At 40.4% G+C, this 56,036-nt stretch overlaps 2 protein-coding genes and 1 long non-coding RNA gene across 6 annotated transcripts; 2 read left to right on the top strand and 1 right to left on the bottom strand.

Annotated features, from left to right (window-relative positions):
* The first annotated feature begins 10,066 nt into the window (after nucleotides 1–10,066).
* SSTR1 (somatostatin receptor 1) lies at nucleotides 10,067–14,882 on the top strand. Of its 4 annotated transcripts, none has more exons than XR_003913121.1 (2): nucleotides 10,067–10,526; nucleotides 12,786–14,882. XR_003913121.1 is itself a non-coding variant. In XM_029951350.1 (2 exons), the coding sequence occupies exon 2, from the start codon at nucleotides 11,393–11,395 to the stop codon at nucleotides 12,458–12,460; it is 1,068 nt and encodes a 355-aa protein (XP_029807210.1). In that variant the 5' UTR covers nucleotides 10,067–10,526; nucleotides 11,326–11,392; the 3' UTR covers nucleotides 12,461–14,882. The 4 variants fall into 4 exon arrangements, 3 of the variants coding, with proteins under 3 accessions (XP_029807210.1, XP_029807209.1, XP_029807208.1); XM_029951350.1 differs by having other exon boundaries at nucleotides 11,326–14,882; XM_029951349.1 differs by lacking the exon at nucleotides 10,067–10,526 and adding an exon at nucleotides 10,640–12,519.
* Nucleotides 14,883–19,735: 4,853 nt separating this feature from the next.
* Nucleotides 19,736–38,257, top strand: LOC115300846. Its single transcript, XR_003912884.1, has 4 exons — nucleotides 19,736–19,859; nucleotides 24,233–24,322; nucleotides 32,302–32,351; nucleotides 38,171–38,257. It is a non-coding gene; the product is annotated as an uncharacterized LOC115300846 (long non-coding RNA).
* Nucleotides 38,258–48,986: 10,729 nt separating this feature from the next.
* CLEC14A (C-type lectin domain containing 14A) lies at nucleotides 48,987–51,991 on the bottom strand. Its single transcript, XM_029951196.1, has one exon. It carries the CDS (start codon nucleotides 51,961–51,963, stop codon nucleotides 50,494–50,496), a length of 1,470 nt encoding a protein of 489 aa, XP_029807056.1. The 5' UTR covers nucleotides 51,964–51,991; the 3' UTR covers nucleotides 48,987–50,493.
* Nucleotides 51,992–56,036: the final 4,045 nt, after the last annotated feature.

Genomic DNA, 56,036 nt, shown 5'->3' with positions numbered 1-56,036 from the left:
GAAAAGAGATGGTGATAATGGAGGAGGGCACTTGTGGGGAAGAGCACTGGGTGTTGTATGGAAACCAATTTGACAATAAACTACTTAAAAAAAAAAGACAAGAGATAAATTTTGGCATGGATGTGAGAAAAGGATTATTGGTGGGATTGTCAGTTTTTACAGCCACTATGGAAAAAATATGAAAAACTCAAAAATTAAAAATAGAACACAATCTGACCCAGGAATTCTACTTCTGGGAGCATATACAGAGGAAATGAAAACACTAAAAGAGTCAGCTACACCCCCATGTTCATAGCATTATATTCATTAGCCCAAGACATGGAAAGAACCTAAGTGTCCACGAATGGATTAATGGATAAGGAAGATGCAGTATACATACAATGGAATGTTATTCATTCATAAAAAAGGGGAAATTCTAACATTTGCTGCAACATGGATAGATCTTGGAGGCATTATGTTAAATGAAAAAAGTCAGAGAAAAGCAAATACTATATGATGTCATCTATATGTGGAATTAAAAAAAAAAAACCTGAACCCCTAGATAAACAGATTAAACTGGTGGTCACCAGAAGTGGAGGGTCAGGGAAGGGGGATTTGGAAGAAGGTGGTCAGTAGGCACAAACTTCCAGTTATAAGATAAGTAAGTACTAGGGACGTAACGTACAACATGGAAACTGTATCTATTTCCTTTGGAATATAGGAAAGCTGCTGAGAGAGTAGATCCTAAGAGTTCTCATCACAGCAAGAAATGTTTTTCCTTTTTCTTCCCTTTGTCTTCTTATTGTATCTACATGAGAATATGGGTGTTAACTAAATCCATTGTGGCAATCCTTTTACAATATAGGTAAATGAAGCCATTACACTATATGTCCTAAACCTATACAGTGATGTATGTCAATTATTTCTCAGTAAAACTGGGAAAAAACTATTGAAACATTAAAAAAAAATAAAAACCTTTAATCGAGTCGTTCAGTGAGAGAGAAGACCACAGCAGTGTGGCATGGTGGTTAAGAGCATAGGCTCTTGGCCAGACAGCTAGTCAAATGAGATCTCTGACTTTTTTAGCTGTGTGACTTGAGCTATTTAACCTCTCTGTGCTTTGGTTTCTTCATTTGCAATATGATGTAGTAAGTAGAAACATCTTCATATTACAGTTGGAAGGGTTAAATATAACAAAGCTAATTGGAAAATCTTAGTACATAGGATCCCATAACCTTTTTGTTCATTTTCAAATATCAGGTCTTATTTTCAGACATTGTAAAAAGCAATTCTTTCTAAATTGAAACTTTAATTTCTCATTCAATTTAAAATTCCTCGTCTCTGTATTAAACTTCAGCCTGACCCGCGGTTGCATCCTACAGAAGGGAAAAGAGGAACAGTTGGATTCTTTATTATTTATTATTTTTTGCGCTTCTCCCTCACTCCTTTCTCTGCCTTTGGCTCCTGCAGTTTTGAAGGGACAGCTTTAATGGAAAGGAAGCTCTCTTTAAAAAAAAAAGAAATTTAATGTTTATTTGAGAGAAAGAGAGACAGAGTGTGAGTGGGGAAGGGGCAGAGAGAGAAAAAGACACAGAATCTGAAGCAGGCTCCAGGCTTTCAGCCTGATGCATGGTCCGAATTCATGAGCTGTGAGATTAGACCTGAGCCAAAGTCAGAAGCTTAACCAACTGAGTGACCCAGGCACACCAGGAAGGTCCTTTCTCTCTCTCTCTCTCTCTCTCTCTCTTGAATCATAATCATGCATTGGTGTCCTCTGGGAATGGCTCTTTCTCTTGTGGAGTTCTTTCTTGGGTTCTTCAGTATCATTCCTGCTGCTTGCTAGAGGCCTCCCATTGTGCCCTTTGCTGGCCTGTCCACCAGCCACTGCCATCTGTGCCCTTTCCTGGCCATCTTCCCTACTCAGCTCCTCCTTCAAGTGGATATACTTCCTGCTCAAAGCATCTCGCTCTGTCAGACACAGTAGGTCCATCAAGCTGCTTCCTCCTGTCTGCCTGTTGTGCTGTTCATTCCAGTGCATGGGAAACACTGCCTCTGCCCCACTTTCCGTAGGAACCAGCTTTTTCCCCCTGGAAACTTTTTTCTTCTGTTATTTGAGGACGTACCAGTGGGTCTTTTGCTCACTTTTAATTTTTCCAAGTAAGAATCAGGCACCAATCTCTGAGTCTTACCAATCCCAGTGGACACCTGACAAGCTCTCCAAGTGGGTAAGAAGCCACTTTTCATCTTTCACGAGAGGGAAAATGCACAGCACCCTGAAAACTCTAACAAAATAGTCTCTATCGATCTTTCTTTCTAGTCTTCCATATAGACTGGAGGTAGGAATGGCTTGAGAGCAGTGGACTAGCTAACACCTCTCTTTAAAATGCAAACATATTTTTTAATTTTTTTAATGTTTTTTATTTATTTTTGAGACAGAGAGAGACAGAACATGAGTGGGAGGGGCAGAGAGAAAGGAATACACAGAACCTGAAGCAGGCTCCAGGCTCTGAGCTTATCAGCCTGGAAACTGGGGGGTCTCACTGGAAATTGAGATGAAAAGGAAACTTGCAGCAAACTCAGACCTGTGGATCATTCAAACAGGTTATTTGAGTTAGTGAAAACAGCAGTTCATTCGAACTCTTATGATGTGGATAGACTGACTTCACTTTGGTATGATGTTGATCAAAGTGGTTAACATTTTAGAATTACTTTAGTGGATTGTGTGACATGTCCTAAAAACCTGTGAATGGGACACAGTGTACTGTGCTAAATTATAAGCCTGGATAGGCAGGCGGGAAATGAAAGGGTAAGAAACATGCATAGGGTAACTGCTTGGGAAATATTTCTTAAACTGAATAAGTGAATGCTAGACCTACTGGATTAAATCGTTCTTGAGCAAGAGGCAAAAACAAAGTTCTTAAGTTCTTTTGACTGATTAAAAAATGTTATACCATAATCCATACTTTAGAAATAATTTTATAATCTCTACTTACATAATTTTCACTACATGCCAGACATTGTTCTAAACACTTTGAACATATTTTATCCTTCTAACAACCATATTAGTTAGATGCACTATGGTCTTCACTTTATAAAAGGGGAAACTGAGGCACAAACAGATCAAATTATATGCTCAAAGTTTAAATACATGAAAAGTATGTGACTTTAACCAAAAAGTTTGGCCTTAGGCAATTGTACCATGCTTTCACAAATATTATCATATTTCATCTGATACCAATATCATATCACAGATTCTTATTATCATACCAATTCCAAGAGATGGGCATAGCCAACTCAAGCACCCTCAAGAGACCGCTTGGCCATGGGACTGTAGAGGTTACTAGAAGATAGTAAACTACTCCAGCTCCTGTTTCTGTTCCTTCTACCACCTTCTGCAGGGTACATTTCATCTGCAATTTAATTTGCATCATAATATGTTAATTTCTTGAATAAATTTATTAGTGTTTTTCTGAAAGTAAAAATAATTAAGGAGGAAATAAATCAGTGAATGCCCCATTAAACAGAGCAGACACTTATGGCCTGGAGTCTTTTCCTTTTTTAAATTAAGAAAAAGCTTTTATTACTTTTATCTTATTTAAAAAGCAATACACACTCACGGCTGAAAAATTAGAAAAATCCCTCTATATTAAAGGGAGCTGAAAACATCCATAACACACTGCTTTGTTATAACGACTTTCGTAATATCTTAGTAACCATTCTTTCAAGCCTACAGATATATATGTTCAGTGTGTGTGTGTGTGTGTGTGTGTGTGTGTGTGTGTGTGTGTATTTACTGGGCCCATCTAGTTTTGAAATAGGCTTTTCATACTTAGCAATGTCTGTGTCTAATAATAATTAAACTGCAACATCATTTTTAGTGTTTACTTACTATTATATTCTATTAAAGGTCTAACAGGCTACTGTTTTACTGGTGGATTTGGGCCCAGGTGTCATACAGGCCAACCATAGTTCCATAGACCCAGGTCCCCACAGGATCCTCCAAGGGCCTAAACTGCCTCCCTCGTGCTGCTGGAACAAGCCCCCTGACCCTGCTGTGTGCTCCTTCAGCCCCGCATCACTCGGCGATGCTCCTGCGTCACCTCCTTCTCTTCCCCTTTGGTCTAACCTAGGACAAATGCACCCAGCCACCCCAGCAGCTTCTGGCCCCTCATCCCTACTTTTCTTCTTAGAACTTCTTGCCAAATGTAATTCCATTCCCCATGTGTCTACTTGCTTACCCTCCTTCCGTTTCACTAGAAGTCTATAGGAAACTAGTTAACCTTTGCCATTGTATTTCCAGGGCCTAGAACAGTGCCTGTCACCCCAGGGGACACTCAATAAATATTGTTTTAAATTAATGAATAAATTATTCGACTTTGATTAAAAACATAGACTTATTCATACATAGTGGAGTTATTATGTTAATTTTCACTTCCTTCTAAGACGTGGGGGCAAAAATTGGCTGTAATCGATACAACTGTGAAATTAAGTCTGTTCTACTGTAGTCTGAATTTCACTTCTATAATTTTTTTTAAACCCAGGATACACTATTAGAAACTAACGTTTTGGCTAATTGCATAAGCAGCACAATTTCAGGCCACCCAGGCAGTCCACAAGGAGCGGTGACTTCTTATTCTAGCCCAAGTAGCCCTCCCTGGGCTGTGCTACCTTCTGACCTCTCTGTTCTGACAAGAAAAGAAGAGGCAGACTGTCACACAGGCTACTTCCTCAAGGACAAAATAAAGTACCATCCCATGTTGCGTGGAGAAAGAAGAGCAGAGGCAGAGCCTGGTGTTGGGGGGTGGCTTGCTCTCCGGAAGAGGGAGTGAGTGGGCCATCTAGTCTTTCTCTTTCTGGACCAGTCCCTGTGGTTCTGTGCCTACCTGCTGAGCCCGTAGCTCACAGACCCTGCCCCCCTTCCTCCTCCCTCAGCAGAAGTCACAGATGCATTCAACACAAACCCACTATTCTTACACGTGCAAAAGAAGAAAAGGTCAGTCATGAAGTTGCTTTGTGTCACCTAAATAAAGCACTGTTTTGGTTGACAGAGCGTGTGCCTAGTCTCTTTCCTCAACGTACTTGAAATGGGAACAAAATGGCAGTATCACGATGGAAAGCATTATGATAACTGCATAGATTTAAATCACTCTCTAATCACGTACCTTTTAGTTTTCGATTAAGAACAAAATGTTTTAGTGGTTCATGGGTGCCTCAGTTGTTTAGGCATCCAATTCTTGACTTCAGCTCAGGTCATGATCTCATGGTTCGTGAGTCTGAGCATCATGTCAGGCTTTGTGCTGACAGTGTAGACCCTGCTTGGGATTCCCTCTCACCATCTCTCTCTCTGTTCCTTCCTTGCTCAGGCTCTCTCAAAATAAATAAAATAAACTTTAAAAAAGAACAAAACTTTTTAGATCTTAAAGAAAAAAGATAGCTTCATAGCTTTCCTCTACAAAGCTCTCTTTGCTTCCCACTGGCAGCTCTTTCCTGCATTTGGGCTCTTCCTTAGCTGGTGAAACTGACTGGCAGATACGGCTCAATCCTAAGGAGCAGCTCTGTCTTAGGAATGGGTGATTTGCTGCACCTGTTTAAATGCTCTGCTGAAAATCAAACATCAATCAAAAGAAACAAAAGTGTGGCTTAGTGACTTTGGAAGAGGTTTTGTAGTTTCTAGTGAAAAGAATAAGGTCAAGAGATTTTTTGATAAAATTGTTTGAACTGAAATTGATCTGGAAATCCTTGACTAACAGAGACCACATTATAGAAACGTGTATTATTGTTAAGGACTATTCAAAATAAGATGGGTAACATGCAGCTGCTTTTGTTCTATTTTTATTTATCCATTGATGATAATGAATATTTTCCTCTAGGTACTAAATTCTTGTTCTTAGACATAATATGTCGTAGTAGAGAATCCTTAGGTGAAAATGTGAGTCGTTGCACTGCACGTCTTTTCCAGAAGCACAAAAATGACTCTGTCATGCTGTTTCACAGAAGAGACAATAGGAAAATCAGCAGGCCAGGGCGAGTTTGCTGAGATTGGTGATGAACTGAACCACAGGCTCCCAGGCCTGCTGGGAGGAAGGGGGGCATCCCTTCAAAATGAGGTCTGGGTTTGTTCCTTAGCCCTGCAGCCGCTTTGCACTCTGGTTAACTTTCTTATCAGACCGTCATTGTGTTAACTGCTTCGTGGCGGATGGTCTTTAGGTGGTGACACACACCTCTGCTGTGGGCTATAGAGCTGAGTGGCACTTACTTAGAGCCAGCTTGGTCCCATCTGCCCAGACAGGTGTTTGTAAACACAACTGTGATGATGCCATTGCAGAGGACGCTCCATGAAGTAGTTCCATTTAATCCCTGGACCCAACCAGCACTTTACCAGGGGCACGGATTAGAGGAGGTCATTTGAGGACCATCATGGGCTCCAGTTTGAAAAACCACATTAGTAATGATTTTGACAGAAGTGGAGTTTGAGCTCCTGATAATTACTATTCCACCAAGCCAACTGAGACTTGGGACTGCAATTAAAAAGAAACAATCTTCCACGTATAATGACTTTCACACTGTGTGATACTATTAAATAACCATCATTAGCTACTAAAGTATGTACCGCCCATTTTCCAGAGCCCTTTCTCTGCCAAGAAATCTAAGACCAAGAATGATCAATGAAGGAGTCATCAGCATAATTGTTGATATAGAACATGCAAATTGAAATTGTTCAGAATGATTTAAATGTATAAGAAATTGTTATAGATGATATTACACAGATATTAAAACTTTTGTTGCAAGAGGCCAAGAGTGCGTTCCTTTGTATCTACATCTTTTGGGTTAGAACAAAAAGAAGATATTATCTATCGGATACCTCAGAAAAATAAAACAAGGAGGTGTTGGGTAATTTTCCAGGTATTGCACTGGGAATATAAAGATAAGTAAGATATAGCCCCTGTTCTCAGCAAACTTACAGATTTAGAAGGGAGAACAGATAACAACACCAAGAAATCACAGCACAGTGTGATGAACACAATAATCCTAGTGCACACCTGAGACATGAGAGCACAGGGGACTGTAGCTTGTAGGAGAATTGAGACGGGGGAGAAAATCAGTTCACCAAAACTCTGCAACTTCCTAAATTGGGACTTTTCATTCTCCTCGTCTTTGAGGCCATCCCCTTTCTTCTCTCATATCTAGAAATGTTCATATCACAGAAGCATGTAAAACATAGTAATCCAAGAGGGGTGGACTGCAGGAATTAACTCTCACAGAGAAAACAAGCTTATCTTAAGCTTTTCCAGGCTTTAGATACTTGAATTTTTTTTTTTAAACGTTAAATTGGGGTAGGGGCAGAAAGAGAGGGAAAGAGAGCATCCCAAGCAGACTCCGAGTTGTCAGTGCAGAGCCCAATGTGAGGTTTGATCTTCTGCAACTGAGATCATGACCTGAGTTGAAATCAAGAGTAGGTCACCTAACCGACTCACCACCCAGGCACCCCCAACCCCCTAAAACGTTTTTAAACAAGACATGAAGATTAGGGAGTCCTGACCTCAAAGGCGTGTTCCTTACACATTACAACAATCCCATGCCTACATTAGTGCTCCCGTTTCATTAAGAGACATTAAATGAAGGTCTGGGAGGAAGGCAGATTCCTAACTGGGCTCCTGTTCCGTATATAATTTAAAAGCAGCTGCAACGCCAATCTCATGTTGTTTAGCCCAGAAGTGCTGTCTTTTCCTTGATTGTTTTATTTATCATGGATTAGTTCACACATAGAACGTTAAGAAACACGTGACTGAAAAGACTTGATAACACTGCTTGGCTCATAACCATCTCACTCACACTCTTTTTATTGAAGTAAAATTCACATGACATAAAAATCATAATTTTAACCATTTTTAAAATGTGCAATTCTGTGGTTTTTAGTACATTCACAATGTTGTACAATCACCACCATTATCTAACTCTAGAACATTTCCATAACCCAAAAAGGAAACCCCATACCCATTAAGCGGTCATTCCTCATTCCTTCTTTCCACAGCCCCAGCCAACTAACTTCCCATCTCTCTTGTCTCCATGGATTTGCGTGTTCCGGACGTCTCAGATAAATGGAATCGTGCAATACATGACTTTTTCTGTTTTTCTTCCTTCCTTCACTTTGCCTAATGTTTTCAAGGCTCATGTATTAGTACCTCATTCCTTCCTGTGGATGAATAATCTATTGTGAGGATACACCACATTTTGTATATCCACTCATCAGTTGATGTATATTCGGGTTTGACTTTTTGGTTACTATGAAGAGTGTTGCTAGGAACATTACCGTACCAGTTTTTGTTCAGTTCCTATTTTCAATTTGGCGGGTAAATTCCTAGGGGCAGAATGGCTGGTCATATGGCAATTCTGTGTTTAGCTTTTTGAGGAATCATTAAACATTCTGAAGCTGTTGCATCACTTTTAAATCCCACCAGCAACATAGAAGGGCTCCAATATCTCCACACGCTCGCCAACATTTGTTTTCTCCCCCTTTAAAAAATTACTAAAGCCATTCCAGTGGGTGTAAGTGATATTTCCTTGTCCATCTGTTTTATGGATAAATAATTCATCATAGAAACCACTTCAGAAACAAACAAACAAAAAACATGTTTATGTCAGATCTTAGGTTTTCTTCTTTCGTATATGAGGCTACCACTAAGTTGGGAGGAGATTTCCCTAAGGTAAGCTGCAAACAGAGTCAACAACAGAGCTGTTGAGGGAGCGTTATTGGCTCCCATCATCCTCTCCCGCTGGAGCACCATGATCAATGCCAAGGCCTCTAAACGATGACCTGAAATGTCAGCCCCCTGAAGAATAGCCAGGCGTCTTTAGTCACTGATTGGCAAAGAAGCATCTAAACCATTATGAGGCTTGGCTTATTAAAAGCTCTTTTAGGGGCAAAAAGCCATTTTTAAAAAACTTGATGGACATTCTTTTTTTTTTCTCCATATGGTCAGCATTTTTTAAAGGAAAAGAAAACACAACTAACCCTCAATTCCACATCTCATTTTCGTAAAAGGTAAAAACTAATTGGTTTAGATGAAGCAATGGGTTAAATAGGTTGGGCCTTGTCAAATTTGAAATTCCTTCCTGGCTCATTTATCATTAATAATTCAGAGTCCATTGCGCACCTTCCTATGGGTGTCTCCCATATTTATCTTTGATTGCTATAATCAACACATTACAGAAGTTACTCTTTTTCCTTTTAGGAGCATTTAGTTTTGAGACCTAAAACACATATATGCAAATGATTGCTCAGATAAAGCAAGGGGGCAATGGGAATTATGCTTTTTGTTCTTGTTTTTATTTCCAGTTTCTGCATCCATTTCTGCATTCTGGACCGTCCGGTACAAACAGCTTCAGGGAGGAGTTTAGTTTGTTTCAGGTCGCCTCTCCAGAGTGTAAACTGTACTGATGGCAGGGAAAGGAGAGACCCACTGCTCCGTGGTTGGGAGGCAGGAGGAACTAACAAGAAATAGGAGACAATGCTAAAGTTGAAAGAGGGGCAGCCCTAGGCTACTACAGGTCAGTCTTCCAGGGAACAGGGGCGTTTCAGAGAAAGACTTGATGGGGTTTTGAAAAGGGATAGGAGAGGAGAGCTGGATGGAGTGATTCTTCCTTGGACTGGAACAAGCAAAAACCAAAGGGAGCCCAGGCTAGGGATGCTGGGAAGTCGGAAAGGTAGTTAAAAATCATGGTAACTGAACATTCATTCTCTTCCACAGAAACCATTCAATCCCTAAAGGAGGCAAGGGAGCTTTAGGCGTGCCTACATCAATTTCTGTCTCTTAAAAGTTTCGGAACTAGAACAGGGCCACACGTCCAGGGCCTCAGAAAAGGCTGAAATCCTAGTAATTCACAGAAAGACTCGAAGGTCTTCCTGCCAGTCCGTGGACTTGGTGACAGGTCTGGTCACCTGCACAGCGGACCCCGAGTGGGTTTAGAGGAGTTGGCATCCTCGCTCTCCCAGGCCTTTCCACTCTCCTCCCCCGGGGCCCGCCAACTCTCCCGGGTACAAAGTACAGCAGGGACGCAGGCGGAGCCTTTCCAAGCGGCGCAGCCATATCTTTCTCCAGTGAACACCTAGATGGATTTCCAATACAGCGCCTGGCACGTTCGAGAGGGAGCCTCAGGCTCCTTCCGAGCTCCCAGCCGCGCGTCCTCCTTTCTGCAGTCTATATTTGTCTGGGAGACGCAGGGGGCTCTGGGCACCCAAAGCTTTATTAAGAGATTCGCAACGCTTTACTCAGGCCCCTAAATCGCTCCCGCCTGCGAAGAGCAGCTTGCGGTGCTGTAACGCAGAAGCTCCTAATGCACAGTTTTTGTCCTTCCTCCTCCTAACACGGATCAGGGTCAGTTTCAGCGACTCTGAGAGTATCTGCGTGGGCGCCTGTGCTGGGGTCCCGCCCAAAGAAAGGAGTTGGACCTCGCGAAGGACGTCACCGTGCTACCAGACCGCACAGGCACTTTAGGAGCTTTTGCACGGGCCATCTACGCGTCGGTCTGGAGGTAGCGCGCCCTGGGTAAGAGCGACTGAGAGCTTCCGCGGCGGGTCTTCAGGGGTAGGGCTAAGCGGGGGCAGGACGTGGGGGGTCAGGGCCCCGGACGATTGGACGGGAATGGAGTTGGGGGTCTCGCAGGACGGGCAGCAACTGAGGGAAACTGAGATGAACTCAGGCTTGGGGTCCGCTTCATTGGATAGGAGCCGGGATGGGACAGATCCTACACCTTTGGTTCCCACCCACCTTCCAGGCGGAGAAACTCCCCAGTTCCCCCTGAGGGATGGGTAAAGGGTATTGCAAGGGACCCCCCTGGAAGCAGCTGCTCTAGTTGATCCGAGCACCGGACTGGGAAGGGAAAAAATTGGGCGAGGGGTGGTAAGCTACCTATATCGCCTTCCTCCCTCTTTATCTCCGTCACCCCTCCCTTCTCGTAGCTGCTGACGCGCAGGTGGTGCCTATTAATCATTCACCAGTCCAGAGCCGCGCCACTTAATGGCTGTGCGGCGCGGGGCTCCAGCCTCCCGGTCTCCCCTCTCCAAGCTCGCGTGTGCCCAGGCGCCCCGGAGCGGGCTAGCGGGTGCGCGCAGGCAGCCGCTAGGCAATGCGCCCCGCGGGCTCCGGTCGGAGCCAAGCTCCCCTTAGCCGCTGCGTGCTACCCCAGGTGCCCGGCAGCAGTGAGCTGCGGGCCGGCGGGCAGGGTGCCGAGTGAGAGCGCAAGCGGCGGGGGCGCAGGGAGAGCGCTCCAGCCCCAACAGCCCCACCGGCCCCCATTAGCTGAAATGTTCCCCAATGGCACTGCCTCCTCTCCTTCCTCTCCTAGCCCCAGCCCGGGCAGCTGCGGCGAAGGCGGCGGCAGCAGGGGCCCAGGGGCCGGCGCTGCGGGCGGCATGGAGGAGCCGGGGCGGAATGCGTCCCAGAACGGGACCTTGAGCGAGGGCCAGGGCAGCGCCATCCTCATCTCTTTTATCTACTCCGTGGTGTGCCTGGTGGGGCTGTGTGGTAACTCCATGGTCATCTACGTGATCCTGCGCTACGCCAAAATGAAGACGGCAACCAACATCTACATCCTGAACCTGGCCATCGCCGATGAGCTGCTCATGCTCAGTGTGCCATTCCTGGTCACCTCCACGTTGCTTCACCACTGGCCCTTCGGTGCACTGCTCTGCCGCCTCGTGCTCAGCGTGGACGCAGTCAACATGTTCACCAGCATCTACTGTCTGACTGTCCTTAGCGTGGACCGGTACGTGGCCGTGGTGCACCCCATCAAGGCAGCACGCTACCGCCGGCCCACCGTGGCCAAGGTGGTGAATCTGGGCGTGTGGGTGCTATCGCTACTTGTCATTCTGCCCATCGTGGTCTTCTCGCGCACGGCGGCCAACAGTGATGGCACGGTGGCCTGCAACATGCTCATGCCTGAGCCCGCGCAGCGCTGGCTAGTGGGCTTCGTGTTGTACACATTTCTCATGGGCTTCTTGCTGCCCGTCGGGGCCATCTGTCTGTGCTACGTGCTCATCATCGCCAAAATGCGCATGGTGGCCCTCAAGGCCGGCTGGCAGCAGCGCAAGCGCTCGGAGCGCAAGATCACCCTGATGGTGATGATGGTGGTGATGGTGTTTGTCATCTGCTGGATGCCTTTCTATGTAGTGCAGCTGGTCAACGTGTTTGCAGAGCAGGACGACGCCACGGTTAGCCAGCTGTCGGTCATCCTCGGCTACGCCAACAGCTGCGCCAATCCCATCCTCTATGGCTTCCTTTCGGACAACTTCAAGCGCTCTTTCCAGCGCATCCTGTGCCTCAGCTGGATGGACAACGCCGCCGAGGAGCCGGTCGACTACTATGCCACGGCCCTCAAGAGCCGCGCTTACAGCGTGGAGGACTTCCAGCCGGAGAACCTGGAGTCCGGAGGCGGTGTCTTCCGTAACGGCACCTGTACGTCTCGGATCACGACTCTCTGAGCCTTGGCCACGCTAGGGCCCTGCGCCACGGGAAGAGGAAGATGAGGAAGGGCGGCCGGGTGCGAGAGGTGACAGTATCCCCGCCGTCTGGGTGCGGTGGGGCAGAGTGGGGCTACGACACTGTATGCGCGTGGGGTGGAGAGACCTGGGAGAGTCGCGCGACAAAGTTGGAATTGGGCACTTGGCTTATAAATTGGGAAGGCTGGTGCGCCCCTTTCTCCTCTGTCTGCTCCTTTCGCTCCTTCCTACACTGAGCTTGCACTTCTGCGCCCCTCTATGCTCCCCACTCTGTAACTTCGATCTTTCCTTCCGCCCCGTCCTGCAGGTGCAGATCATGAACTCATAAACGTCGCCAACTCTGCCTGACCCTCAGCCCGGCCAGCCGCTATTTTTGTTTAAGCTGAGCCACGTTACCGCCACGGGTTTCCCACGGGTTGAGTCCCCAGCTCGCCCTCAGCCCCGCCCTGCCGCGCCCCTCCGCAAGCCGGGTTCCTCCTGGTGCCCCTAGCGGAGTGTGGAGAATCACCGCTCTCCGTTTGCGCAGCCCCGTCTGAAGGCAAGTAGGACTCGAGAATGAACTAGGCAGCAGGTCTTTTTCTTCTACTCTCGGGTGAAGTTGCGTCCTTCCCGAACCCCTTTGGCACTCCCACTCCTCCCAGGGCGGAGCCAGGTGCTCAGTCAAATCGGTCTCGAGCTTCGAACGCCGGGCATTCTGTAGTTCCCATCCAGGCCCCACTTGAAGCAAAAAGGAACTGAGGACAAGCGACCAGGAGTTTTTAGAAGATTCCAGGGTTTGGCGGGGAAGGGGTTGTAATGGAAACCGCCCTCTTTCCCGGCTCACAACCGGCGCTTTTGATTTCGAAGACCAAGTGCCCGGCACTCCCTGGACGTTGCTGGTCTGCGCACTTTCTGCGAGGCCGCCCGGGAGTCAAGGCTGCTGCGGCTACACTAGGATTTCTCCCTCCCTAAGCTTCTGGAGGTGCAGATATAACAGTCTGCATCCGCAAACTCTTGTTTCCTGCCCGGGTTTCTGTCGGAGACCAGGCACCGGGGCGAGGACCTCGGTGGCGCCTTCTGAGCCTTGGCCACTCCCCACCGGGATGCTGCCGCCGCAGGCTAAAGAGTGAGGCCAGCCCGGCCCCTGAAGGTTGCTGCCTTTCAAGCGGTGCCTAAGAAGTTATTTTCTCGATTAACATATTTATTTATTTATTTATTTGTGGTGTTTGAAAATGTGTCTCTGCTTTGCTTTTCTCTACTTGCCTAGTCCGGGGCCTTTTCTTCAGGACACTGGGGGTGGGGCTGGAGATGACAGTGGGGGAAGGTCTCTCCCCAAGGCCCCCTCAAAACCTGTCCTCTTTGTTGGGCCCTCTTTTCTTATCCTTCTATATTTTGCTTGTGTTCAGTGAAGTTTGGAGATTCTTTTATACTTTTCTTACTAGTCTCTTGTTTGTTTTATAATAATCATCATGGTAGTAAATAAATGGTCAGTGGCTTAGCCTCCTCCCATGCAGAGTGGAATGTCCTGAGTTCCTTTCAACATCACCCTATATATGACTTTATCTCTTTTTTTTTTTTAACATATGATGTTTATTTATCTTGCTCCATTGTCATGAGTCCTTGGAAGAATTGCCAACTACAGCCACCAGCTGTGAGAGCAGTGAGGCTGCCAGGGGCACTTTCAGACCTGGGTGTTCAAGTGGCACTCAGGTCTGGAGCTGAGAAATCTGATTCAGACAGACTTTAATCAGTGTTCAGAATGTCCCTGGTTATGCCGCTGCGTCTTCTAGGTTCCAGCATAGGTGATTCTAGCATACATTCTGGTTAATATTGTCCCTTCTTTTGAACACATTGAAAGTAGAGTAATTTGTCTCTGTGTTTAATCTTACCAACTACATTGGAAGCCTGAGCAGAGCAAGGACCAATAGTTTTACTTCTTTGTATTTCCTGTATTGCTTTGGTATGCTGGCATGTACATAGTAGGCACTAAATACATGTTTGTTGGTTGATTGTTTAAGTAAGCTGGAGTGTGTTACAGCCATTGGGCGATACTAAATCTGGGGCTGTTATGGACATGATACACAATGGTTGAAATCACTAGGGAAAAAAGTTGTTTTGTGTAATACTTGCTTCAAGAACATTGTGCTTTCCTGAAAGCAGTAACAAGGAGTTAACATGTCTCTAATGTTTTGTTTAAACTAATGAACAAATGTATGCTTTTGGTTATACATCAAAAGTTTAGATCTGTCCCTTAATAATATATATTATTACTCCTTTGGAAAATAGATTTTTAATGGTTAAGAACAATGAAATTTACAAATCTAAATCTTGATCATTATCCTCTGTAGAGGATACAAATCTAGTGCTCTTAACATGTTACCATTGTAATATTAATGAAATAAACAAATGTATCATGTTGTTGCAAGTTGTCTGACTTTGCCATTTTAATTTTACCGTTTCAAGGTATTACTTAAAAACACATTACATGAGCTTGGTTGCTTTATGTTTCACTTAGATTTTAAGAGGAAAGGTTTCAGATTGTTTTTGGGAATTTTACCAAGATTGGGGTTATACTTTGAATTTGTTTTTAAAGAAAAGTCTGTTAGTTCAGAAAAAGAGGAAAAACAACTTTGAGTCATTATGAATAAGAAGCAGTGTAGTGGCCTATAGTCTCTATGGTTTGCTCTTGTCCCCAAACTAACTAGATGATACCTCAGCCTTTGCCAGATTAAATTACTGTCTGCCGTCACTTATGACCTCAGACTTTGTTGTGAGCAAAGTAATTGCTGACTTACATCCCAGGAAAAGATAATGGGGAAAAGGGTGTGTGTGTGTGTGTGTGTGTGTGTGTGTGTGTGTGTGTGTGTGAGAGAGAGAGAGAGAGAGAGAGAGAGAGGGATTGCCTAAAGGTGTTCCAGAGGAAGTGGGCAAAATAAATAGAAAAATCAGATTTCAACATAAGAGTCATAGTTTATGCTTTGTTCAATGATGGCCTTTCTATCCCTAGAAGAATTTAAGAAGATACTAGAGGAATTTTTTTAAAAGACTTTATTTTTCAGAGCAGTTTTCTTTTCATAGCAAAATAAGTGAAAAGCAGTATTTCCCAAGCAAGCAATAGCAGTGATTCCAGAATGGGGATGGTGAGAGGAGGTTTCAAAAAACTTCAAATGCTCTGTGTAACTCTAGGCTTTGTAGTTCTCTAGAAGATCTCAATAGGACTAAGGATAGTTGGACTTTTGTCTTTTTAAACTTTTAAAAGCTATAGTAAGGTGACAAATTGAACTCATAATTTAGATATGCAGAGAAGACATTTTGTTATTTTGGTTTTAACTAACCTGAACGCTATTCTAAGCCCCTTCCAACTGGCTAGCTGGGAGAAAAAAAAAATTAAATATTCAAACATCTAATTGAGCTGATGATCTAAACAGCCATCTTAAGAAAAAAATTCAAAATTTCATTTGAATAATTTTAGACAGTCTCCCAGCTGGCTGCCTGGATCTCTCTAGTCAACCTTAACTTGACTTTAATTTTTTTTTTTTTGCTGTTTTTTATTTATTTTTTGAGAGACAGCACAAGCAGGGGAAGGTCAGAGAGAGAGGGAGACACAGAATCTGAAGAAGGCTCTGGGCTCTGAGCTAGCTGTCAGCACAGAGGCCGACGCAGGACTTGAACCCATGAACCATGAGATCATGACTTGAGCCGAAGCCAGACACTTAATCGACTGAGCCACCCAGGCGCCCCTTAACACGGCTTTAGAGTAAAGATTGGGAAGAGACTTTATGCATCCTAGCAGAGGCGATGGGGAGGTGGGGTTCTTTGGAAAAGGGTCCTCTCTGCCCTTTGCTCTCTGTGAACAGGTGGTTTGTCCCTCAAGATTATTCCTTCTACAGTTTGTTGAAATTTATAGCTTCTGGGGTCTATGATCCAACCTCTCAGCTTGGTGAGCCACACTCAACTCCTGTTGGCTGTGGCCCTTTTAGAGTCTTCCACAGTGGTCCTCCAGCCCACTGGTCTGGGGAACCACCCTGACTCCACATAGAAGGAGTGATATCGCCCTGCCACATGCAGCCCCATGGTGACCCTCTTGGCTCAGTGGTAGAGGGGACCTAAGGAGGCTCTGGACCAGTGACCCTCTGGATCTCCTGTCTGGGATCTTTTTACGTGGCTCTGTCTTGGGCCTTTTGCATCTTTCCTTACCTTTGTCAACCTTACTTCTTAAAACAGTTCTACTCACCCCCCATTTCATTCCACTAGAGGAAAAACAAAGGAAAGGAGTCCTTTAGTCTTAGCCCTTGATGTGCTCAAGCAGGATGAAAGGATTTGGTGAATCTCTCTGCAGCCCACCAGCCCCATTGTCTCACGGGATTTCCAAGCTTTTTTGCATGCCTAGAAGTTGAAGATAAGGCCTCTTCTACTTGAAGGTGATGAACCTCACCTCGAATGAGAGACTGCAATGAAACATGATTTATTTTATTATTTTTTTAAGTTTACTTATTTTGAGAAAGACAGAGACAGCACAAGTTGGGAGGGGCAGAGAGAGAAAGAGAGAATCCCAAGCAGGCTCCTTACTGTCAGCACAGAACCCGACATGGGACTTGAACTCACCAACTGTGAGATCATGACCTGAGCTGAAACCAAGAGTCAGACGCTTAACCAACTGAGCCACCCATATGCCCGGAACAAGATTCATGGAGTAAGTTAAGATGCATCATTTTAATGTCTATGAATATTATCTCTCTTATCAGTGACCTCTGTGCTCCTAGAGGAGAATTCCTCAGGCAATTTTCTCACACAATGTCCCAAAAAAGTATCACGTTGAAACTTTGATGCCTAATCTAATTTAACCCTGAGCATTGTACAAATTGCTATATGCATGATTTTGGCCTGAGAAGAAAGGCAAGGCATTCTTCTGGAAAATATTATGGCACATTTTAAAATTTGTGATATATTTCCAAGTAATTTTAAACAAATATTAGAGATATCATATTTATACCAATCTTCTAAAAAAAAATCTTGGTATTGGAGTTGCTCTGTAAATCTTGCTTATTACCTTCTACATTCCAATGGACCACATCAGTGAGGTTAGGCACTCAACTGAAATGATTGACAGATGTTCACATAATTGTTACAGTGGTGTGTGCTTAAAAAAAATAGAGTATTGCAAAGTCTATGCTGCTATCTCATTGCACCATATACCTTTGAGCTAATGAGAACTTCTTCCATATATTCAGATGGAAATCTTACTTTTCATTCAACACATTTCAGTTTTCTGGCTTTAAAAGAAGGCAGAGAGGTTCAACATTGTTACATGGTTTCCCTGGAGGAAGGCAGGCTCAGAGATAAGGTTGTAAGTGATCATTTACTATTTTGTTAAATGTCTGGAGACAGGATATTATAAGGAGCGTACTCATAAAACGACTTGTATTAGGGATGATCAGATACAGTCCAGGGTCTGATTTCAACTAAAGGAAAGGACCATGTCTCTACAATGATTATAAAGTTGAGGAGGCCTGTGAACACAAGCTACCAGTACAAACTAAAATTGCCAAAATACCTGCTTGTCAAACTGTTAGGTAGAGAGGAACATCATATATGAAGGAAATATAATTTAAAATAAAAGTCTTTTGGGGCGCCTGGGTGGCTCAGTCGGTTAAGCCTCCGACTTTGGCTCAGGTCAGATCTCACGTTCGTGGGTTCAAGCCCCGCGTCAGGCTCTGTGCTGACGGCTAGCTCAGAGCCTGGAGCCTGCTTCCAGTTCTGTGTCTCCTTCTCTCTCTGACCCTTCCCCTCTCATGCTCTGTCTCTCCTGTATCAAAAATTAAAAAAAAAAACATTAAAAAAAATAAAACAAAATAAAAGTCTTTTGGAAAAATGTTCACTTTGATAATGAATTTAATTATTTTCCAAACACAAATTAAACTCATTCTTATTAGTCAATAGTTGGAAATATTACACGCATTTAAGACTGAGGCTCCAGGCATGGTCTCAAAATTCAGGTTATGAACAATAGTGAGCTTAAGACTAAAAAATAAATATGTCTTCAAGCCACATTGATTCAAGTCTTCAATTTTGAGTGGACAAGAAGTATTTTAAAAAATGAGAGGTGGAGAATGTTATTAGCTAACATATTATCTCTACAGTGGAGTTCAATTCTGTGCCCCTCCTCATTGCCTTTGTGCCCAGCCTGGCTACAGATGAAGACTTCAAGTACTTCCAGCTTTAAAAATTAAAGGGACACCTGGATGGCTCAGTTGGTTGAGCCTCCGACTTCTGCTCAGGTTATGATCTCGCAGTTTGTAAGTTTGAGCCCCACATCAGGCTCACTGCTGTCAGCACAGAGCCCACTTTAGATCCTCTGTCTCCCTCTCTCTGCCCTTGCCCTGATCTCTCTCTCTCTCTCTCTCTCATACGATCTCTCTCAAAAATAAACAGAAAAAAAATTTTTAATTAAAATTTAAAAAAGACTTACTATGTATCAGAGCCCACTTGGAGGAGGATATGTTGTGGAAATACTGTAGAATATAATGTACCAAAACAGTTCTGACTTTCACAATAAGAATACCTGTATCAAAAGACAACTAATACTCCATTCACATTTAAAGAGACAGAGAGAAAAAAAACCAAGACATGATAAGGAAGCAGGAAAAATTTTACAATGACACAAGTGGTTTACATGAGTATCTGGGAAAGGCTATCTAAATATTGATGAACAAGAGCTCTCACCGTGTCTTTCTGTCTCTATAACCCTGGAACGATTCATTAATCTAGCTAATATTATTAGCAGTGGCAAAATGTCTATTCAAAGTCAATAATTAAATTAAACATTCTTCTTCATGTCCAATGAGCCACTGTAACTAGCAAATCAAGCAGATGTCTGTGTGGGTTTTTTTTTTTAAAGACTCTTGAATGTCTCTATACATATATACATATATAAACTCTATGTAGGATCTGAACCTAACACACACACACACACACACACACACACACACCTTAAACAAAAAGGAATTTATTAGGTAATAATTGGTGAAATAGAATTTCAAGACTCTGTCTGCTTCCCCTTCTCTTTTAAGTGCCCAATCTTTCACCCTCCTCTCTCCTGCTCAGAAGCCTTTTTTTTTTTTTTTTTTGGTGGCTTTTCCTACTCCCAACAGAGCTCTTAGAAAAAAAAAAATTCCTTTGATTTGCAGTTTATATCACTGACAAGACTTCAAGTGTTATCTTCCAAAAGCAAGGCTTTTTAATGAGGATATAGTATCAGAACATCAAGCAGCAGTATCCTTGAAGTCACATCTTTGTCTAAAGGAAATATTTCCATGAGCCTTGAATCAGAATCACTCAAGAACTTAAATATGAGTCCTTTAATATGGCTCCATCATAGAGATTTTGATTCATTAGATCTGGGGTGAGTCTCAGTGTTTCTAAAATTTGAGTACTGAAGGTTTAAGGGCTAAAAGCATGGAATTTGCCATCAGCAAATGTGGCTCTAATTATTAATTGTGATACTGTGTGAGTTAATCTTTATGTGTGTGTGTTGCTCATTTATAATGTCAGATGCTAATACCTTCTTTTTAGGACTGTTGTGATGAGACAGTATATGTCAAATGCCAAATCCATCAGAACTCTTTTAGTTGTGAGTGAATGAGAACCTAATTAGCTCACATAACTGAGAATTCTTGGTGAAGATCTGCCTTCAAGGTGTACTTGACCCATAACTCAATAAGACCTTTTTTTTTCAGTTTCTTTTCTCATCTCTGACTTTTGCCAGGTTGACTCCATTCTCAGATGCACTATTCTTTATAATTACAAGGCAGCAGTGGGAACTGAAACATGATATTTTTCCAGGTTCAAATTTCAAAGGAAAGAGTAAGAGATTCTAATTGGACTGTTTGACATAGTTCATCTGTCGGGAGGCACCACGCCGTGGGTCTCTCACCCTCCCTCTATCTTGCTGTGTATGCCAAGAATAAAGGCCCAGACCACCTTTTTTCTGGATTATTTCTCAAGGTTGTGCTTGTAGCAAGAATCTTGAGCAGTCAGGTAATGTCTCTTCCAAGAACAGGGAAGGCTTGATTACTGCTAGTTGTGAAGAGGTGATTTCCCCAAGATCAGTGTTCTTTAGCTGAGACACGTGTCCACTGCTGCACATCATCCAGATGGGCTCATATGGCATCAGCTCCATGAGAATCAGAAGCAAAAAGAACTCATGAAAATCATGCTGTCTCCTGGCTGCATCATGAGTATAATATTCTTTGTCTCTGACCCAGAAATCTTGTGTCTTCTGCTAGCATCTATGAAACTGCAAGAGACTAACTCATTAGCTTATAAGTTAAGTGAAATCAAATTTCAGACCCTGACAGCATCTGCCACTGAACCCACTAGCTAGGTCTGGGAATGTTTTTGTCTGGACCCGGACTATCTACTCTTGGGGTTGGGAGGGTCAACTCCACCCAAAAGTAGGAGGGACAGCAGGATGGGATCCCCCCCACCCAAAAAGTGAGATACAATTACCCAAAATAAATAATGGAAGGTACGTTATGTGACAAAAATAAAATTAAGTAAGAACCTTCTACAACTGCCTAGCACAGATCCAGGAACCAGAGAGAGAGATAGACTGATATGGATATCTCAATAAGTGACAGACTGTATTATTATTATTACTCATTATTGGCATATCTGCAAGAGAAAGAAAATTAAAGTGATTCATGTTTTAAAATTCTTCTACTTCTAGCTATATAATTAAGTGGATGGTTTTAGATTAACTTTAAATATATAAAACTTTGCTTCATTTCTTTAAATGTGAGCACATATAAGGGTTGGGCAAAATATATTTTTATTTATATAATATTTTTTTCTATGACAAAGAATATGGTGAGACTATTTATTTGGGAAATTAAAAACATCTCACAGATATTACTTATAGATTCCAAATGACTTCAAGAGAATTAATTACTCTGTGCATCAGATTTTACATCTTCAAAATGAGAATAATTACACGTCATTGCAGATTAATAACAACTTATTACATTTTTATAAGATGAATGACACTGTTTACATATATTTTAAAGTAAGGTGATAAAGGCGTTTTAATGTTATACCCAGCTTACAGTTAAACATATTGAAAATGGAATTGAGATTAGAAACATAAATGGATGAAGCGTGAAGTGAAGATTCGGTTGAGCCAGCTCTGAAGCTACATTTTATCATCAGCAACCAGGGAGAAGTTTGCTTTAAATACAGCTTTAAGTAATAGAAGTAAGATAGCACACCACAGCCAAGACAGGGATTAGTAAAATAATATCCAAACAAATTTCCTTCTGTTTTAGTGGGGCTCACGAATATGTTTGTGCCACATATTTGGGGCCTGAGATGTCATTGTGAAGACAACCAACTCCCATGAATTAGAATGACAGTTTCAGTTCCCCTCAGATTTCATAGCAGTTTTATAAAAGTGTCAGTATCCAGAGTTTAAAATACAGCAGCAGGGCAGGCAGGGAAAAAGAGAGAAGTAATGTGTACCCAGTACTCACTGGATAAGTGACACATTTACTAAGTGCTTTATATGTCATCTCATTTGGTCTTCCCCAAGATCCCTATGAACTAGATATCTTTATTTCTCTTACAAGCATGGGAAGACGGGGTGGGGAAGGAGGGAGAGAAAGAAAGAGAGAGTAAGCAAAAGAAAGAGAGAAAGAGAGAGAAATTGTCTGGCATGTTAAAATTGGTAGTTGAATGAACCAAGTCTAAAACCCAAACCTATTGACCCCAAGGACCATGATCCTTCTATCATATTAGTGAAAGTGCTTTTACATGACACACAGAGTCCATTCGATAAACTACATAGAAATGGGAAAAGTTTGACTGTTGCCTCAAGTTTTACAAATCACAGTGACCAAAACCAAAATGTCAAAATGTACCACCCTACTACTATACCTAAAGGAGAATGATCAAATAGATTATTGGCAAATACTAAAGAAGCTATAGTATTTTCCACAGAGACAAACCGATTGCTTATGAAAAACACCAATTTTGCCTCTAAGCCAAATGTATCCATGTCAAGAACGCCACTGAGTACATGTAAGGCCTCCCCTTAGATGCTCTTTTTCTAAGGAGGAAGATGTGGCAACAGTGATTAAGTAGGTGGTGTCAGGAATCAGAATGCATGGTTAAGAACCTGGGATGTGAAAACTGTGGGCTACAGGCTGCTTATCTGCTTATGCCCCGTGCTTCTTAACTGAAAAATGAAAATAAAAATAATTTCTTTTCCATAATGTTAGCAAAGTGACATATAAGTCCTTTTAGTATATTTTACACACCTTAATAATCCTTTTCATTAACATAATTATTGGAGATAGGAATAGTTCAAGAATGCTGAAAAGCAAAAAAGTTTCCTTTTTATTTATGAAAATACAGTAAATATGCTCCAATTACTAAAATTAAATAATCAAGAAATATGAAAGCAATCATCAGATACTACAATTTTAATGGCCATTAGAATGGGACAAAACTCTGGAGTTTAGAAAGGCTTGAACCCACGAACTGTGAGATCATGACCTGAGCCAAAGCTGGACGCTTAACCGACTGAGCCACCCAGGTACCCCTAGAAAGGCAAAATTCTAAATGAGTAACATTAATTTTGTTCTATAAACTACTGTACACAGTTTTTGGACATTAGTAACAAGTTGAAATCTTTTTTCCTCTCTACTTAAAAACTTTTTAATATTTATTCATTTTTGAGAGAGAAAGAGACAAATCATGAACCAGTGAGGAATAGAGAGAAGGGGAGATGCAGAATACAAAGGAGGCTCCAGCCTCTGTACTGTCAGCACAGAGCCTGATGTGGGGTTTGAACTCATGAATCACAAGATCATGCCCTGAGCCAAAGTCAGACGCTTAACCAACTTAGCCACCCAGGCACCCTTTTCCTCTTTAAACTCGTAAGGTATTATGCTGTAACAGTAGTATAAAGTAATTGAAAAGCATTGAATTAATTTTTTAATCTGGCATTCTCCTCAGTTAACAGGTCATATCATTTATCAGGATACTAATTAAATAGAATCCACTGAATTATTCAAGTGAATAAAGTCTAGTTAAGAAAAGATGAGAAACTAAAAAAAAAATTCTTCCCAAATTTTGAAAGCTGTTATTATAAAATTATAAGACAACTTATTTTCTTATAAATTCTTTTTGTAAATTATCTCACTGAATCTCTGAGCAGAAGGAGTAGCGGACCAAACAAAGAGGTAAGTATGCAAAGCACAGCTCCAAACAGCTGTGGACACTTTAAAGCTGGGGTCTGCCAAGTATTGCTTCGAAATGAGTACTGTCTCACCTGCAGCTGCATCTCTCATCTCATTTGCAAACCAAGGATGGATCCGTAAGAATGAAATTGATGACTGCATTGATTCCTCCGGGAGTTCATCCTTGTCCTATGGCAAATCTTCTCCCAAGTGAGAATCTCTAGAATCATCACAATCAATATCCGGTTACATCCCACTTCAAAATGAAATAAAACAGACTTCACTCTAAATTGGGTATATCTTCAAATCTCCCTGTCATTTTTCTAGCAAAAAAAAGAGGAGATGAAGGGCTAGCCAAGTGATGGGTTCTTGCAAAGATAGGGAGCAGCAATGAGATGGAAGGTCAACCAGGATTTGCTTGGACAAGACCCAGTTCATGCTCTCTCTTCCTGAAGCACAGATGGCAGGAACCTGATTTCCCAGTTGTTTTCCACCAATCAACAAATCCCCTAAGGTTCATTTATTTTTTATTTCTTAGTGCCTAGCCCACCATCTGAGAGGCAGCAGCACATAGTAGTTAGGACCAGGAACTGTGGAGCTCAGTGACTTAATACCTCTGTGACCTCAGGTAAGTGACTTTGTACCTTCACCTTAGCTTTAATTTTCTCATCTATAAAGTGGGGGAAATACTAGTACCTACATCATAGGGTTGTTATGAAGGTTAAATAAATTAATATTTGCAAAGTATTTAAAACAATACTAACACACGATGAGTTTTCTAAGCACTCAGCAAAATATCATTACATTAAATTGATGGATTTATTAGGACAAGGCAAAGCTTTAAAATCACTGATTTTGGTATTGGGGCCATTGCTGACCTCTTATGTATCTCTCTCTCTCTGTCAGTGGTCTTCTGGAATCTTCCCCACATAAGCATCTTACTCTCACATGTCAACTAAATTTTCTAAAGTACATGAAATTAATGACCTAAATTATGAATTCCTTACTCATAAGGGTGTAGGCTTAAATTTTTTTTAATGTTTATTTTTGAGAGAGAGAGACCAAACGAGCATGAGTGGGGGAGGGACAAAGAGAGAGGGAGACACAGAATCCGAAGCAGGCACCCGGCTCAGAGCTGTCAGCACAGAACCCACAGACTGGGGGTCATGACTTGAGTCGAAGTTGAACTCTCAATCAACTGAGCCACCCAGGTGCCCCAAGTGTGTTGGCTTTTTAATGAGAGAGAGGACAATGGTTCTCTAACCTGGCTGCACATCAAACACATCTGGAAAGTCTTTTAAAAACCTGGATTCCTAATGCTCAGCTTAAGAACTCTTGAAAAGAAAGCCTAAGCATCATTTGGAAATAAGGTTTCAACAGGATGCTACCACAGATGTTTTCACTAACTGGTATTTGGGGAGCCTCCATTACAAATTCAAAAGACTTCACAAAGGAAAAGTCCTCCATTTCTAGGGAAGACATTTTGGGTGCTGTGATTAGTCTACAGTAATAGAGCTGGTGTTTTTTGCTTTTTTTTTTTTTTTTTTTCAGTCTGGCATCTTTTTTCAGCCCTTCAAATTTCACCACACCATCATCAGAATTGCTTGGAGTCCCAAAAGCTCTTCAGAGGCCTTCTGTAAATCTCCCAAGTACAATGGTGCTGTTGTCAACCCCTCTTTTAACTGGTATCATTTTCAAGGACAATGGAAAATATTCACTCTGATCTTCTTCCTCTTCAATATTCTTCCCGCAGATCCTTCTCTTCAGGGGAACCAGACTTTGTACATACATAAGTGTCTGTAGATGTTCTTTCTGTATTCTTCATAGCTCTTTGGGGTCTTGGTTCATGCTCCACCAATTACTCAAATTAAACAAGAGTAGATAGGGCCGCCTGGGTGGCTCAGTCGGTTAAGCCTCCGGCTTCGGCTCAGGTCATGATCTCACGAACTCAAGCCCCGCGTCGGGCTCTGTGCTGACAGCTCAGAGCCTGGAGTCTGCTTCAGATTCTGTGTCTCCCTCTCTCTCTGACCCTCCCCCCCTCGTGCTGTCTCTCTTTGTCTCTCAAAAATAAATAAAAAACATTAAAAAAAACAATAAGAGCATATACCATGCTTAATCTTAACTTCTTCCTCTGTATCTTTTTCTATTTAGTTCCTGTGATTAGCATACACAATATAAAAGTCACAGTTACAAAGTGCTTTGAGATCACTGAGCAAAAGCAGACGTTGTTTCTTGGATCTGTCAGTTCATTAGCTATTATAAGAAATGGAGAATATGCTGAGGTCTGGAGAAATGGTGATTGTGAGCAGTGGGAATGGTGGCGAGGACACCGACTACTGTTATCTCCATCACCTTCATTCTGACCTCCTTACTGTGCAGCTGTGGTTGAAGCAGCTTCACAGGAGTGGGTCATTAGCGTTCAGATGAGCAATCACAGGAACCCTAGGGTCTCACTGGATATTTAAGGCCATGATAAAAAGAATGAAATGGAGGACTAATGACTTGGGAAAAGAAAATCAAATGGCAGATATAACTCTAAAGGGAGAGTGCAGGGTCTACATTTAACACATCAGAACATTATTTAGCCTAGGTATAAAAGTATAGTAGCTCAATATCCAACATTAATTCAAATAAATACGGTGTTTCATCTTTCCCATAAGTGGCATAAACTAGAAAAATAAAAATTGGCCAATAATGTGAAACACAACATATTTTGCAAAGAATTATCTAGGAATAGGAAAACAAACTTTTTTTCCATCAAAAGTATTAGAAAAAGAAAAAAACAATGCTTAAAAATGCCAATTTCATTTAATTTCTTTTTCATAGTCTTTAGCAAAACACAATAAACATTTTAGTATTGAGAATAATTTATTTTACAAAAGTCACACCTGTTTCCTCCTATTTACTATCATATTTCATCACTATCTGAAGGTTGAAGGTTAGTTTTGAGTTGGAAAACATATTTTAATAGTATGTCCAGTAAGTTAAAAATCCCCAAAATATTCTCTAAAATAAAAGATTTGTGATAACATGACCCTGTAAATAGCCTAGTTCTATATCTTTGTTTCATTCATTTGCCCCCTAAATGATTTATTTCTTTTACAAAAATGACAAATTTCAGGTAGCAAGTTTGCAGTTGTGGGCTCTTAAAATATCTTACTTGAAAAGATTATATTCATATTATGTCTTCCCTGGAGTAATGCCGTATGTGTGGATTAATGTCCCTAGACAAGGAACATTGAATACTAATACTTTGCACAAATGAAATGTTATGGGGAAAAAGTCCCTTAAAAATGTATTTTTCTTTTCCCGGGATTTGCCTTTTTATGAAACTGGAGTGAATCATCACTCATATTGGCCAGGCAAGTTCAATATTTATTCTTTAGGGTAAATTTTCACTTGTCCTGTTATAGTAAATAAATAATCTCAGAGCCAACAATTTTTTTGTCATGAAAATCAGAAGGTGTTAAGAAATATACATTTGTTTTACATATGAAAAGAGATATTTGGCAGTACTCAGTATTGTTATATTTATTAAACAAATTATTTATAGAATCTCATTTTTATAAGGGCACATAAGTCTTTATGTTACCATAAAAATTGCTCTAAATTTCATAAATTGTATAACTGATGATTTACAGATTTTTTTAGTTGATTTACTCTTTAGTTGATAAATAACTAAACTAAAATTTTACCCAAGTTTTTGAGATTTCTGTTTCCAGAGCTTATTTTCCAACTCAGTGTCCGGAATTTAAAAAATAATTAATCAAAGTTATAAGTAAAGTATTATCATAACTATGAGAAAACCCCAAATATGTAATAATCTCTTTGCATGAAACAATATCATAGAAAATAATCTAGAATTGTACTTAAATAAATCTTAATATATTTAAGTTTAATCTTACTATTTAAATTTTAATTGGAAGTAGACAAAACCATTCTGGTGGTATATTTGTCTATGATTTCATTAGAAGCCCTCCCCGGACTTTTTTAAAATAGTTACTGTCACTGTTTTTGAAAAAGCTTTTCTCACTCTCTTTTTTTTTTTAACATTTATTTATTTTCAAGAGACAGAGATTATGAGTGGGGGAGGGGCAGAGAAAGGGAGAGAGACACACACACACAGACTCTGAAGCTGTCAGAACAGAGCCTGACGCGGTGCTCAAATCCACAAACTGTTAGATCATGACCTGAGCCAAAGTCTGACACTTAACTGACAGCCATTCAGGCACTGAGCTTTTCTTTTTTTAAGACTGGGTCTTGACCTATAAAGGATTATTATTAAAGTTCCTAGGATAGTATTTGAAAACAGAGATTAGAGTAAATGCAGTGGTTTCTAAAATTCTATTGAATTCTAGACCTTCTTTTAGTTTAAAAAAATCAATCTTATTTTGTGGATGGGGGAGAAATTTTCATCTCTATGGCATCAAATGTTTTAATAAACTGGGAAATGGAATGAAGGTACAAGTGTTAGTGAAAAAAATAATAGTTGTCACTGTGCAAATCAATGTTAATTTTCTTATTCACACAAGAAATATTTTTAATTGCCTGCAACCCTGAACAAGACAGATGTGTTCCCTACTTTCACGGAATTCATGTTTTAATGGGGTGAGACAGACAATAAACAAATAAATATGAACATATTAAGAGCTATAATGAAGATAAAAAAATAAAATTTTTTGGAGTAACTAAAATTTAGTTGCTAGAAAATGCCCTTCCAAGGGGGAGCTATTTAAGGTGAGACTTGAACGACATGTAGGATATTATTCTAGAAAGACTAAGGGAAAGGGAATTCCCAACTGAGGACCTAATATGGAAAGATGTATTTCAGAAACCAATTGAAGACAGAAAAGGATGATCAGGAAAGAAATGGCCAGTGAGAAAAGAGGAAATCAAGAGAAGAAATTGTTTCTATAAAGGGAAGTGGTCACTTGTGCCAAATGTTCATGAGAAGTACAGTAAGATAAATGTGATAGAATGTAGGTAGTTGTTGACCTAATGAAGCACAATTTCAGAGGAACAGGGAGGCAAAGGCCAATTGGAATGGGCTGAGAAAAAAAAGGAATGGAGAGGAAATGGAGAGAGCAACTTTAGTCAACACTTTTGTTTAAGTTTTTCTCCAAAAGGAGAAAATATAGCAGGAGCTGGAGGAAGAAACCAAGAGAATTAGTGGGAATAAGTAAGTTTAGAGGGATAAATTGATGAACCAAAGGACCATTTTAGGAGGAGAGTTCTACAGTAGGAAAGGTATGGGCCAGAGAGCATGCAACCAAGTGTTGATTTTGGCAGAAGCATGTTCATCTCTTAAAATGGAAGGCGTAAAAAATACAGGTGCACAGAAAGTGGTTCTTGGAATGCAGATTGGCAGCATAAAGAGATATGAAAATTATGGCATGGTCTGATTATGGAGAGTGGGAAACCAGCACATATTAAGATGCCCAAGCAATATTGACTACCCAGTAAGGATTTGTGGTCTTGAGTTTAAATTGGAATCAGTCAGCAGGAGGTGAATGATTTTCTCCAAACTCATTCAGCTGCCAATATAAAATAAGAAATAGTGGGGGTGCCTGGGTAGCTCAGTTGGTCAATCCTCTGACTCTCGATTTCGGCTCAGGTCATAATCTCACTGATCATGGGATTGAGCTCCTCATAAGCCTTTGTGCTGACAGGCGGAGCCTGTTTGGGAGTCTCTCTCTCCCTTTCTCTCTCTGTCCCTCCCTAATTCTCATGCATATGTTCTCTCTCTGTCTCTCTCAAAAACAAATAAATAACCATTTTATAAAAAGAAATAGTAGAATAACTAGAGTTAGAGTTTTGGGGGGGAGTAAGAAAAAAGGAGCATGATAGTTACATTTTTTAAAGCACATAGATATAATGTGATAACATGAAATATCAGCTGTATAAGGAATAAAGGAATACAGAAGAAAGAGAGATCATGAAGAATGGACAAGAATAAAGGCTGATGATTCAGAGAACTTGGTATGATCAAACCCCATCTGGAGTGGGAATGTGAGAATGATAGGCAGTGAGATTAAAGAACTGATACAGAAAATTGGAGGAACAGCACAGTGGTAATTAGGTCCAGGATATACCTGTGGGAGTAGCCAGCTATTGTAAGATGGGAAGAAAATGCTGGAGATGAAAGTCAAGGAACTGTGAAGCCACGTGAGGGATGAGCTCTTCACAAGGATATTGAAATCACCACTAAAAATGATAGATACAGCAGTAGAGGTGATAGAAATTCACATACTAAAGTGTTTTATAAACAAAAGGAAGGACCAGGTTAGTAGATGCCAACTTCAGAAAAGGTGAGCACTGAGTACTATATATAGAATTGTTGAGACATTATAATGTGCACCTAAAGCTAAAATAACACGGAATGTTAATTAGTCTCCAACTAAAAAGGTGATATGGTCTGATATGAACTGCAAATATATTTGAAATTTTCAAGAATGGAAAAGTTGCACAGAAGCATAAAGAGAACAGAGGCACTTTACTAACAGACCCTGAGAGTTATCTGTATTAATGTCCAAATCACATCTAAACAAGTGATGTTATGTGGACAACACAGTATCTGTTTCACTGATGCTTTTAGCTAGAAAAAGAAAGGATTCATTGGAGTCTACCCCTCTTGTTTCATTTTATTCTATTACATAAAGGTATTTAACCTCACCCACATTGCTCTAGAGAATAATTAACTACTATACATAAAGTATTTTAAATTATAATGCATTCAACTCCATTATTCACTTTAAGATTTTCCTTGGGTGAAATAAACTTTGACATCTTTGCACTGGAGTGGGGGTGGAGAATTGTGATATCATGACTAGAAAATATAGGAAGAAGGCAGTTCTCATCAGTAATAAGATTGCATGCTTACACTTTCTTTTTCCTTCTCCAACTGCAAATATAACTATTTAACACTAAAGAATCAACTTTCCTTTTGAAGCTAATAATGCAAAATAATCAGCATATCTGGGATACGATTTACAGGAACAACTTATAATACACACTTTTTCCGGTTCTTTTGACAAATATATTGGCTCTGTTGACACTCTATGATAGATCTATTTCTAGCTGTCTTTTTTAAATTATGTATCTCACAAGAAGGATAAGCAGAAAACATATTATACAACACAACTGTTTGTTTTCTCATTTCACGTTCATGATTACTTGAGTTATGAATGACAGATGATCCAAACCAGTAACATATGTCTGTGCCTGACAGAGGACATTTTTCATCTTTCCAGTCTGGGTAACATCTTCAGCAGCCAGTGTTGTGAATCTAAGTGAAGTGAAATAAGTTTCGCAGTTTCACTTCTCAGGTATGACATACTTCAGTGTTTCATGGAACCAGAAATAAAAGAAAAAGTTTTGTCGATTTTAAAAATTTCTCTTAACTATGGCAGTCTTCCGCTTACTTCCAGATTCTATAAACTTGGCTAAATCACTCTAACGTGGTGTTTCATTTTTGGATCAGAAGCTGGTTACCTGGCCCACATTTCCTGTCCTTTGCCTCACCCCTTTCCTCTGCACACTTTTGATCCTATTGGATCACAGAAGTATGGGAGCAATTCCTATCTACCAAATGATTGTTCAGACCTTCACACCTTTCCTGGTGCTTGGAATGCTCTCAGCTTCTTCAGCCACTTGGAACATATCCACGCATCCTTCAATATTCAGGTGAAGCATCACCTTCGTTATGAAGCCTTTCCAGATTACCCTGCTCTCCTCTCTCACAGCTAGTTAGTCCCTCTCCTTTCTTTCTAGGTGCATTTGAACACATATCAGTTACTGTTAAGGCGGCCATACAGTGTATTGTCCAAACCAGGGCACTTGTGAGAGTATAGGGATGCAGTGTTAATAATTACACTGGGACATCAGGAATAAACTATGACTGTCCTGGCTGACCACTGTATATGGCTACTCTAATTATAGCCCTTATGGCATTGTATTGTGGGACCATCCTCCTCCTGCAATAGGACTGTGAGGGCAAGCCTATTTTGTACCTCATGCAATGGCAAGAGGTATTTAAATACTCAGCGGATAGCTACTGCTATGCTATTACCTTTCTTCTTGTAAAAGTGTCTTCAGGCAATTACTCTACCCCATTCTTTGGAAGTTACAAATTCTCATCCATGTCATTTGGATGGAGCTGAATCCACTCCCACTTTGCCCTTCCTTTGCCTCGATGTGTGTAGAGGCATGACTCAGACTGTATTGGTCAAAGCAACACAGGTCACAGGCTAGCCCGTATCAGTCAGTGATCAGTTCAGATCTGCACATGATCATGTGATTAAAGCCAACTTGGGGGATTTTTTTTTTTTTCAAACCAAAAGAAGAAGCGGCTCAGTGTACACTTTGGTTGCTATACAGTAAGCCTGGAACTGCCAGGAGACCACTCACTTCCAAGAAGAACTACCCATGAGGATGAAGTAAACACTGAAGTAAACAGGTAAGACCTCAATCTGCCAAGAAAGTGCTGGAGCTTTTTTTCCCCAGCGTTGCCTCATGCTAGATTGTTTCACCTCACATTTTTGAGTTACACAAGCCCTTAAATTTCCTTTTGGCGAAAGTCAATTTGAGCTGTGTTTCTATCTTTTGCAGAATAGTAGTTTTGACGGTCCTGCTGAGGCCTGGGCTCTCAGAGGCCCTCGGTGAGTCACAGTTGAATGGGTTGAGAGGGTGGGATCTGTGGCTCCTGGTGGGCAGTCTCCAGGCTCTGAATGACGACCGGCAACTCCCCCACAGGCAGCTCCCTTGCTCCATCACCCCGTTCCTTGGTCTGCTAGGAGTGCTCTACCTTAGCGGGGCTCCCTTTAGGGACAGCTCCTGGAGCAGTCACCACAGGCTCTCAGTTTTGTTCATTTCTTTATCTGTTTTATTGGCACTTTTGCCATCAGTGACTTGACAGTAATTTTTGGGACAGCTGGTGAAGTAAAAGGAGGTATTGCTTCCAGCTACTGCTATACAAGTAACCAGAAGTTTGAGACTACTCTCAAGATGAAAACCGTTTACCCCTAACCATTCTCCCATCTCTTCTTTTACCAAGACAAAGGGGCTGTGTCCAAGCACATAACACACTTGGGACTGCCAGTTTGGTCTTACTTGCCCCATGAACACTGCTATCACATGTCCCCTAAGAGGACTTGGATAAAAAGATATAAAAAAAATATTTTACGGATCCCAGATATCAAGAAACATTTTATGGGAGGGAGGGCATGGATATGGTCATAATCATTATGTAAACAATGCTTGCCCAGGATGAATACTCACCAACACCCCACACTGCTGAGCACCACAGTGAACACAAAGTAGTTCACTTATTAGTGGGTCAGTTCAGTCTGTGTTCTGGGAGAAATGAACTCGAGCAGAGCTGCCAGACAAAATTTAGACCTGAGAATTCAGATTTTATATGTATCTTTCTGAGGGCTGGAAGTGAGTAGAACATAATAAGGGAAGCCATTTTGATAAAAACAAGTATAAACATCTATTTGGAATAAATTGTATTTGGGGGATTGTTGGATAAAAATTCACTTCTATTCCTCTAAACTAAGCAGTAAATAGTGTAAACATTAATATATAAAATGACAGGTTTATTAACCAACTTGGTTCTAATGACTCATTTAGGCATCCAGAGCTCTTAGCAGGGATGACTGTGACACAGAAACTCAGGCTACATTCCAAAGACCCAAAGGACACTTTTTCCCTTTTCTTCTAAGGCTTTGCCCACATGTCTTACAATATATCATAGGGCTATTGATTCTCCATGCCCCAAATCTGTTCTGCACACGCTAAGTGAATTTTTTTTAGTATCATAAATTTGATCATATCTTTTCTTATCTTAAAACTCTTCACTGAATTTTTTATTCACTTAGAATAAAATCCAGACTCTCTGGCATAGTCCATAATGCCCTATCTGCTTGTTCTCTCCACATATTCAACTCATATCATTCAGGTCCTTACTCACTAAACTCCAGCCAAAGCCTTCTTCTAAAGTCTCAAATGTGTATGTTCATTTCGGCCTCAGGGCCTTTGCACATGCTGTCCCCTCTGCTTGGACGGTTGTTCCTTCTCCCTTACCACTATGTCTTTCACTTTTTCTTGCTTTAAAGCCCTTTTTGGATTTGGTAATTGCACATTGTGCTTGTTTATTTATTGCCTCTCTTTACCGTAGTGTAAGCTTTAAAAAGGCAGCTGGGGGACTGATCTGCTTTATTTACCACCCTGTTCACCAGCAAATAAGAGGTACTTAATATATATTTCTTGAAATATGATAGACTAAACTCACACTGATGGCACAAAGTTCATATATCAGTTAGCTCAGGAACACCTTCCCCATCATGAGTGACCATTAAGTGGCCCTCAGGGAACAGTACTTTTCACCAGTCCTGGGTATAGACCTGTCCCCAAAGAGGGTTTCTAAAATAATAAATATTCTAGCTAACAGGTATATTGGAGATACTAGTTTACAGACAGGAAATTTTGAGTTGTATAAAGCTGAAGTAACTTACCTCAGGAGGGATCACTTCTCTACTCCTCTAGAGTCCCTGATGAGGGAATGTTCCTGAAACACTCCTGGCTTCCTCTCCCTTGAAGGTAAGAGTGAGTTGGATGATGATGACCTTGGGAGAGAAACGAGATGTGCAGTCTCAGGCCCTCAGGCTCTCTGTCTAAGGGATCTGTCACAGGATTCACACATCCTGCAGTGCTCCTTGTCCCAGGTTTTCAGGCTCAGGCTCCTTCCCACGGGGAGTTTGTAGCTGTCTGGTTGTGCTTCTGACTGGGGATAGGGAGATAGGGTTGCCTAATTCTGGGTTCAATATTTGCATGGCCAAACTGCCTGCACATTTAAACTCTGTTCTCAAATCTCTCTTTTATTAGTTTAAAAGGAAATAATTTTTTGATTCCTCTGCCTGTTTTTATTGGCTCATAACTGGGTGAGCTTAGCCCCTTTGTACCTCAACACTAAAGCTCTGGAGTCAGTCATTGTTGAAGTAAAGGACTAGAATTCAAATCTTCCCAAGCTCCAACTCTGATTTCCAATATGTAGTACACATACCTTGGCCAGTTCTAGCTCAGCTACCCCTGAATGGTCTCTGCTACCCTCAGTAGCCCCCTGATCCATACTACAGGGTCTTGTCCTCCAATCCATGCATTCCTCATGCTGATTCTGGTCAAAGACATAGTTAGAATGATTCCACAATGAACATGTTTTGAGTTTAATTAAATAAATATTTATTGAACCAACTTAATAGGAAAATTGGGTAATAATCAGATTAATTAGGTAAACATAAATACATCAATATGAGTTACATTATAAATACATATTTTATTATCAACATATTTATTTTTACTTTTCTTTCAATGATTTTGTCACTTGTTTAATATTTTGTTTTATTTAACATTGTTTCATGTGGCCTCTTTAAAGCTATCATTTCACTCAGACATTTATCTAGATAGGAGATCAGGATATTAAACCTTTGTCAGCTGATGTATTTCAGTTAATCATGACCAAGAAGAAAATTGTATTCTGCTTTATTATTGCCATAACATAATACTTGTAATATGATATTTCTAATGGAAAAACAGGTAGACATTTTCCATTTCAAGTAAAGTATAAAAAGTTATTGGGTATGATTATGACCTTACTTGTTGAAACAAATTCCTCCCTGGTCATCTTAGAAATAGAGGGAGAAAGAAAATCACTTATAATAAAAAAGCAAAAGAAACACACCTTTTTATTGAAAATCCTTAATCATTCTCTATTATATAAGTAAATATAAGTAAAAGAAAACTTAAAGAACAAACAAAAAGTTCTCCTATGTAGTTATGGTCTTTTTCTCTGGTGGTGTTCAGACGGAGAAAGCCATTTCACATTGTGCGTTTGGAGGAACAATGGGTTAATGAATGTTCTCAACTAAGAATTACCTCCCTTTCCATTAGGAGACTGACCTTCCAACCTTTTTTTGTGTCTAGGTGGCATATGTCTTACTTAGTTTGGAGGTAGTGTGCTGCATTTCAGAGATCCTTGTGTCTTTGATATAGCTAGATATAGAGTTTTGATCTCATATTTTTGCTTCTTATTATCAATCAGCCAAAATTATCTACAAAAGAGCATCCTCTAGATATATAAATATGCTAGATCTTGAAGAGATCTGAAAAAAATAGTCTCTGTGTTTTAGTTCTTATCAGCTCAAAAATTAGGCTGGAAACAAACACATGTGTCTCAATATTCTTTTTGTTGATTTTAATGCCACAATACTATATCTTCATATGAGCCTTAACTTCAGTTAAGACCATTGTCTTGATTTTTCCTACATTAGTTGGAATATAGGCTAAGTGACTGAGAGAGATTTCAAGACACAGGGACTTGACCCTGATAGTTTATTTCTCTCTCCTGAAATAGTCCCGTTCTAGGAATTCTAGGCTAGTGTGGTGGCCCTACTCTGCAAAATCACTCAGGGACTCAAGTTCCTTTCATCTGATGCTTCTACCATCCCCTCAAGTGGTGTCCTCATTTTTATGTTAAAAGACTGGTTGATGCCACATGTGTGTCAGAAAGTAGAGCATAAGTCCACATTATGCAATTTCAGTTTATGTAAGTGTAAAAGACATAACAATATTTACCAATATCCAGCTTTAAAAAAAATTTATAGGCATGCAGAAGGTTATACTTCTTCACTCTCTGTAGTTAGGCACAGCCATGTGACTAGTTTCGATCAAAGCAATAAGGAGCCAATGCGGCATGAGTCACTTGTGTGCTGCAGTTTTCATTGCTGGCACTTGACCCTCCAGCCCTTGCTTCCTTGCCCTGGTGACCACAAAACACACGTTGATGTGAAGGTGCTATGAGATGGAAACCTGCAGGAATCCCTAGTGAATGCAACGTTCTCTGGACGTGCAGGAGATTTTAGTGAGCAAGAAATAAACTTGTGCTGTTTATTCCAAAACATAACCTATCCTGCAGTAACTGTTACAGCAGATGAGGTGGACATTGCACACATTATTGCTGCCCTCATTTTATCAGCGAGAACATAGTCAGATGGACAATCTTGATTCAAGGGCTAGTTGGGCTGTTTATACTCCATTACTGTGGAAACAAAGGGAAACAGCTGGGCGGGGGAAGGGGTGGGGTGGGCATTCAGCTTCCTTCCTTGTCTCACACTCCAGCCTTGTACTTGATTGGAATGCCCTCCTCCCACTTCTCAGTCTGTGCACATCCCACACCTCCTCCAAAGCACAGCCTTCTGCAAACTCGTCACTCTGATTTCTCTCTCCTCTAAATTCTGATTGCTCAATGTTTACAATCTTTTATTACATAATTCATTAATTTAATAAAGGGTTATGGACTACTTACCCACCTCCAGGCATTATGCTAGACACTGGTTATATAATGGAAATATTATCTCCAACTTGCAGAGCTTGAAGTTTCCACTTGCCTAGCACAATGCCCACCCAAACTGCATGATTACTAAATAATCTGCGGTTGAATATGTGAATTAGGAATATGATGACATATTGTGATGACGTATGTGATGACATATGTGATTAATATTAACACTACTGACAGATAAGAGAAGGGAGAAAATCCCAAGGTAGAATTTTAGGATGCATCAAGACAGGGATCATGTTTGTCCCAAATTTTGCCTCATCTCCATTGCCGATCACTTGGCCTGGCACAAAGTAACAATGGGTGTCTTGAATAGTCTTAGGCCATAAGGTTGGGCCAGATTTTGAGAAGTCAGTCATGGATTTTGTTGTCTTCATGTGCTAGGAAATAAGTATCATAAGCTGTTTTTTAAGGGGGCTGCAGAAAGATCAAACTGGTTTTCTGAATGGATTTGGATATAAATATTATTTATGGCCATATTACCCTGAATGCACCCAATCTATATTAAAATAAATATTAGTCATATAAATAAATATACAAAATATTAAATATATAAACATCAACATTAATATAATGATAAAATATTAAATATGAATATCAAAGAAAATTTAAATATTGAGTATATAATATAAATATATTGTGATATAAATATTAAATATATAATAATATTAGAATATAAATACTAAATATATAATAAATATATTAAATAAATATTAAAATATAACCATTTTATATATAAAAATGGAATGTAAATATTTTGTTTATTTATTTTGTTAGGTAAGATTTTTATTTATTTTATTAAATAAAATATAAATATTAAAATAAAATATAACTAAGTGAAGGTGATGGTGATGAAAACCTAGTATGGAATGGTAATGGTGGACGTGAATATAAAAGGGTTAATTTAATGGTCATGTCAAAGGAAGCAATATAAAAGTTAAGGGGAAAAAATGAATTAGAAAAGAGTATTGGAGGGGACCAGCCTCGAATTCTGGAATGAGGATCAGAGAATTAAAGAGATAAATGTTACAAAAGGAGCCTGTGATAGGTTTCATCTGAGGCATGTTGTATTTTCTGTGGCAGGAGGAAATCTGTGTGGGGATGTTGAGCCGGCGGCTGAGGCTTGGAAAGCAGGTGCTGTCAGTAATGAAGATATAGCCTCAGGAGCTACATTCCGTGGACAGGCAAGACCTGAACAGACATCTGCTTAGATTCTATCTTTTCCAGCATATGGTAAGGTAAACAAGACCAGGCCTCAGTAAAATCGTCAGGTGGGCCTTGCCTTCTTGTGGACTCTTCTCCTGTCAGTGGAGCCCCTAGAGCTTCTGGACCTGCCAGGGTGTAACAAAAGAGAGGAAGATGCCAGATCATTTAAAGAAAAAGTCAGGTAGAGGATAGCTATCGGGTTAAAGGGTGGTCGAAGGCATACCTCCCAGAAACAAGTGGCACAGCTGGGACATGCAGAGATCCAGAACAGAGGCACATAGGCAACTTCTATAGAGCTAGAGAGGTGGGAGGTGTGTGTGTGTGTGTGTGTGTGTGTGCAGTCAAATGCATATTTATTCAGAAAATATCATCAAACATGTCTCCACCAAGCCTGCCCCTTAGCTCTATTTCAGACCACCTACCTCCATTCATTTAATAAAGATTTCATGACATTTATGTGCCAGACACTGTGGACGCGCGAAAGAAACAGGCAGACATGGTTTCTGCCTTCACAGGACCTACATCTTAAAGGGGAAATAGAAGGTGAATACACACTATGTGAATAATTGTGTTAAGTGAGGAAAGCACTATGGACTCTTACATTCTATGAATGTTGCCTCCTTGAAATAAGAGAGTTAAACAGCTGTACAGAAGCAAGAAGTATTTGGAGTCAGCTAATACTCTGGAATTAGCTCGTTTGGGAAAACACCATCCTGATGGCCTGGTGAAGAGGGCCTGGCTGGGGACACACAGAGCCATTCCTACCACATTTGCCATCCACATATTGACACCCAGTCAATATGAGTTCACCCAGTGAAAGGTGAACTCAATGTGAGGAGAAGCCTACCTTCAGCTTTGGAGGCCTGGAAATAGCTAGTTAGCATCCTCCCCACTTGCTTCCAATTTCAGTTTATAGGTGTGTCTAAGGGCTCAAGAGACAAGGGATGTGAGGATAGTGAAAAGCTGGTACAAGTGGGCTATCAAGAAGAGAACAATAATAGTGGACGTTTTGCGTATGGGCAATAGAACCATGGAAGTGTCAATTATTTTTCATTTATATTTTCTCCTTTTCCCCTACCATTTGGATCACAGATTTGCTGGTAAGAGAGTCTGGGTTGGTGTTGCTAGCAGGAGCCACCAGCGATCCTAGTTGCACAGGCTCTTGAATAGAGGAATCAGTGTGCCCAGAGATCCTTAGTTTCCTCAGGTTACAGCTGTGGGACTGGGGACTGCCCTGTTGGATCGATCCTGCTACAGGCAATATTATTCCCCGAGACAGTTTATTGCCATGTATACTTCAGCCTAGAGTTCACTGGCTGCCTTGGATTTGTTCCCGCCTTTACTTCCCCAAACAATGGCACCTCAGAAAATCCAACTGCTGCTTGGAGCTTTCAGGATATCTACCACTGGTCTTCAGAAAGGAGGACGTTGGGCAGGGCAGATAGAGGGGGCAGGTGTTGGAGGGATTTTTGGAGAAAGATTCCATCTGGATTACTTATTTAGGGAAATCTTTGTAAGAAAAGAGATGGTCTGGGAAGGAAAAGTATCTCCATTTTTAGCCATGTGGGAGGGTTTGTGTGGGTGCAAAGAAAGAGGGACTTTCAGGGATACAGATAAAAAAATTTTTTGTTTCATGCTTGCCTGAGTTAATATGTACACATCACAAAGTGAAAACTTGTACAAGATATCCAGGAAAGCTTTTAGTAATAATGCATAATATAGTTACTAAATTTTTTTAAAAAAGCATTTATTTATTATTGAAAGACAGAGGGAGAAAGAGCATGAGCAGGGGAGGGGCAGAAAAAGAGGGAGACACAGAATCCGAAGCAGGCTCCAGGCTCTGAGCTGTCAGCATAGAGACTGACATGGGGCTCAAACTCGTGACAATGAGATCATGACCTGAGTCAATGCCAGATGCTTAACTGACTGAGCCACCCAGGTGCCCCACTAAATTCTTTTGTAAGAATTTAAAATAGTAAAAACTTGATTTACAATATAAAAATTAGTATGCATTTAATCAAATTTATTATCATTTCTGCCTAATTATAATTTATTTAGAAAACATCTATTGATAGCTTGCAGCATAAAGGTAATTTACTTTTTACAAAGTGTGTAAGGTGTAATTCCTCACTTCAACAGCATGCAGTGTCGTAGGGGACATGAAAAAAAATATGCACCGGTAGCTTTCAGAGAGCTTGCAATAGTGGTGAGGGATTTCAGAGAGCCGGTTTTAATTTGAGGTAGATGGGGAAGATATCTTGGAGGATGTAGTATTTAAAATGGGATTTGTAATGTAGACACATTTCAGCATGCCAGCTGGTTATGGCTAGCTTTTCGGGTAGTGGAAATGCATGTTAAAATTATGGAGCTGCAGGGACTCCTGGATAGTTCAGTCTTTAAGCATCTGACTTCAGTTCAGGTCATGATCTCACAGTTCGTGAGTTCGAGCCCCACATCAGGCTCTCTGCTGTCAGCGCAGAGTCTGCTTTGGATCCTCTGTCCCGCCCCCTCTGCCTTTCCCTCTCTCTCTCTCTCTCTCTCTCTCTCTCTCTCTCTCTCTCACTCACTCAAGAAATAAACATTTAAAAAATCCTGGAGCAGCAATTAAGCAAAACCAAGTAGTTCAACTTAACAAAGACACAGGGTCCAATATGATAGGAGTGTGGACTGACTTGATGAGGTCTTGGAAGATCTTAGAAGCCCCTGAACAAGGATCAGGAATGTGAACTTGAGTGGAGGAGCCTGGGATCCATCTGAACAGCGGAGTTGAATGATGGAGTAGTACATCACGGAGGTAAATGTGATAACAAGCTGGGGTAAATCACCAGAAGGAGAGAGATGAAGAGTAAAGGGGAAAAGCACCGTGATGAGATTTCTGTTTGTGGTGGTGATTTAGGATGAGGCAGACTTGATGTATAGTCCAAAGGGAAGACCAGTACAGTGAGGAAAATTGAAGGTAAAAATGAGATAGTGTCAAATTACGGATGGGAATGTTAAGACCATAAATGGAAGGGTTAGCCATCCTACTGAGACCCAAAATAGGGGAAAAAGAAGAAATGTGAAGGTCATGGGAGGGGGTACAGATAAAGGTGCTAACATCTGAAAGTGAGGATTTCTTAGCACGATTCCTTATCTCCTGCATCACCTGCCGAATATCGGAGAAGCGTGAATAAGAAGTTTTGATTCTAACTTGGCTTTCACCTATACCTGTCAAGTTCAGTCAAATGTGAATCCACGTTAGGAACACAGAAAATTTAAACTATGTAAAACTCCTTAGCTTCTTATGTTTGCAAGAAGAGCCTCTTGTTCTGATGAGAAACCCGGCTGGATGTGCTATGATAACAGTCTCAGTAACTCTGCGGTCCCCGCTGGGAAGAACATCACAGACACTGCACATTTCTACCCATCTATCCCTCTGCTAGATTCACAGGGGTTTTGTGAGGACAAATAAAACAAGAGAGTACATATAATTTTTTTCTATATAAGTTTCTATGAAGATATTATAGGCCTATATAAAGTGGTATGTGGATATTATAACATATCAGAATAATCTGAAATTGATTTGTTTGTTCTTTTTAATTTACATTCAATTTTTAAAAGAAAAACTCTTTTTAAAAAAGGCATTTAAAGCACTTTTTCATGGTTTACCATTTTTAAGAGCTTTCTATATACACTGACAAAGGGAGCTGTGGGAAAGGAAATACTTGACAGCAAGCATGGTGCACTGGGAATAAGTGCCCGCCAGATAGTTCCCACTTGACACTGTTGGCACCGTGGATGGGCCCACAGTCACAGCGCTGGAGAGCCAGGCAGGGCCCCTGGGGCTTGTGCAAGCAATAAACTACAATTACTGCCTTGTAAGACACTATAATTCCAGGAGAAGTTATTCATTGGGGTGGGTCATTTAAAGGATGTGTTTCTAACCAAGGCTTTGAGAAGGATGCTTTCTGGACACTAAGTGTTCATCCACCCAGTACCCATTGGATGATACTTACCCTCCCAGTTCTGTTATGTGAAATGTCAGAGGGAGAAATGTAGGAATTAGAAAGTGGTCATTTTTTTCAAATAATGAGTCTTACTACCCGCTCTCATCACACCCTCACTTCTCATAACAAGTTAGCACACTTGGAGAAGAGAACAAAATGATGTTTAGTTTAGGAGCATTGTTTGCTACGCTTGGACACATTTAAACACTTTTTTTTTTCTTTTTCAGAGTTATGGGCCAGTAGTTATAGACTTGTTTTCTTGTTCTTAGGACTCTTGAGTTATGTTCACTAGTTTGTAATGACATTACAACTTCCTGAAATACTGAAAGGGGGGGTCTGAGTGGTTTATATTAAATTTTCTGTCATCAGCAGAATTGGGGCTCAAGAACTGAGTTCTGTTACTGAAAAATAAAGAAATTTCTATGTACATACTTAAAAAAATTGTATATACTCTCAGCTTTGTCTATGAAATAGATGTAATATTAACTGCCTCATACAACTGTTTTAAGAAAATTAATATAGAGGCTTCTTATTACAGTAATCTAGACTAGAGTAAGCACTCATCAAAAAACACTGAGAAGATATGAAATGCATTTATCATGATATTTATAAATCAGTGTTTTCTGATTTTTCTTAGTGCTACCTGGTTAAATGGTCATTCCAGGATTCTCTTCCTCTCACTTGATCACTTATCTAGAGGAATGATCTAAACTCTAGGAAGTTTACATACCGCCCTGGCACTGGGGGATAGATGCCCAGTCCCATGGCGCATGATCACCAGATCTGTCCAGTTTGGTTTATAGTGGGACATACAATCTCCAGTGCTCTCTGCTTTCCGTCTACATCTGTGGTTGCAAGTTATGTAAGCTTTTATAAGTTATATAAATATTATTTTTAAAATTTATTATTAAATGTAAAATATTATTTTATATATTTATCACCACAGATGGTTTCAGTGAAGAGGTATGTTTAGGTGCCACAGGTGGAGTAAATTGCTATTCAGGCAAGGCAAGCCTGTGGCTGCAAATTAATTGGTGCAATTTGACAAGACTATCAGACTATCATCTACATATATATATATGTATATATATATATATATATATATATATATACATATATATATATATATATGTCTTAACTCTCGGTATCTGTGAATGTGACCTTATTTGGAAATAAGATTGTTGCAATGTAATTAAGTTAAAACAAAGTCATACTGAATTAGAGTGGGACTTAAATACAGTGATTGGCATCCTTATAAAAAGAGGGAGGGGCATATGGGTGACTCAGTAGGTAAGTGTCCCACTCTTGATTTCAGCTCAGGTCACGATCTAATGGTTCATGGAATTGAGCCTTACACTGAGGTGTACACAGACAGCACAGGTCTGCTTGGGATTCTCTTTTCCTCTCTGCCCCTCCCCCATTATCTCATATTCTCTCTCTCTCTCTCTCTCTCTCTCTCTCTCTCTCTCTCTCTCTCTCTCTCAAAATAAGGTTTTAAAAAGAAGAGGGAAATTTGGACACATAGACAAATAAGAGACACATAGAGGTAAGCAGTCCGTGTGATAATAAAGGCAGAGATTGTAGTGATTTAGCTGTAAGCCAAGAAACACCAAGGATCAAATCAACCATCAGATGCTAGAAAGAGGAATGAGTGATTCTTTCCTAGAGACTTCAGAAGTATCAAACCCCTGCCAACACCTTGATTTTGGACTTTTAGCCTCCAGAGCAGTGAGGGAATAAATTTCTGTTGTTTTAAGACACAAAATTGGTAATAATTTGTTACAGCAGCCCTAGGGAACTAACACAGGTGGTGATGTCAATGTAACAAACAAGAGACTGAACAAAAACTAAAAATTCTGGAAGATTTTGGGAAAGAGATGTCTGTAGGGGCTTTGCAACACTCCCACCTATTTTTGGGAATCTAGGAAGGCAGATGCATATCTAAGGCTTGCATTTGCCCAGGAAAAATCTGAAAATGCTCTAATTTCTCCAACTCTAGGTGATGCTAGGGACCTATAACAGCAAGAAGTGGTGCCTAAGGCAGAATTATAATCTGTTGAAGCATTAAAGCCCTGCCCACCCCCACAGAGAACCCCTCTGCAAATGGTGGGAGATTTATTGGTCCAATCATTTAAAGAAATCTATGTAATCATTAGCTGACCATTAAGTTAACTGAGCAAAGTTAGAGTTATTTCAATGGTTACACATCACAGGAAATATAGACTTTTCAGAATCAATCAAAGAATGTAACCAAATAAACAGCAACAACAGCAAACTGTTGTGTGGCAGTCAGGGGATGGATTTACAGAGTTGCCACATTATATTATCTAAAACACCCAGTTTTCAGCAAAAATGGATGAGCTATACAAAGAAACAGAAAATCAGTCACAGAAAAGAAGCTTAAAAGTAGCAAGAGAAAAACAAGTCAAATTGAAAAAAAGATCATCAGTAAAATTAACTAATGTTTATCAGAAATCATGAAGCCCAGAAGGCAATTTGATGACTTAGGCAAAGTGTTAAAAGGAAAAGATGATTAACCCCAAATTTTATATGTAGTAAAACTAACCATCAAAAAAGGAAAGAGATACTCAAGGCATACTCAAACAAAAATTGGGAGAATTTGTCATCGGCAGGCATGCCCTGTAAGAAACACTAATGGGAACCCTTCAGGATGATGATAAAAGACAGTAACCAGCAACAAAACCACACAAAGATATAAAGAGCATTGGCAAAGGTATTGACATAGGTAAATGTGAAAGACAATATGAATGTATTTTTCTTTATAATTTTTTATTTTCTCTGATTTGTTTGTTTATTTATTTTTGACAGGCAGACTATGAATGGGGGAAGGGCCGAGAAAGAGGGAGACACAGAATCTGAAGCAGGCTCCAGGCTCTGAGCTGACTATCAGCACAGAGCCTGACACAGGGCTTGAACCCATGAACTGTGAGATCATGACCTGAGCCGAAATCAGAAGCTTAACTGACTGAGCCACCTCGGTGCCCCTAGTCTATCTGATGAAAAAGATAATTGCATACTAAAACAATAATTATAAAATCGTGATGATGGGCTTATATTATATAAAGATGTAATTTGATTGACAATAATAGCACAAAGAAGGAGAGAAGTAGCAGACCTTTATTTAAACTGATCCTATACCCAAAAAAGGATATAGCTATGTTAGAGCAAAATTGTTGTATACTATTGAAATTATTTGGTATTAATCCTAACTACACAGTCTTTAAATTAAGATGTTAATTATAATCTTCATGGCAGTCACTTAGTGAAAAATCTCTATAAAAGTATAGGAAGCAAGAAAATTAAGATGACACTGTATAAAATATTTAATACATAAAAAAGCAATAGAATATAGGAACAAAGAGCCATAAAACACATAGAAAGCCAACACAAAATAATAGATGTAAATCCTCATTATCAGTAATTACATTAAGAACAAACACACTTAATATTCATTCAGAAGGCAGAGATTGGAGAATAGATTAAAAAAATAATCCAAACATATGCTGTATACAAAAGACACATTAGATTCAAAGGCATAAATGGTTGAAAGATAAAAGATGAAAAAAATGTAATAAGCAAAAAGCAACCATAAGACAACTTAAATTGCTATACTAATATCATGCAAAATGGACTTTAAAACAAACAAACAAAAAATGTTACCAGAGATAAAGAGGGACATTTTATGAAAAAAGAGCCCATACATCAGGAGATACAACCATAAACATCCACATACCTAATAACAGAGCTCAAAATACATTTAAAAATGACTGACAGAACTGGTTAGAAGTAGATAATTTGACAATAAAAGTTAGAGACTTCAGAAAAATCTACGAAAAAGATCAAACTGAAATAAAGGACTTGAAAAACACTATAGACAAAGTATTCACAACAGACCTCTCTAGTACCTTACCCAACAACAGCAGAATACACTATCTTCTCAGGGACCTGTGGAATACATTTTCCAGGATAGACCATATGCTATGCTCTGGGATAGACCATAAACAAGACTCAATAAATTGAAAAGGGTTTAAACCAGGAGCACCTGGGTGGCTCAGTCATTTAGGCATCTGACTTCGGCTCAGGTCGTGATCTCATGGTTTGTGAATTCTAGCCCTGCATTGGGCTGTCTGCTGTCAGCACAGAGCCGGCTTCAGATTCCCCTCTCTCTCAAAAATCAATAAATATTAGGGGTGCTTGTGTGGCTCAGTTGGTTGAGCATCTGACTTCAGTTCAAGTCATGATCTCACAGTTCATGAGTTCGAGCCCCATGTCAGGCTCTGTGCAGACCTGGTAGAGTCTGGACCCCACTTTAAGTTCTGTGTCTCCCTCTCTTTCTCTCTCTGCCCCTCCCCTCCCCTGGTCACACGCTGTCTTTCTCTCTCATTCTCTTTCAAAAATAAACATTAAAAAAATAAAAAACAAATAAACATTAAAACATAATTTTAAGAAAGGGTTTAAAACCATACATATTTTGTTTTCTAATCTAACCACAATGGAATCAAATTAAAAATTAAAACCAGAAGGAATTTAGGATTTTTACAAATATGTGGAAATTAAGTAACACCCTCTTAAATAACCAATGTATTAAGAAAAAAATTACAAGTAAATTAGAAAATACTTTGAGATGAATGAAAAGGAAAACAAAAATTGCCCAAACTTACTGGATACCGTTAAAGCAGTGCTTAAAGGGAAATTTATAGCTGTAAATGCCTATGTTAAAAAAGGAAGATCTCTTGATTTTGGCTCAGGTCATGATCCCAGGGTCATGGGAGTGAGCCCTGCATTAGGCTCTGTGCTCTCGCTCTCTCTCTCTATCTCTGTCTCTCTCTCTCTGTCTCTGTCTCTCTCTCTCTCTCTCTCTCTCCCTCTCCCTCCTCCACTTGCCTTCTTTCTAAAATAAAATAAAATAAAATAGAATAAAATAAAATAAAAAATGTTTAAAAAAGGAGATCTCAGAAAAAGAAAACTCTCATATCAATAGTCTAATTTATCATCCTAAAAAAGTAGAAAAATGAGAATACACTAAACCCAAAACAAGGACAGGGATGGAAATAATAAAAATTAAATGAGAAATAAGTGAAATAGAAAACAGAAACACTATAGGGAAAAATCAATGAATCTAAAAGCAAGTTCTTTGAAAAGATCAACAAAATTGACAGACCTTTAGTTAGACTAGTCTCATCCTTATGAAACACTCAAATTATTAATAATTAAAGATTAATTAAATCAAAGAGAAGACATCACTACCACCTTTATGGAAATGAAAAATAATTACATGAGAATACTGTCAATAATTGAATGGCAACAAATTATATAACCTAGAAGTAATCGTTAAAATATTCAGTATGGTGGGGCATGAGGCTGGCAATTTGCTCTTACATGACTCAGGAAGGAAAGTTATTTTTACTGCATTTGCAAGTTTGTATATATGAAGTTGTTTAGAAAAAGAAAAAGAAAAAGAAAAAGTATTATACCATGTAAGGCTAGTATTCACAGCAAGTCCTGTTGTTATTGTAAGAAAGAAAGATCCTCAAAGATCAAACGATAATGGTTTACTTTCAATCAGTGGCAAAAGTGAATAAAGTACAAGTCTAAACAAACGTGCAAGCATATGAATGTGTGGATTCATAATTTCAGATGTAAAGCAGTTTCAGAATCATCTGAAAGGCTAAGGTGTGGCTGTTGGATTGGATGACTAAAATGAAGTGGAGGTCATTGGAAGTGAGGAAGGCAAGGAACTGAAATGTGCAGTCATTGGAGAGTCATCCATGAAGGCTTCAAGATTGTATGAAATAATGGCAGGAATTAAAGGGCTGACAACTGAAAACTAGATGCTAACTCTTTCTTTTAAGGAAATGATCGAACGGGCAGCTATATGGGATGAGTGTGGGGACAGAGTGTTTTAAGTAAGAAAGGACTAAACCTCAAAGAGATTGGAGAAATAATGAAGTGGTAGTAGAGAAATAGTAAAGACCCTAACCTTAGTTCACAAGAGATCAAGCTTGACTGGCCTGATTATACCATGGATTCAAAATTTTATGAAAGATTTCAGAGCCAAAGCTTCAGAGAGTCATATGAAGCTTGGTCTGCAATTGCTATCTGTCAGGAAATCAAATATAAAAACAAATAGTTTTCTGTAATTTTTGCCTATCTACTTACAAGGGAAAATAATAGCAAGTAATAGTTGACTGATTATGCTCAAACCTATTTATTTTTCACATAGGGCATTTGGACCCCAAGATTGGTAATGCCACCAGTGTCATGTTGCATAATAAGTTAAAGATGCATACTCCATTGTATTACAGCGATGATACAAAAGCAGTCTACTTTAAGACAAAGCATGTGTACACACAGATGTATGCACACACAAAGATAGAGATAATTTTAGATATACCAATAATTATAGATACAGAAAATTTACAGTTCAGTGCAGTGATAGAAGGACCTAGTTTTCAAGTTACAAAAGAAAGGATCATATATTCTATTCATACAGTTACCTTCTTTACAGAGAGGTCATGTAGTAATGAGGAAAGATAATACACCACAACTGAGGTGAACTGAGACACTCTGACAAGTTAGAGACATTGAGTAAGCCATTACTTACCTGATTTGATTTTATTTAAAATTCCTTCCAATGTTAATTCTAATTCATTTGTGATTTTATTTTAGAACTATTTAGACATATATTTAGTATATGAAACAATTATCTATTTATTCCTTTAATGTTACAATACCACATATATGTATATAATATATATATTATACAAGATACACTTGCGAACATCAAAATGGTTCTATGAAAATGTAGTGCAAACTTCCTGTTTTCATTCTTCCTGATTACTAAGCTTGTTTGTCTTTCTCTCTCCATATAACAACCCCCACATACTTAGTTTTAAAGTCTTATCATACCAATAGAAGTGCAATATTTTTAGGCATCTCAATTTCACTAGATTATGATTATTATAACATCTTAGTTATTTTTTAGAGGAATGCTTCACTTAGGTTCCTTCCTAATGACCCAAATCATAACAAGATGATAGATGTTTATATTTACCACTTATTTCTTATACTAATAATCTTATGGAGAGCTGTTACCATGCCTGTTGTTAAATTATAAGCATTCCAAGATGGGCATTTATAGTCACTGCACACATTTCTTTTTAAGGGGGTAAGGAAATAGTTTGGATTTCAAGATTTTTTCATGGATTAAAAAGTGCGTAAGAACCTAGCAACTTTGGAGGAAATCCAGCTCCTTTTTGCTTTAATGCACCCCAAAAATTTCAAATCAATACTTAGCATTAACGTTTTAATTGAAAATTAACATCACCATAATTGGAAGTGAGGATCAGCATCCTAATGTTTAGGAGAGGGCTATTTGGTTGCGAAGGTCATTACACTGGACAGCACAAATGTTGGAAAAGGAAAACACAAATCATTTGTTTCCTTGAGCAAGGACACACAGTAAACACTTGAATTGGTGGTCAACTATAATTTGCTTCTAGAGCCAGCTACTCTGGCAACGCTACAGTTTGGATTTATAGCAGAGCACATAAGTAGCAGTGACTTTGAAAGCAAAGTATAAAAGAACCAAGAAAAAAGTTGCTAGTTGTTAAAGATCTACTCCTCATTACAAGGACTTGACGTTTTCCCCTTCAATCTGAAAGCAGGATGCTCTTACTGCTATTTCCAGTATGCCCCTACACTGTTTTTCCTAAATAATTACTCCTCCAAGAAACCAGTGATATTTGAGTGTGGGTTATCAACAATTCTTTATTCTTTGCCTGGGCATTTCAAACCATTATATGTCAAGCCTGAACAATGCAGACAGTAAGTTTCCTTTCCATTTTGGTAAAAAAAAATTTTTTTTTTAATTGCACTGTTTTCTCTTTGCTTCCAATGTCTTCACATGTTCAAGCACTTCTCCAAATTCCCCAGAATAAACACAAGGAGAAAAACCTCTTCCCAGTAGCATCCCAGCCCCCAGTACCACCACAAGTCACGTCCATCTCTTCCACCATTTCCCTCCTCAGGAAATGAGCGTCCAGTTCAGATTTATCTCCTCCGTGGAGTAGAGGGAGTTAAACTCGTGTAGAAAGAGGATTTTCTACAAGAAATTCAGTCCCTAAATAAGTTCCTTTTCTTTTCCCTTTTCAGGGACAGTGAAAAACTCTGCTCAGAGGGAGTGCCTTTTCCCTAGGTGTCACCAGAGCCAAGAGAGGACCCTGTCAGCGAGGCACCCTCTGCTCTGTCTCGCAGACCAGCGTCCCCCACCTTCACTCCATTGTCTGTGCAATGTACAGAAATGGAGCGCAGAGCAGCGGCCTCGGTACCACCCTCCTTGCCTGGCTGGGCCAAAGGCTCCTTTCTTGACTGCGAAGAAGGGCTTTTGTGGAAGCAGAGTTTGAAAAGCCCCAGCACTGTCATAGTCAAGATAACCAATACTATGACTGCTATGCTCACAAGTATGAAGACCACGGTGGAGGAGGAGTCGGAAGCCTGGGGAATGGCAGGGGAAGACGTGGAATTAAACTTGGGAATCACGCTTCCTGAAGAGGTGATGGCGGCCTTTGAATTAGCTTGAGAGGACACCTGAAGGGTAGACATCGTGCTCTGTGCTCCCCACTGAGGAATCTCCGAAATAGATGGTGCTGAACTGCCTTGTCCAAAGACATGTGGTACCTCTCTTGGCTTCTCATGTACCCTGGGTGTCCACGTTCTCTTCGGGTCGGGGCTGGCTGTAGTGGCTGGCCTGGTGGGCACGTCGGTGCCCTCGGGGGCCGGCTGTCCTTCCCCATTGGTTACACACGAGTGTCCGTCTTTCCCCAGCACGAAGCCCGCAGCGCACTCGCAGGCAAAGCCTCCCAAGTCATCTAGACAGTCAGAGGGCTCTGCGCATTTGCCAGCACGGAGGTACCTCCCGGGGCAGGGACAGAGCACAGCCCCGGAAGGTATCCCGTCCCAGCGCGCGCCGACCTCGTCCACGATGCAGGTGGCAGTGATGGAGAGATGCCCAGGGCAGAGCGCACTCACCTTGGTCCCCGGGGGGCTGAAGTCCAGCGTCGCGCTGTACAATTGGAAGGGCGCGCGGTAGCTCAAGTTAGAGGCGGCCCCGGGGAGCGGCGCCGGGCACAAGCCCTCAAACTGGTATTTGCACAAGTAGCCATTGGCACGCGAGTGGCATCGCATCTCCTTCCAGCCTGCGGGATCAACCCCCCGGGTGGCCTGGAGTCCTGCGCAACTCTGAGAGGTGCAGGAGCGTTGGGGCTCCTCCACCCACTCCAGCGTCTCGCTTTCGGACCCGCCGACGTCGGCGGAGAGCCAGGAGAAACCCCGCAATGGCTCGTTCTCCAGAGTGCAGTGCGACCGCCCGCGTTCCAGCGCCACCCAGAACACAAGGTCTTTGGAGCCCCCTCCGGGCCCCGGGCCTGCCCGCAGGAGCGCCAGCACCGCGCGGAGCTCTGCGCCCGCGCTCACGGTGCTGAGCGCCCCGCCGCGCAGACTGCAGGCCTCCTCAGCCGCCGGCCTCTTGATGGTAGCGTGGTGCAGGCTGTAGCAGGCCCCCGAGGCCGAGCAACCCGCGCGGTCGGCCGTGGGGTGTTCGCCCCGGCCAGGCCGAGGCCAGAAAGCCTGCCAGAGGAGGCAGAAGGCTAGTGCCGGCCTCATCTTGGAAGCCCTTGAGCCCACAGCTGTTCCCAACTTGGTTCTGTCCCGCCCGAGGGCGCGGAGCGTCCCAAGAGCGCGGTCACCGCCCCCTACAGCTGACTCTCCCCCACTTCCCCCGCCCCATCAAGGGCCAAGAATCCCCACCACCTCCCAGGCTGCAAACAGCCTTCCTTAGGCCCCGACAGGAAATGCGTTCGGAGCTGTGCCAGGCCTCCTGCAGCTTTGATTTATTATGGGGTCGGGAACACAGCTGGTGCGGGGGTCATAGGGAACACAGACGACCAGGTCAAACACCCTGCTTAGAGCAGGAGATAAAGAATGTTGCTACAGGGAAGAAGAGTAACGTCCCCCGCCCCCATTAGAAAGTTTCAGGCGGTCAGATCCCCAAAACACTGGGGAACGTTAACAGGAAGGACTGGAGACGAGGAACTCGCTGACAGCCAACACCCACCCATTGTGCTTCGTCCAGGACCCTGGAACTGGCTTCGCAACAATGAGTAGACGGCTCCAGTTTTCATCAGGCTCTAGACTGGAGGGGGAAAGACTCCAGTGAGAAATAGGAGCATATGCCTTCACCACCAGAGGCAGCCCTGTTTAAGTGCTGATCTCTTCCTGGGCTCTGCTTCTCTCTCCTGTCAAAGGAGATTCCTGTATGCTAATTGCTTGTCAAAGAATTTAGAATTCCTTTCGGGTATTTTAAACGGGTAATACTGCTTCTTCAATCAGAGCTTGCCTTAAAGTTTATTTTTTGCTGGTCACTCAGGAAAGGAAATGTACTTCTAGGCCTAAATGGAAAATAATGGCCATAGGTCTTAACTGTTGTGCAGTTACATTTCCTTACCACTGTATTGGTTCATAACTTCTTCAGGCATATATGTTAGATAAAAATGAGACCGTGGTCTTACTACTGTTTGGGAACAACTACCCCATGTGTAATTTTATCCTTGAACTATTTTAATATCATTTTTTCCTGTGATGGAGTGCCAATATTTGAATTTTTTTTAAACGCTTGTTTATTATTGAGAGAGAGTATGAGCATAGGAGGGGCAGAGAGAGAGGGAGACACAGAATTCGAAGCAGGCTCCAGGCTCTGAGCTGTCAGCACAGAGCCCAGTGTGGGGCTCAAACTCACAAACCTGAGCCTAAGTTGGACGCTTAACTCACTGAGCCACCCAGATGTCCCTTGAGTACCAATATTTGTATCAGTAAGTTGTAGAAGTACCCTTTAAGGGACACAAGAGTTCAATATTCTTTTTTTTTTTTTTTAGTGTTTATTTTTTGAGAGAGTGGGGGAGGAAGAGAAAGAGAGAGAGGGAGACAGAGGATCCACAGCAGGTTCTGCACAGTCAGCCCAGAGCCAGATGTGGGCTCGAACTTACCCACCATGGTATCACGATCTCAGCCTAAGTGGGACGCCTAACCAACTGTGCCACCCAGGAACCCCAAGAGTTCAATATTCTTAAGAAATTAAATCATTTCTTACATTAAAATACATATTATACTCTGCAAAAAATACCCTGTAACTTACAAATGAGTGGGCCAATTTCTTTAGAGGTCCAGTTTTTTAAAAATATAAACCACTCAATTGGAAGTGGGAAGGAATTAAAGGTAAGTAAAGGAAGAAACGTTTAAATGCTTAACTGTATATGAAAACATTTTCTTGTTAGCAAATTGGGCAATTCTACACCATTTTAGGAGATATATTATCCATCTTGACTCACAGTGACCAAATATATTGCAATAGAAGCACGAAGTTTCCACTGAGCCCACTTCACATGCATGATGCTTTTAAATATCTATAATCAGAATGAAAGTTGCCATCCCATGAATAATGCATACCCCACTTTTAAACTCACTTTCTTGTGCTAGATTAGATGGTTCAGATTAGTGAGGAGGTGGGGGAAGGAAGGTCTCAGGGTCACATCTGTGTGCCCCCACTTCATTTTTACCACTACTCTCATTCTTCTTTTCCTCTTGGAAATTCTATGTGTGTTAACAAGTGATAGTAAACACCATGAATCATCATCACACATACTTGCTTTTGCTGACTGTGGAGTTTTGCAGCAGGATTTCTCTCCTACCTTGCTGCTTTCCAATTTAAAGGACATTCATTAGTCCTTCATTTCAGATGTCCATGTCACCTTAAACATGACTTTGCATTTAAATTAAGTGACTTAATGAGAAAGGAACATGAACATCTAGAAGTCTAATTGAATGGATCTTAAAATTACTTAATCATGTGGGCCAGTTCTATATACCTTTCCAATCAAATGACTGTGTGTTCATAAATGTGTCCATGTAGCGCTATATATTTTAATAAAATAAAACCTTTTATAAACCTAAGTAGGCAATGGAAATCTCTCAGATATTTTTCAAATCACTTGGGATGAGATAAAGCTTCTAGAGTGAGAAAGAATGAATGACTGAAAAGCTTATAGCAAATACATGATCTCACTCCTGGGGTACCAGAAGAGAATATAATGGCCAAACTGACTGGATATCATAGTCCCGGCCATGTCCGCTGTTTCAGTAAAATAAAATAAAATTAGCTCCAAGTAAGACATAGGTCATTTTGTAATTAATTACTTTGTATTGATCTATAGACCACTACCATATTTTGAAATGTATAGTATTCCTGAAAAAACTAGAAACGAAGGAACGTTGGAATGTTTTTATTTTAAAATAATGTTTGTTAGGATTATAATAGGATACATTTTACCTCCGTATTCCAAATATTTAAAATTCTGATAATACCAAGTATGGCTCCATGGGCTCTTTCACATGGTGCAGTTCACAAAGGGCAAGAACTTTGGAAACACTTGCCACTTTTTTCTTAAAACCAAACATTTACATTCTCTATACTCCAGTACTTCTATATCTGGGTATATACTCAACAGAAAATCTTGCGCACGTATAAGAGAAGACACATAAAAGGATGTCTATAGGAGCACAGTTCATATTAACAAACACCAGAATGAATCCAAATGTCCAGCAATGGATGGTAGATAAATAAACCAAGATACGTTCACTCAATGAATATGGAGGCAACGAAAATGAATCAAATGTAACTGCAAGTAACCAAATGAATTAATCTTATCAGTACAACACTAAGCGACAAAAGTTCCAAAAGATTATACAAAGTCTGATACTCTTTTTATAAATTAAAAAAACAACTACTAAATATATATTTGTGTATATTTTAGGAAAATATAGTTATAATACAGTTATAATACAATGACATAAAAGGAACAATGATTATAAAACTCTGGGTGGTGGGGCTTTAGGGTAGGAGAGAAGAGCAGGGTGGACTGTGTGGTGTAACAGGATTTTATGTGAGTTGTTGTTAGAGGCTCAGCTTTTGTTTTGGATAGTAACTTTGTGGGCGATCATCTATTATTAAAAATAATTATGTAATTAACAAAATAAAAGTCGCTATGTCTGGACAAATGATGAGAAAATGACATGAATTAAAAATTATAATTAGTCTCATTCTGAATAAAATTAAAATGTAGAATAAAAGTAAAATCAAGATATTAGTAACATTTTCAAAATATATTTTCTTTTGATCTCCACATTCTTTTGCAGGTAACGCATTTCTAAATTTAAGCCAATTAGTAATCAGAAAAAAGCATAATAAGTAAAATGTTTTCCCTATTTCTAGACTTTTCAGACAATCTATGTTTTATTAGTAAAAATCATGTATGAAATTTATTGGATCATTCATTTAAACAATGCCATGCAAAACACTAGAGACAACACATAAGGAAAGCATATTTAGTCCAACATTTTCAATTTGATTTAATTTAAAATATCAGAAACAAGAATGAAGATAACATTTAACTAATTACATTTTTTACTTTATTTTTTACTGTTTTAGAATATAACACTATTTTTTAATATATGCAATTATTTTCCATCATTTACAATATAGTAGTTACAATTACACTCCAAATGGATAAGCAAAGTAAAAAATCAGAACCCCAACTTCTGTTTCATGTAATTAGACTTATACAGAAATTAGAAGGTTAAGTAACAACTAGTTAATCACCTAATTTCACAGCTATCTGAAGTGG

Source organism: Suricata suricatta, chromosome 9 (assembly GCF_006229205.1).
Source record: "Suricata suricatta isolate VVHF042 chromosome 9, meerkat_22Aug2017_6uvM2_HiC, whole genome shotgun sequence".
Lineage (NCBI taxonomy): Eukaryota > Metazoa > Chordata > Mammalia > Carnivora > Herpestidae > Suricata > Suricata suricatta.
This window is presented reverse-complemented; position numbering and strand designations above follow the sequence as displayed.

Bases quoted from the DNA above. Each gene is read 5' to 3' on its own strand.
- SSTR1 (XM_029951349.1), top strand. From the start codon at position 11,285: ATGTTCCCCAATGGCACTGCCTCCTCTCCTTCCTCTCCTAGCCCCAGC.
- CLEC14A (XM_029951196.1), bottom strand. From the start codon at position 51,963: ATGAGGCCGGCACTAGCCTTCTGCCTCCTCTGGCAGGCTTTCTGGCCT.